This window comes from Pieris napi, chromosome 21, assembly GCF_905475465.1.
Source record: "Pieris napi chromosome 21, ilPieNapi1.2, whole genome shotgun sequence".
NCBI lineage: Eukaryota > Metazoa > Arthropoda > Insecta > Lepidoptera > Pieridae > Pieris > Pieris napi.
In genome coordinates, this window is record NC_062254.1 from 6,374,393 (window position 1) to 6,446,481 (window position 72,089).

The 72,089-nt window shown below is 32.2% G+C and overlaps 1 protein-coding gene and 1 long non-coding RNA gene across 3 annotated transcripts; one reads left to right on the forward strand and one right to left on the reverse strand.

Moving 5' to 3' along the window:
• Positions 1-712: 712 nt before the first annotated feature.
• Positions 713-35,250, reverse strand: LOC125060442 (lachesin-like). 2 transcript variants are annotated; one of them, XM_047665347.1, is made up of 11 exons: positions 34,971-35,250; positions 22,952-23,008; positions 19,971-20,074; positions 18,755-18,962; positions 17,359-17,514; positions 15,621-15,749; positions 14,458-14,595; positions 5,603-5,767; positions 4,610-4,684; positions 4,015-4,092; positions 713-2,586 (listed from the first exon to the last, which is right to left on the reverse strand). In XM_047665347.1, exons 1-11 carry the CDS (start codon positions 35,032-35,034, stop codon positions 2,498-2,500), a joined length of 1,263 nt encoding a protein of 420 aa, XP_047521303.1. In that variant the 5' UTR covers positions 35,035-35,250; the 3' UTR covers positions 713-2,497. The 2 variants fall into 2 exon arrangements, with proteins under 2 accessions (XP_047521303.1, XP_047521304.1); XM_047665348.1 differs by having other exon boundaries at positions 5,603-5,752; positions 34,971-35,174.
• A 23,207-nt stretch (positions 35,251-58,457) lies between these two features.
• On the forward strand, positions 58,458-60,295 carry LOC125060460. Its single transcript, XR_007118862.1, has 2 exons — positions 58,458-59,513; positions 60,229-60,295. It is a non-coding gene; the product is annotated as an uncharacterized LOC125060460 (long non-coding RNA).
• Positions 60,296-72,089: the final 11,794 nt, after the last annotated feature.

Here is a 72,089-nt window from a genome sequence, read left to right on the forward strand (position 1 = left end):
AGTGGTCCTAAGATAGTTAGTGTAGATAGCAAAAATAGTTATGCTGTTTCCACCACAGCAAAAATTCCTAGCGATCCATCACGGGCGAAATTAATAGTACGTTGGACCAACTTTTTATGTAGATTACGCAAAAGTTTCACAGAAACGTAGGCAACGCCAAATAACTAAATAACCGAGGACATAGCACATATAAAACTTTGGTACTGTCAGTGGTTCGCAAAAATACTAATAATCATAAGTTGTTTTACCACTTTTTATATTCAAATATCGAAAACCTCTTTAGGTCATGGCCTCAGATATCTGAATCTGTTTCATGATCATTTTTAAATCTAATAGGCAAGTAGGTGATCAGGCTCCAGTGCCTGACACACGCCGTCGACTTTTTAGGTCTAAGGCATGTTGATTTCCTCACGATGTTTTCCTTCACCGTTCGAGTAAATGTTAAATGCGCACATAGAAAGAACGTCCATTGGTGCACAGCCGGGGATCGAACCAACGACCTCAGGTATGAGAGTCGCACGCTGAAACCACTAGGCCAACACTGCTCTTAGTGCAGTGAGGGTAGATACAAATTCGTATTTTATGTGCACAATGACACAACTAAATATCGACCACTAGATGTCGCCATAGACCTTCCATTAAGCATTAAATTGAGAGGGTATAAGAGTCGCACGCTGAAGACACAAGGCCAACACTGCACACATGTTTAATAATTAACAAAATAAAAACAACAATTTATCAAAGCATGATTTTATTGAAACGTCACTTCATGGTTTTCCTTTTACTTTTAACAGCTGAATGATAAAATACTCTATTAGGTACAATATTTCAGTTATATTTGGGTAAGGTCTACTTAATACAATGTTTAAATAAATACAAAAAATATGTGTATCGCTATAAAATAAAGCAATTTGTTTCCTAAACAACATTAACGATCTAAATTCTAGAATAGGCAGTTTAAATTTGGAATTGTGCGTTTACTACAAAAACAGTGAACCAAGCATGAGTTTTATTCGACAAACGATTCTGTAGATTGTATAGTACGCATGTGTCGCTCATTAGGAAGAAAACAATTAATTACTAAGTATATGTTCCACATTCGAAATGTGAATCAAACTTAAATCTTGTTATAAAGTGTGTAAGACGCTTTACAGTACTCAATACTAGATAATAACTTAAGACTCGTTTTAATAGTCTAAGATCCTACAAGGCTTATCCAAAATTTACAAAATCGATGTAGAAAATTCGACCTAAATCTATTTATACATGAGACATTACATCTACTTCAAAACAAAGCCAAAATGTCCAGTTTAGACTAAATGAATTTGATTGTCTATAGTCATTTGTTTTTGTTGACTATCTAACTTAGCTTCAAAAAAATGATTGACACAATAAATGTCATTTGTGGTCTCCATATCTGAAGCGTCGAATGATTCTACTCAGTAACACCTAGTAAGAATTAAATTAACCTTTAAGCCATATTTTGAAATATATAATAATAATTCCTGTGATTCAATATACTATACTACTACATACCGCTTTACATGATTCTCTTGCGAACTAGCGAACTGTGGAATCGACTCAAGGTGGGAGTCTTCCCTGAGAGATATGACAACTGTTCAAAGTAAGTGTGTACTCCTCCCTCAAAGGCCGGCAACGCTGAGTGCGTTAAATGAGTGTTCATGGAGTGCCACGACTGCCCTTTTGACTTTTGGCGTCTACGGGACCCCTAGGTCCTAATCCTATACTATAGGATTTAGTATGAGGCAATATTTTACGCAGGTTTTTATTTAATTAATGATAAATCCCAAACATTTTAATAAGCTGCGTTTTATAGCATTGTTTATCAATAATATAGTGTATAATAGTTGCGTTAAATAAATCGTATATAATTTCAAAGCACCTTATTGTAGAAAGCGATAACGAAAGCGTTATTTTCGTGCTCACTCCTCGAAATTCGCAAAGTATTCTTTGGCAAATAAAACGTCAATCACATTGAAACATCTAGTCATTCATTTAGTCTAAGCCTAGAAATGTCAGGTTCGTACAAACTCGGTCGCAGACTTCAATAATGTTATTGTCTGTTCAGCATGACATAAAGGAACTCGTATTGATACAGAACATGTTTCAATGAAATACAGTTTTAAATGTTAAAGGTTATTTTTTTTATAATGTGACTCCGTAAAGAATTGTCCTACTGTTTGATTTAGTTTTTTATTTATTCAAGTTTCGTGAGGTGTAATGCTACTCTGTGAAACTGATATTGATTCCACAGTCCAACATTACATTACGATGACATCTATTAAATATTATCTTGATATTCTTTCAATATCTGCAGCGCTCGTGTCGCATACAATGACAGAAGACTCAAGAATTCAGAATACCAGAATATCTATTGACGCTACAGAGTAAGCCTGGCCATGATTAAAAAAAACTGTATTTCACTGAAATGTCTGATATTTGCGTAAATTATCACAAAAAAATATCAAACTTTACATCAGGATACTAAAATTATGTGATATAAACAAAATAATAGCATAAAATTAATATTCAAATTGTGCGTCGGAGCCGAGTTCTCGTAGAAATCTGAAACAAAATATTGTTGAATAATAAATCGTTGTAATTTCATTTACTAAACGTAAAAAAATATTGGTTGTTTGTAAAGTAGGTTTACGATCGAGATGTTTACGTGATAACGTCTTATTGGTGATATAAGTTTTTGGGAAGTAAGGAATTAATGAAGATAACAATTTTTTCAAATTTTAAATTACATCTATCGTTTTATTCACACTTTTGATGATAAATTTCGGGTGTAAAATGACAAGTTTACTTATTCGACTATGATATACATTTTTCTTCATACATTCACGGAATGACTGGCAGCGCTCGAGATGAGACGGGAGATCGGTCCGTCTCTCTCTCGTTATACCTGCGATCGCGCTCGTGAGGTTTTGGTGTGACACAAGTTTCTGAACATGTCACCCGACTAAAACGATTTTAAAGACGTTATCACGTCAAAAGTATGAAAAATTGACGCATCCGTTATTTATAGATAAATTTATAAATATTTGTTGGAATACAAGTCATTAAATAGTTACAATTAAATATTAAAATGCTCATAAACATGCGATTTAATGGGAAAACTGAATATAGAAATTAAACAACATAAGAATAACTCAATAAATCCATAATAATTGTTGTTTAAAACAATATTTCTACTAGTAGTTCTTTGTTCCCTTTGGAGTGACTCTTGGGCCGTGGGGTTTAAGGACACAGGCGCTACTTAAAGATTTAAGTTGGCGCCTGTTGTACAGGTGTCACTCATAAGTGACCACATAACTGAAGCTTTCCTCGCTCAACGAATAAATACCACAATACAGTGAGGTATATTGCTACATGAACAAAAATAAAATCAGTGGCGCTACAACCTCTTTAGGTCTGGGCAACAGATTTCCGAATCTGTTTCATGATCATTTGTCAATCGCAAGTAGTTGATCAGCTTCCTGTGCCTAACACACGCCGTCGACTTTTTGGTTTAAGGTTTCCTCACGATGTTTTCCTTCACCGTTTGAGCGAATGTTAAATGCGCACATAGAAAGAAAGTCCATTGGTCCACGCACAGCCGGGGATCGAAACTACGACCTCAGGGATGAGAGTCACACACTGAAGCCACTACGCCAACACTTCTCATTACCGCTACATGAACAAATCTTTTTTAATTTATTTTAGTGTTCCATTTACCAATTTTTAATGATTATTCCTACTATAAGAACATTGTAAGTACTTTATATTTGTGTGTTTCAAAAAAACTGTTGTTGATGTTTTTGTATATATGTATGTCATATACATACAAAGTGTTCTATGATATTGTACTTTTCTAGCCTAGGTCGTTCATGGCGAAGCAGTTTTTCAATTTTTATTCGAATAGATGAAATTTTGAAAAGGCTTTGTAAAAACTATATTTTGTTCCGTGTGATAACGGAATTAAGTATTTTTAACTTGTAAGTTACATACCAAAGTCCCGTATTTGTCCATCAAACACCTCACCTTGGAAGGTTGAGCTGATTGCTTCATTCGTTTGAACAAGTTGCCCTGTAAAATTACACTATTGTTATATTTGCTTCGTAATCAAACAAAAATAATATTAAATGATAAAAAACACATCAGTCGAAGCAGAATACCGTTGCCTTTTACAGTTTTAACCAAAAAATAAGTACCATCTCCGAGGCTTAGGTTAACGCTTAATTTTGGTTTTGGAAACCGGACAGGTATTCAAATTTTTTATAAAAATAAAGAAACTGATTTGCCTGTTTTATTGTAAATTTTTATTAAAATGAAGTAGGCTTTCCTACGATTTTGATTTTACTAAGAGCAGAAAGTATTTTTATCCAAAAACCTAAACTGGCATTTCAAGCTAAGTTGGTTCAATAAATTCCGAAGTTTTCGTCTCATGAAATTTGAAAAATGAAAAAAATTTCCGACACCGAAAATTACTTAAATTTTTATTAATAAGTGCGCTCTTAAGTAACGTAGTTATCTATTAAGCTCCAACGTCACATTAATGTTTTTTAGATAACTGGAATCTACGACTGCCTTACAAAGTACATACCTTTTTTCCTTATTGTTTGGTTGTCTAGTATCGGTTTCTGAGTGGTCGTAAAGGCGGACGGCGGGGCTGGTATTTCTACAACAAATAATCTGTCGTAACTAAACTTTGTCAATTATATTTGAGCATTGAATTCTTGTATAAAATTTTGACTCACAGTATCTTATAATGGTTTGAATCTTTTGTTTAAAATAATACAAATGTTGACGAACAATATATATATATTAGGCTTGAAGACTGAAGTATGTAGTGTAACCTTTATAGGACTTCTGTTGCATTTTATAACTACTATATTTAAATACCATTGGGAACTAAGTACTTGTTTTTTTAAACCACCAAATTAAAAAAAAAACATTTAATCACATAGGTAACATAGTGTACACTTATAACTTGTCAGTAAAGAAATACATATTAATGCTTCTAATTTTACATTTACTGCCAGTTCGCAAATCAAGGGCGTAGAACGGGAGAGAAGAACTGGCAATAAACTCTCCCCCACTCTTTTTAATCGCCATTTTTTTGTTTTACAAAATGTTTGTAAGGAGCTGCAACCATTACACCATGTCCCATGTGACATTTTAAGTAATTAATAATAATAACATAAATTAAAAACAAAGATTTGTCTTATATCAGCAGAAGGCATGGTGAAATAGGAGCACGCACTTACATTCTCGTGGGAACAACACGCAAACACATAGTCGAAATAACCAACATCATTTGTTGGTGAGTGTGCCTTTAGTAAATTACTAACTAAGAACAGCCTAGTTCTTGAGTTTAATTTGTAAAAGAGTAACATGTGACACTGTGATTTAAATTGAGATATGTGTAAGTTGATACATTATTACATTGGTTAGGTTTTAACTGCTATAATTGTTTATAAATTATTTTACCACACCGAGAACTTCGCTGAACATATAACATTTCATATTACGTTTGCATGCAACAATGCCTTTAAAAATAAAGCAATAATAAAGAAAAACACCAAGCAAGGCTTACCGTCGAGTTTAATAATGCCGTCAGTTTCCCCGAGCGAGTTCTTGGCGATGCACTTGTAGAAACCGAAATCTTCTTTCGTTATATTCCGTATCTTGAGCATCATGAACTTGTTGTAGCCGCTGTCGACTGGAATCGCTTCGTATTTCCCACCTACAATTTCCATTTCTACTTCAATTATAAAATCTGAGTACAATTTTGCTGGAATAAATGTCCTGCTTGTTGTTCTATTAGAATAGGGTTCACGTTTTCTATACATATATATAAAAGAAAGTTTCATGTTTTTTATGTTGTATTTGTCTTCGTTCCGAATAGCAAGATAAAAACATTGGTAACATCAAAGAAAATTTCAATTGAAATTGGTTTCGTAACTATCTGAACAATATTCGGATAGTGGCATATAATTCTACTGTACGTGTGTATGCCACTGAACACCTGACCGATTTGAAAGATTTTTCTGTGCTTTTGGGTGGTTTTGATTCGTTAGTTAGTCGGTACTTTCAAACTTTGTTTTATAGCCTAATCGCTTGATAGTCTAGTCGACAAGTTGAAAATGGAAAAAAATAGAGATACTACTCTTAAAATTATGTGCGATAGCTCATTGGATCCGGAATGACGTCTAGAAAAATGTGCTAAAAGCGTGTATTAGCACATAAAAAATTGCAAAAGTTATAGACCATTAAAGATGAAAAAATAATGGCATTTAGTTTTTTGCCAATATTTAATAAACTATTAATATTTAAGAAATTTCAAATAAAGATTCTGAAAGAAGAGGAAATTTCTAATAAAAAACTCCTGACTCCCAGAACTCTATCTCCATTATTTATAATGTTAATTTAACGCTGAAAATAGGTCTGCGGTTGACATTTTTAGGATTCGCGCGTGGCGTCAAAAGCGACTACGGCACATTAATTAATTTATTTAAGGTATTGAATATTTTTTTTTAAATTTGAAAAAATTATGGTGTGTTCTGAACACTATAATTAATTTATTCCCGTTGAAAATTTTACTTAAAGTTAATTTTTCAACAAGTTAAATAATTGTTAACTAACGAAATTTTCTCGAACGACCGTCTTAATTGTAAGTGAAAAAAAATGTTTAAATAATGGTCGTAAAAATATTTCGCTTCGTAGAGCCTTTCTTACATACATACTTAACAAGATCGTGCCATAAAAGTTAAAAAAATATTTATACTTTGTTTATAACAATTTTTTTACTTAAACAAAAACTTAAAAATCCGTGTAATGATGTTAAAAAAAATTTTTTTTTAATTATTTTTTTTCTAAAATTTCTAAAATTAACAAAAACAACCATATATAACAAAGTATAGAAAAAAATTTTTTTAATTTTAAATAAAAGTAATATTCATGATAATCAAAAAATTTAGAAAAAAATTTTTTTCTTTTATTTTCTATACTTTGTTATATATCGTTGTTTTTGTTAATTTTAGAAGTTTTAGAAAAAAATAAACAAAAGTTGAATATTTGTTTATAACAAATTGGTAAGTTAATAAACAATAGAATTGTTGATTAAAAAAAAAAAATTTCTGTTACTTTATAGAAGACTGTCAATTATGATTTTTAGGAAAAAAAAAATTCTTAACTAATTATTTAAACAATAGAAAATTAAAAAAAACGATTATAAACAATTAAAAATTGTTATTAAGGAAAAATTTTTTTTTTTAAAATCATAAAATTTTTAATGTAATAAAGTTGTGTTAAATTTTTTTTTCTAAATCATCATATAATCGTTTTTTTATTAATACAAGATATTTATTGATTTGCAAAAAAAAAATTCCCGCCATTTGTTGATAAATTTTTTTTAAACAAATTGATTAAATCAATATTTTTAAAAAAAAATTTAACACAACTTTATTACATTAAAAATTTTATGATTTTAAAAAAAAAAATTTTTCCTTAATAACAATTTTTAATTGTTTATAATCGTTTTTTTTAATTTTCTATTGTTTAAATAATTAGTTAAGAATTTTTTTTTTCCTAAAAATCATAATTGACAGTCTTCTATAAAGTAACAGAAAATTTTTTTTTTTAATCAACAATTCTATTGTTTATTAACTTACCAATTTGTTATAAACAAATATTCAACTTTTGTTTATTTTTTTCTAAAACTTCTAAAATTAACAAAAACAACGATATATAACAAAGTATAGAAAATAAAAGAAAAAATTTTTTTGTAAATTTTTTGATTATCATGAATATTACTTTTATTTAAAATTAAAAATTTTTTTTTCTATACTTTGTTATATATGGTTGTTTTTGTTAATTTTAGAAATTTTAGAAAAAAAATAAACAAAAGTTGAATATTTGTTTATAACAAATTGGTAAGTTAATAAACAATAGAATTGTTGATTAAAAAAAATTTTTTTTCTGTTACTTTATAGAAGACTGTCAATTATGATTTTTAGGAAAAAAAATTGGTTGTCTGTAAAGTCGGTTTACTGACGACAATTGAACGTGACAACGTCACGAACTCGCTCACTCAAGTAGGAGAGAGACAGATGTCGAACGCTGAAGAGCGCGGAGTCCGATTGTGCCTCTCTGTCGCTTCGCGCTCTCGCTTGCACTTCAAGCCTTGAATGGAACGCCTCAGAGCGAGGTAACGCCTCAGAGCGAGGTAACGCCTCAGAGCGAGATAACGCCGCATGAGTCATGTTTTTTCATGCGTGCAGCGGGCTCCATCGATTTATAAGACGTTGTCACGTCAAAAAAATTCTCAACTAATTATTTAAACAATAGAAAATTAAAAAAAACGATTATAAACAATTAAAAATTGTTATTAAGGAAAATTTTTTTTTTTAAAATCATAAAATTTTTAATGTAATAAAGTTGTGTTAAATTTTTTTTTTAAAATATTGATTTAATCAATTTGTTTAAAAAAATTTTATCAACAAATGGCGGGAATTTTTTTTTTTGCAAATCAATAAATATCTTGTATTAATAAAAAAACGATTATATGATGATTTAGAAAAAAAAATTTTTTTTAACATCATTACACGGATTTTTAAGTTTTTGTTTAAGTAAAAAAATTGTTATAAACAAAGTATAAATATTTTTTTAACTTTTATGGCACGATCTTGTTAAGTATGTATGTAAGAAAGGCTCTACGAAGCGAAATATTTTTACGACCATTATTTAAACATTTTTTTTCACTTACAATTAAGACGGTCGTTCGAGAAAATTTCGTTAGTTAACAATTATTTAACTTGTTGAAAAATTAACTTTAAGTAAAATTTTCAACGGGAATAAATTAATTATAGTGTTCAGAACACACCATAATTTTTTCAAATTTAAAAAAAAATATTCAATACCTTAAATAAATCAATTAATGTGCCGTAGTCGCTTTTGACGCCACGCGCGAATCCTAAAAATGTCAACCGCAGACCTATTTTCAGCGTTAAATTAACATTATAAATAATGGAGATAGAGTTCTGGGAGTCAGGAGTTTTTTATTAGAAATTTCCTCTTCTTTCAGAATCTTTATTTGAAATTTCTTAAATATTAATAGTTTATTAAATATCGGCAAAAAACTAAATGCCATTATTTTTTCATCTTTAATGGTCTATAACTTTTGCAATTTTTTATGTGCTAATACACGCTTTTAGCACATTTTTCTACACGTCATTCCGGATCCAATGAGCTATCGCACATAATTTTAAGAGTAGTATCTCTATTTTGTTCCATTTTCAACTTGTCGACTAGACTAGAAGTATCATGCAGGACAACTAGACCAGTGCAGATAGCCTTTAAAATAAATAAAAAGTGAAAAAAATTACAGTAGGATGAAACCCATTAGAAAAGCAGGGGAATATGATCAAAATGAAAGGAAAAATAAATTACGGTCGATCTGAGGTCGGGAAGGGGAAGGGGGGGGGAGTTTTAAGGGTAAAAAACGGTTTATCTCGATTTCCGGCAAAACTAAAATTACTATCGAAGAAAGTTAAATGGCAAAGTTGTAGGTAATAAAAAGATCTAAAACTTTTGTATTCACACATTTTTCACATAACCTCAAAATTTATGCGAAAAATTCAAAAAACCAAGTTTTTGGTTTTTTATTTTTATCTTTAACAAAAATATTTTTTTTTTAACGAAATTTGGTGAAACCTTACCTTTCTATGTCCCAAATACACTGTAATTTATTTGATTAAAAATATTTATTTGTTCACCTTATTTGAATTAATATCGAAAAAACACCCTAATTTTCAATCGAAAATTCTGACGTCAAAATTTCAGCTTTTTTCAAAAAGTTGGTGTGCTTTCAGTTCGTTGAAATCTCTACTTTCCTATGGTAAAAAAATATATATATATATTACCATAGTAAATCTTCTCAGAAAATGCAAAAAATCGTATGCAGTAACGCCCAGACCCGTCATCCCCTTCCCTACTTCTCTATGAATCTTCTTTAAATTATAATCAGATGCCTATTTATTACTATTTTAAGATAACTTATATATACCTGAGTGACCTAAAAAAAAAAATTTAGCCTTTAGATGGGCTAAAATTTTCGTATTTCTGCATACGATTTTTTGCGTTTTCTGAGAAGATTTACTATGGTAATAGATATATATTTTTTTACCATAGGAAAGTAGAGATTTCAACAAACTGAAAGCACACCAACTTTTTGAAAAAAGCTGAAATTTTGACGTCAGAATTTTCGATTGAAAATTAGGGTGTTTTTTCGATATTAATTCAAAATAAGGTGAACAAATAAATATTTTTAATCAAATAAATTACAGTGTATTTGGGACATAGAAAGGTAAGGTTTCACCAAATTTCGTTAAAAAAAAAATATTTTTGTTAAAGATAAAAATAAAAAACCAAAAACTTGGTTTTTTGAATTTTTCACATAAATTTTGAGGTTATGTGAAAAATGTGTGAATACAAAAGTTTTAGATCTTTTTATTACCTACAACTTTGCCATTTAACTTTCTTCGATAGGACTTTTAGTTTTGCCGGAAATCGAGATAAACCGTTTTTTACCCTTAAAACTCCCCCCCCTACCCCTTCCCGACCTCAGATCGACCGTAATTTATTTTTCCTTTCATTTTGATCATATTACCCTGCTTTCCTGATGGGTTTCATCCTACTGTAATTTTTTTAGGTTTCAAAAATTATCGGCACTGGTCTAAACGTCTGTCGGGTCCGCTAGTTTTATATAATACTAGCTGACCCGGCAAACGCCGTTTTGCCATGTATATTATTTCTAGAATTTTTTAGTTCAATGATAATAACTATCTAGTACAATAAAAATAGGGGTTGATGGTAACGGGTAAACAATTAAGGGTTGTATGTATTTTTGTATGCTGTATCATAAAAAAATTAAAACCAATTTTTTTTCTACAAAATAAAAATTTAGGGGTTACCACCCTTAACATTTAGGGGGATGTAAAATAGATATTGTCCGATTCTCAGACTTACTGAATATGCATAAAAAAATTCATAAGAATCGGTTGAGCCGTTTCGGAGGAGTATGGGAACGAATATTGTGACACGAGAATTTTAAAGACTCGTATTAGATTTAAAAATGTAAAAATAATGGCAGTAATTAAAAAGGATTGACATAGTAGTTGGCAAATATTTTAAATGCGTGTGTACGTGTGTGCTTATTTCTTTTTGTGTTTATTTCTTTAAATTAGTTAGCTTATTGTTTGTTTTGTATTCATTGTAATATAAATCAGTAGATACTACGTGGCTGTTCGTAATTCAACAAAACAAAAGTAATAACATTTGTGAGTATTAACACACATCTACTTCACTTTACCCATCGCTGCTACTTACTTTTAGATACGATCTGAACTTACTATACCAATTTACTTCCAATTATTAAGTTTTAAAACTTTAATTATAAATTGTACCCACCTAACAAGTTAACAAACATATCTATCATAAAACGACAAAACTAAACCCGGCGTTGTGGGTTTTAAACCTAACATTTATTTACTAAATATAAAAAGTGTACAAAGGAATACAGCTATTTTACGAGTCCATTTTTAGATGAGTTTAATCCATAGAGTTTCCCGAATAACATTAAATTAGTTTCACGTATTTTACAACAAACTTCGTTTGGCAAAAATAGTGAATTGCGAAATACACTTTTCCCCTCAGGCAATGACATCGCTACAAAGTAAAAAGTTATACGTTGGATAGCCAGAGCTTTTCCTCAACAAATACTTCGTCAAATATCCTCTATGCGAATATTGTATATAATTTACATACAAATAGTACTTTTGATCAGTCAGATACATTTAAAATTTTATTATTTTTAAGTATTAATATTAGGACAGTAAGGATCTTTTTTAGTCTTAAGACTAAAAAAGATCCTTACTGTCCTCGGCTCGGTCACAGGTTAGATTCCCGAAGAAACAAAAATGGTTTTGGGTTGGTAAGCATAAAAAATATGAAACAAACGTATGGGTCTCCCCATGTCACGAAACTTCAGATATCTCTAAAAACCTGCCAATCTAATTTAGTTATATTAATCACTAGCTGGTGCCCCCAACTTCTGCGCAGGATTAGTATTTCGAGCTTATCTTAGCGTGGCGTAGAACAAACGACTAAAGATATTAATTATTTAAGATAAGCATTTTCATCATACATTACATATGTGTAACTGTAGCGGTTTTGGCATCGCACGCCAGGATAGCTCCCAGATGGTAGATTTTTTAATGTTTAACGAACTTTATTTCTCATTACAAAAAACGTATTTTTATTTACATAAGAAACTTAATATAAATATACGAACGAGATACGCGTCGCCATCTGCTATCCCAATTTTAGCCTATTAGGCTCATTCTAATATGTATATTTAATGCCCTTTTGAATTGATTAAACACGCTAATATTACAAATTTTAGAGGGTTATTGATTTCTTTCCTACTTGATATTTTGGAAAGATCACACAATATCTTTATAAATCGAAGCCTATGTGGTATTTCGATGTATAAGCTATATTATTGTAAAGTTTCATTACAGGAGATTTTCATCCATTCAGGAGTTTTTCTCATCATCATTCTTCATTCAGTAATATTCGTTCAAATTCAAATTCAAATTCAAAAATCATTTATTCACGTAGGTAACACAATGTACACTTGTGATTCGTCATTAAAGAAATAAATATTAATGCTTCTAATTTTACATTTACTGCCAGTTCTCAAATCAAGGGCGTAGAACGGAAGAGAAGAACTGGCAATAAACTCTCCGCCACTCTTTTTAATCGCCATGTTTTTTTTTTCTTTACACAACGTTTGTAAGGAGCTGCAACCATTACACCATGTTCCACATGACATTTTAAGTAATTAATAATAAGAACATAAATAAAAACAAAGACTTGTCCCCTATCAGCAGGAGGCATGGTGAAATAGGAGCACGCACTTACATTCTCGTGGGAACAACACGCAAACACATAGTCGAAATAATTAACATCACCGCATACACGAATTCAAGTACGACCAGTCACCACAAGCAGCACCCGTTCACGAGTATGACGCATGGACAGCCATCGGCCGCCTCGCCATATTTTAGGGAGAGAGACAACCCGACGCATGGACGCCGCCACAAGCAATGACATTTAAGCGAGCATGACGATCCTTGAAATGTGGACTTGGCTACATAAGAAAATAATAAAATAATAGTTCACATGTATTGCAGACCAACCTTCTTTATTATTAAAGATCATTCATAAAAACATATCACTCTAATAGACAACGCTTTGCGAAAAACTGATCGCGCAGAAATCAAATTGCTTACGAGCAAAATATTCAGTGCTATTTCGTACAAACGTATTTAATTCACGCATGACTGCACACAATGTATTAGAAGTGCTTTTTCCTTTACAAGGAAACTATTTTCATTATCCGATAATAAATCATTGATAGAATCGTAGTGTTACATTTTGAAAGCATGTTATTTAGTTCAATATGATGTATGGTTTCTATCTATTCATAAATTTAATTATGATTTTACATTGTTCGTAATTTGCTTTGTAATATTGTGAATTTTAGTGATCAAAGATATATTATGAGGCTTTTAATAACAGAAGAAGTTGTACAAATCCACTTGTATTTTATGTATGTACGCGAATTACTCATATACAGATATATAAATACTTAGTTCCAGACAGAGCAGTAGAACTTTATTGTTATTGAGAAAATTGTCAAATGATTGGTCTGCAAAGTAATTCGGTGGTTTTTATAACAAAATCTTAAGGAATAAGTAATAATAACATAGTATTCTGTCGGAAAACTAAATAAATGAGCAACAAAGAATCGCTGGAAATGTTTTCATTGTTACTTACATTTGATTGACTTCGATAATACTTTGTTGCGATATTTCCTGAGTGCGAAAGTACTTCGCTATAAATTTATTTTAGGTGATTGAACATTCAAGGGTGCAGTTTGATTAATGTTCACTACCTTTATTTTTCCCGTTATATGTATTTGTAAAAAACATATTTTTCTGTTTGAAATCTACTAACAAACCTCACACGATAAAATTATTTAGTAATATTTTATCTTTAATATCTAAAACTGGACAGAAAACAACACATTAATACGATATTAATTTGTATACCGAGATATACTGTAATTAAAAAATAAACAGCAATGTTTGTCAAGTTTATTCAACGATGCAGGCAATCTTTTATTGGTCAGTGTAAAAATAATATAAGAGTTTTTTTTACTAAAGTAGAATATCTTGTTCGTGGCTACGTCATGGAAAAAACCATATTCTTTTCTATGAAAAATTTCATCACTTTCTGTTGCAAATTAATGTCTAACTTAAGTTTATCTAGGGCTATATATAACTTGGGATTATCTCTATCATTATCGTACAGTAAAACTCTCACCGGATATTATCATATCTCCCCTATCCGTTGTCCAGTAGTTGATGGAGGAGGGATACGCCTCTGTGTGGCACTCCAGCGTTACATCCTGTCCGAGATAGGCGCCTTCTAGTTGATTCGGAATTGATAACATCGGAGGAACTATGAGAAAACTCAATTTTAGAATTCAGCTTTGCTTTACCTAAATAGTAAAAGAAACCCTTAATTACTGTAATAGCGCTAAATTGCTTTATTTAATAAATCATTGTAACGTTAGACGAAAAAAGAAAGCGTGCGTGTACTTATGTACGCGCGTAAGAAGTTATACTTCTTTGGCATTATTAAAAATAGTTTTTGATTGCATGCAAATAATTAATTACAATTAAATAATCAAAGACTGGAAAAGGAGTCATTATAATCAAAAAAGTTCAGGTTACATTTGAAAAATTAAATAAATAAATTTATTATTATTCTCTTACATTGTGTAACATAAATTCTATTATTATTCGAATGTTGTTTTTCAATTATGTCCAATGCCGTAGCATCTTCCGTGGGCAACTTAATTCTGTTAATTTTGTGTCACGGTGCGCGCGCATCGTAAAATTTCACTCTCATCAATTTATCATAACGCGCCTAAAGAAGTATAACTTCAAAAAGCAATGGAAAATACAAAACAGAAAACTTTAATATGTACTTTGGCACTATTATGATAATACGACCGTTGTGTCAACAGAACTTGCACCATCGAAAGGAACTACGTAAGTACGAAATTGCCGGCCTTCTTGCATGGCAATTCCACTAAATTCAATAAAATAGAAGGCTGAATTACGAAAACAATTTGTTGAGTAAATGATGATGCAATAAATAAAAGTTACAAGTTATTAAATATACATATTATGGAAATATGAACAATTGAACATGTTTAATGTTGACCCAATAAATTATTCGTATTTCATTAAAATACGAATTATTTTTGTATCATTCGTAAATGGATAATGTTTTTATGTGGACCGATCAAAGTAACAATACAATAGAATTAATATGGTACAGAATACGATAAACCGTCCAACTTCTAAGAGATAATTTATTTTTCTTATTGCATAACGAAGCTTATACCAAATTAGGTACTATTACAGATATACAATAATTTGAGCTTCAGATAATCTTAGATTAGCGTTAATACTCACATTGAACCATGAGCATGATGCGTTTGCTAATTGAAGGTGGCACTCCATTAGATGCAATGCACAGGTATGCACCCATGTGCAGGCGAGATACCTTCGTTATCGTGAGTGTTTCACCGTCGACCACACTTACTGTCGAAGATATATTTGGTTAAATTAGATTATCTTATACAAAAATCGTGTTGTTGTGGTCGCCCCCTTAATACCGAAACGCTGCGACTGCTTTAAAAAAATGTATAACGTTTGAAAGAGATAGAATAGGCTGTAAATATTTTTAATTTTTCAATTTTTTAAACGTATTTTTTTATTGTATCAATGCGGGTATAGTTAAGTATACAAATCGCATATATAAAACAGTTTTATTTAAATGTGCAGTCACTTAAAGCAGTTTAATTACAGTTGTAAAAGATCACAGATCACAGCGTTAACACAGTTTGACACAATGAGAAACACTCAAAAGAATGTGCTAGAACTGGATTATGTTTTAAGTAGTTTTTAATTTATGGTACCACACTTTTATCAGACTGCGTTTATGAGGCGAAATTGCACGACTATTAAAATACAAAATGGCAGAAATATTAAATTTGCGAAATTGCGAAACTGCTTTTGGTCTTAACTAATCCTGATTGTACATTTATTACGCGATATATATTACAAGTACATAAAGTAAAGGTTTCGATATAGTTTTAAATCTTAGCTTTAGATGGAACTCCGTAGCTGTGGCATTAACCGTAGATGTAGGATCAAAGCCTTTGTGTTATATTAAAGCGTCTTGTAGTAGAGGTCATAAGGTAAGTAATGACGCAAGATATTTCTAGATATTATAGAAAAGCTATAGAATGATATATTCTTATACCTATCCAGATATATGAGAGTTATAACAAATATAATCAATTAAATAGTTCGAATAAAAGTAGCCACACTAAATACTTATAAGTAAGTGCAGGTTGTTAGCCTCGAAACTCTTAATTGGAATATCTTTATAATTAAATTATTTCAAATCAGATTTTAAGGCATAACAAAAAACACACATATTATAAGTAATGTTTTTATTTATATATACCTTATTAATAATAATAATAGCCTTTTAATTGAGATATTTTTACATTTAAACACGTTTCTATTTCAATCTTCTTTTAGGTACTCTATTTTTGCGAAAGGCCTCCAAATGCAACCATTCCTCTATGCACTGTGCCACTCTCGGTCATGTACCACCTGCTGTTTCATTTTATACTTTATTACTTGTAGACAATTATTATTTATTATTATTCTTCTCGAGTAGGTGTTTGCACTAACCCACAATTATAACTACGGTAAATCAATTAAATAATTAAAACTACCTGACTTAGAAAGTAAAGCTACGGTTTCCTAGAAAAGCGGTGCCGTTAACTAACGGCCGTAATGTAACGTTGGGTGACGTCACCCATACGTTGTCTATAAATAACATCGGAGTAGGTTTACTAGAGGACGTTGAGTGTCACCGTAACGTCAAATAGCTGTGTTGTCATTTGCACGACGGCCGTCATAGCGGTGATAAACATTAATTCAACGTTTTTCGCGTGTAGCGGTGCCCATATTTAATTAATACAATGAGTGGAAACGTGACTTGGACGAGCGAAAATGATGTTTTTTTGCATTATGTTAAAAAGTAAAGATGGTCGTTATTAACAACCGTAAAATGACGGCCGTTAGTTAACGGCACCGATTTTCTAGGAAACCTAAGCTTAACAATTTAATTTACCTGATTCTCCGTTGTAATTAAAATCTTGTCCATCCTCCCGTCTCCACATCACATAGGGTTCTGGATATCCTGATGCTCGACATACCATGGTGACATCAGCACCCTCCCTTACCACCATGTCAGTCGACGTCATGTTGTCAATGATTGATGGTGGCACTGGGAAAATAAACTAATTATATTAAATATTAAACATTGGCAATCGAACTTGGACCGGACTAAACCCTACTGGTTGTTTCGTAATACTGGGACATGGGGTCGGAAACATTTCTAAATTTGGTATAGTCTGTCAAAAAAGTCTGGATTTAGTACAGAGTACTAAGTACTTCTTATAGTACTGTCATTTATTATTTTTTTTCGAATTCTATTTTCAAAAAAACCTTATTACCACCGTTTTAATTATCAAAAAACTCCAATGCCATAAAGCCACTCAAAAACAAAAACTCACAAGCGGTTAAATAAAGGTTTATACAAGAAAAATATCATAACAATCTTTCAAAATTTCATAAAAATTCAATACACAACAGAAACAAGAAGCCATTAGAACGATGAATTCCATCAAGCGTCGATGCCTTTCAATGTATTGTTTGTGAACGCTAAAGATAATTAGGTTGCATGCAAGCGTTTAGTGCTTTCATTAAATTGCTTAACTAGATGCGAGTGTCACTTCAAGCGTGTAATTTCATTCCTTGTACTTGAAACTTTGTAAGAAAACTTTTATAATTTGAAAAGTTGCTTTTGATTCTAATTATTGTAATTACTTGGAATTCAATTACAATTACCGAAATTTGTCTTCATGTGACATAATTAAACGTTACAAGAGGGAATAATATTTGCAAAGTTTTGAAAGATGTTTTCGAAATATGTATAGGTATTAAAATGTTTTGATTTAACTATTGTATTATAGGTTAAATATTCTCTAAGTGCCATGTTGTTATGGGTGAGACTTGGGTAAAACGAATTAACGGACAGGTAAGAACTATTGACACATGTTTCTTATAAAATAATTCAGATTTTTTAATAACGTTATATATAAGTTCACCATAGATTTAATAGGACTTCTAACTAACTTTTTTTTTCAAATTAACTTCTGATCATTAAAGCGGGCCATAGACGGACCGCACGTTGCAGCCGATACCAAGGTCGCCGCACGGCGATATGCAGTTTCCATACTTAATTCATATTCGCAATACACGGACCGCTCGAGCAGTTCCTGAGCAAACCGCATGTTGCAGTCGGTCTTGACTGCAACATGCGGTCCGTCTATGGCCCGCTTAACAGTTGTTAATTTTATATTTCGTAGCTGATGTACACCATCCTTACATGGTCCACTGCATATAACTAAGAGGGGAGGGTACTTATATATAATATGGAGTAAGCACCAATAGCTTTAACATACCTACGACTTGAAGATAGCCCTTTCTGGATCGCATGGGGTCCGTGTTGACTTGACACATGTACCATCCTCGATCCACTTCGTGCACATCCTTTATATGAAGGTACCACGACCTGTGGTCATTGTATGAGAGACTGATGCGAGGATTCTGAGTAATGATGTTATGGTGGATACTCAGAATTGTTTGAGTGTCCATACGGACCCACGCCACCTAAAATAGATATATCTATATTTTTATTTTATTAGACTAGCAAATTTTCTTCTTTATCATATTTTTAACACATTTCATTTGAACTCCAGAATTTATAGCTCCACATCCTATACTAAAAAAAGAGAAACATACTCCTAAACGCAATTACAAGTTGTACAACTTTTAATTTAAAACATGCAGTATGCAGTATTTCCAAAAATGCATGATTATTAATTGTATAACGTCGCAAAAATTGTTCTATTAGCAATTAATCTAAAAACTGTATTAGATAGTTACTATTTCTTTAATTCATAATTAAGTTTTAATTTAATAATAGGAAATATATGCGTTGATAAAATTCGATATTTCTCATATCGAATTCGTCGGGATGAATCTTAATTTTTAATCATAATACGATTTACATAACAGGGCCCTGTCTCTGTAACTTCCAATAGTAATACTTATCCCAACATTTGTGTATTCTAGTCTGATGAGGTTATCTTAGTATCCTTAAAATATTAACGCTGATGTCGCAACTTTGGGTTGGCGCGGAACAAAACTTAATATTGAATTCGGTACGGCTGTTGGTGCAGTGCTTAGAGCAGTTTTGGCCTAGTGGCTTCAGCGTGCAACTCTCATAACTGAGGTCGTAGGTTCCCCGGCTGAGCACCTATGGACTTTCTTTCTATGTGCGCATTTAACATTGGCTCGAACGGTGAAGGAAAACATCGTGAGGAAACCGACATGTCTTAGACCCAAAAAGTAGACGGCTTGTGTCAGGCACTGAAGGCTGATCACCTACTTGCCTATTACATTTAAAAATGATCATGAAACAGATTCAGAAATCTGAGGCCTAGACCTAAAGAGGTTGTAGCGCCACTGATTTTTTTATGGCTTTTGGTAGTTACAGAATAAGGGCCCAGGTCAGTGAAATTTGGTTCACGTAGGAACAATTCAATACAGCCGAAAGTGACATCGTAAATGATAAGGTTGATTTGTGTGTGCCATACCATAATGATAAAATAATACCTTGAACCCTCTCAAGTTATCGACGACGCAAGCAAGCAATGCATCTCTGCCGACAGTTACGGTAACGTTTGGTATTGGCTCTGCAAATCTTGGGTACATGGACTCTGTAAAAATACATATGAATAATACTAGACGAAAACATGTTTACTTAAAGAAACCTAAAGATATGGAAAGTATGTATTCATAATATGGGTAGGATTGTAGTCAGATTGAATGGGATTTTTCTGCTGTATTGTCCTAATGTGTTTATTTGATCATATGCTAATAACAATACTCATTCAATATTATTTTATAATTATTACTACTGTTATTATATTATTATTATATATTAGTTAATATATTATATTATTTTATTTTTTATTTTTTATTTTGTTGTTGCTTGTTTAATTTTTTCTCTTGCTAGCTATGTTCTATTATAATTGATGTGTATGTGTTTGTGTATAAAATTTGTGATGTCTAAATAAATTTGAACTTATACCAATTTTTATAATCACTACTGGTAACTGACTAAAATATAGACTAGCAAATTACGTCGCCTATAAAAATTCGTGAGATTCCAAATTTAAACGGCAAGCTGCATTATGATTTTGTCTAGTAAACAGCGCACGACTAATTTTGATTGTATGAATTGTGTTTACTGTCAAACTTAATAAGGGTCATTTATTGTCAATTGTACAATGTCTACAGCAAATATTAAATCACTAAAGCTTATACCGTATAACTGAACTTAAAGCGCAAGATGCACATCCACGATTTGTCTTGTCTAGTAGGAACAGAAGTGGCACCCCGATTGACATCGGCACGTCGATTTCATCAGTCGAGTTTACCGTCAAAAATGGAGCAAATACCTTCACAACGGCGGTGCCATCGTGTCTGCGTGGGGTGCGTGATTTATGTCCGACCCACCTCGACAAATAGCGGTTTGTCGTTGTATCACTCTTTTGCTCGGAATAATATATCACGTTAAAAACTCTCAATATACGAGCCCTTTAAAAGCGTTGCGAGGTATGTAATTTACATACAACTGTGCGAAATGTATTTTTGCGGCTTGGGTTTTTGCTACGTATTTTTATACTTTGGTACCGTTTCACGCCATCTCATAATTGAATAAATTTATATGGTTCTAAACTTTTCGCTTCGTATTTTAGTAAATTTATTTTGCTCATTTTATGTTCTTATAAATGTTTTTAAAATAGTATAATAAATTGTACTATTTAGTGAGTGAGTTAAATATTCTTTAATGTAATACTATAATATTCTTACTTGAACCCTGTATATATAGGAATTTTCACGCTCAATGTGTTATTTCCTATGAATAAGTGTTAAAATCGTGTTATTTCCGCACAACACTCAACTGCCTCTATCACGCAAGTAATCTAAGCGAACAATTTGTCGCCGAACAATCACTCGTTTTTACACTGGAAATGGTTATTTGAATGGTTAATGGCTTGTATTTATTCTCGTAACTGGAATTTTACATACCGTTACGAAAATGCAATCATTGCATCTTTTAGTATGTATGATAACGATCATGTCGCGTGAAGCTTAAATATCAAATTATTTCCCTCTATGTAATTATTGCACAGTATTTGAAACGTATACGTTATGTATATATTAGTTACATAACGTCAAGTATCTTATACGTTTTATATTCATAAGTAACAATAATCAATAATATAATACTGGTCCCTGTGGCAGAGTGCCCTTAACGCAGCATTACCTCGTTGTATTGTGCTGTTTTTTGTACTCATGCAATGGGTATAAACTATTTTGTCACACACAATAATGTTATTTATATAATAATTCAAAAGCTTAATTAATTTAATTATAAAATAATCACGACCGATTGTCTTAAACCAAGTTAAGTTGTTAAGCCGTAATTTATACATACTTAACGTCGTATATATCAAAGATATATTGTGGAGGCGCTAATTAGAGAGAATTACAACTGTAGCACCAGCGCCATTGGAATAATTAATGTTGAGAAATAACAGCTGTACAAGCTCGTATGGTAACCAAAGTCGAATGACAAATAGTTTCTTTAATTCGCTGGTTCCATTAATTTTATGTTTATTTTGTCGTACGAAGTCTGTCTGAAGTAATGGGTCTTTGTAAAACCTTTGTTTGTTGTTTATGGAATTAATAATACACTACAAAAAAATACTAATAAAATTGGAAATCCACTCTTGTTGTAATATAGGATTTGTGTGCCGCGATATTGTTCTATTCGATTCGCTGCGCCTATTAAGTTCACACTGATATAATTGTTTGATTGTCCTCGTTTTATTATGTGTGAGAGTGTTTGTGTGTTGAGTATTGTGTGTGTGTTTGAGTAAAATATAACATTAGCAGCAGTCTTGTAAAGAATATATTCCTTTAAATTAGAGTTTTTGTTGGAAAACGTAAAACTGTTTAATTGACCTATCAGTGCATTTATTATTACTTTATTTCATATATATTGTCCAAGTCTTTGACAAGTGCAAGATAAATATTTTACTTTACTACTTTTTACTTTGCTTATATACATGTATGCAGCACCACCCTTATGTGTAATGTCGGTAGTACAATATGCAATCATAAAAACGGAGATATTTAAAAAAAATATAACTTAGAATGTGTCTTTGGAAAGTCATTATGGTATATGCGTGGGTACCCGTTCTAATCGTAATCTATTTGTTGCGTCCAAAACTTACGACATTTGACTTAATAAGTAGTCAACATGAAATTATTTTGTGTATAAATGTGGGTACAATTACTCACAATGGACCTAATGAGAGTCTAAGTTCGGAAACTGAGTCCGCCAACCTTTCACATTTAACCTGTGGGTACAATTAGTATTTTTTATAAGTACCGTATACAACTTACGCTTACTTATACATAAATGTATAAGTAAGCGTATACAACTATAGAAATACCTGATTCTTCAACAGAATATACAAATTATTAATTACCTTAACTATGTAAAATTAGGTTATACATACCGTCGGGCACTTCAATAGGTGCGACTGATACGACATTCTGTCCCGGAATCTCTCGACCTGAAAGAATAATATGACATAACTATGAACATAATATTGCTTTTCACAGTTATAAAAAACCAGTAATGCCTAGATCTGACCACAGAATTCTGCATCTGTACAATTAGCCTTATGTTCCTGCGCAAGTTTTTAAGTGTAAGGCCGGTTTCCTTACGATGCGATTCCAACAGTACGAGCTAGTATTGGAAAAGAGAAAGAAAAGTGAATTGGTGCAGCCGTGATTCGAACCCAAGACCACGGCCTGCTTAACTTAGCTGTTGGAGAAAACAATAGAATGGAGACCAGTCTATTAAACTAATAATTGTTATTAACATATAACAATATCGTGTAAAGTTATGGACAATAATAACCCTAGTACGAAACTTTAGTACGCCGTTAAAAGTTTAAGTTTTAATTGCCGCTAGAAACGACTATAGCTTGTAAATGCTTTATGACGATATATGTGAAAACTAAGTTATACTTACTTTTTTATGAGGCGTACTTAACATAAAATCGAATATGTTTATGGTTTATATTGTAGTTTTATTTTGAAATGTAGCTAAATGGTTGTAATAAGTATTAAGTATATAATTTAAACTTAATATTAACTTACTTATTTTCACGAAATTTATTTTTAGTTAGTCTGCGTATTGCGGAGTATAAAAACTTTGCATTTTTTTCATCAACAGTATGGGTAGGTTGAATACTTTCGACTATACGTTTTCTTTATTTGAAATTGCCGTAAGAGTCTTGATCTTTCGCCACATCTAACATGTTTTAGTTTGAATTTTGAATTTATTCGTTTGTCTTTTATTTCTGCGTTCGAAGTTTAAAAATTCAAACTTAACCTGGCCACTAACAAGATTGATGATGCGTTCTTAATTTGAATTTACGATTTTCATTCGATTTTTAAAATAAGTTGAATTCTCGAGTTGAAATTGAGCTCTGCGGACTGCGGAGGCGGGTTCATTGCTTTTAGTCATGACGGATAATGATTGATGAATGAGATGTCTACCACCATAAGTAGTAATAAGTCTTGTATCTGCAATATTTGCGAGCTATTTTTTTCCTATAATAGGCTATTTGTTAACATTTTAAAAAACATTTTAGTTTATTCAATAATGAGTAGAATTGTATATGAAACCTATACATTTCTCAAATAAATTATATTTTTTTATTAAATAGAAATTAAAAATCCTTTTATAATAACCCGCCAAAACGCGTTTCTGGGCAATATGGCGTCGCATCAGTGCTATAACGTTCCATGATTGTTACAAACGTACATTTTTTGGGCGTTAACTGTCATTAAGACATCATTTACAAGCATACGTCATCGTCCATTCGACTTATCTGTGACTTATAAATAAATGATAATTTGTTTTTATTCCATAAAGCTTAAAGCTTAGAAGATTATCCGTAATAAAAAAATCATACTATCAAATAGCGCATAGATTATTTTTGTATGAAATTCCTGTTGATCTGAGCGCACCACCGTCACCACCAAACAGGAACCACCATCACCATCAAAATTTATGCTAGTGTAAGATTTACATTGACATTCCTTTTTTACACACGGTTCGGTTCTAGCAAAGTAAATAACAACAATAGCAAAATTAATTAATTGAAACTTTTTTTACGAAATATGAATTTTTATAAAAATAACTTTTTATGGTTGCTTATATGTAATAAATAAATTAAGAGTACAAAAATACACTAAGGCGTTTAACTTGGTGCCTGTTAAACACCAGTACAAATTTTAAATTCCTTATAAACTAAAGAGTTAAAAACATATATTCAGTGCAAATACGAAACAGCAACAACCAGAGAAAAAAATCCTTAAAAAATAGTTTTTCAAGGGCACCCGAACTTTTTGGGTGTTACGAGTATCAAGCTCAAAATAAGCATTTTTATGCATTTCTAGTAAACGAAGCCATACAAACCCTTTGCTAATAAAATATTTAAATGTAAGCAATCAGGAGAAGCCTCAAACATATTTCCTGTTGCCCTGAAACCTAAAAAGGGTTGGGTAAACCACAGTTTTTTTAAACTTGTTTTGAAATACCACAGTATGTTACTGTATTACCGTTATCGTGAAATTATTCTGCAAGGCCCGTATTATAGAACGTCAATAAAACTTTGTATCTAATTCAAGAGCTGTCCAACATTTTTTACCGTGTGACATTTAATATATTTGATAGCGCTCAAGACGAGATTGTGATTTGAGATGCGAATTAGACTACGGACTTAAGTTTCCTTTATGTTTAATAGTTAAGTTAATATCTGTTTCCAAAGCTTCGACTTAGGAAGTGGCTTTATTTTGTTTCCACAAGCAGACGTTACCTAATTTAAAGATAAAATATCCATATTCTATTATCTATGGACATGGTCAGAAACATCATTTCTTGTCTTTGTTTTGCGAATTCATAAATTTAGTGAAAAAAATATTTCTATTTAATGTGGTTTATGCTCGAGTGTAGTATATTATATGCACTTGGTCGAATCAACTCTATATATATTTAATCTGTCTCTGTTATAATTTACGTTTTGACTTTACAAACTATTTGAAATTAAAACGTATTTGCAAGTCTATTTTCAATGACATATTGTTACTTTATCGATTGTTTACGTAATGTCGAAACGTTAATTGGTTTTGTCTCCTTGTTTTGCGTATGCATAAATTGTGAAAAAAAAATATCTATCTCATGCGTTATACGGTAGCACTTGATCGAGTTAACTCTATGCAAACTTCATCTATGTCTTTGTTTCCATCTAAATTTCGAATTCAAAAACTATTCGAAATTTAAACGAATTTGCAAGTCGGTTTTCAATGACATTGTGAGTTTATTGATTGTTAACGTAATGTCGAGAAAGCATTAATTGGTTTTGTCTCTTTAGCCTATTAAATAGGATCGCTTTTTGCATTAAGTATACCATTATGGGTAGCGTTGACAGCTCTTCGTGAACCCGACAGGATTGTTCCATTATCGACGAACAGATGAATAATTGACACACACAAGTATGTTCAACCGTGTTCACACTAACGAGCGCTTTTTACACCTATGTTGAGAGATTTAGTGTTTCATAGGGAAGTGGAAAAAATGGATTCTGTTCCGGTTTTAGAATGGTTTTCATAGCGTTGGCTATTTTTGGTTGGGTTGAATATTATTTTTTGCTGTCATCATATGAAAGATGTTTTCTATTTGTTGGAATTCGTTAAAAGCTGTGCTTCAAAACCAAATAGCATTATTTTGGTACAATTGAGAATTGTGAATATCTATAATAATCACATTACAATTCAAGAAGTGTATTATATTTTACGATTTATAATTAAATAATACAATCAAAAAGTTTATTGGCTTAACGTTAAAGATTTATACAGACTATATAAATATGAAATATTGTCAATTGGAACTCATCATACGTTTGAAAAAGGTATTTTAAATTCAGAAATAAATTAATCTTATTCCCGTGGGGTTTTTATATACTATATATATTTTTAGAGGAGTTTTCCTGTTGACTACACCATCTGCTTTCTTTTTCCAATACATGGAACGCGACAAATGTGTGATATTTTTATTTTCTTGTCTCAAGCATCACAGATATTTAAATGAGGACAATACAACTTAACAAAATTTGACAAACAAAAATTTTGACAATTTAAATAGGCGCAGCACTAACCAGATCCATGCAACTTCGTCACAATTAAGTAGTCCGCAATATCGCAGCACTCTCTAGAGGGGATTTTTTGTATTGAAGAAGTCGCATGGCTTAACACATCCGCGAATATACAATAATACAATAATTGCTATAATTAGGTAGGAATAGATCATCTTCTATTGATTTGTTTCTAAAATAAATATTATCATTAATATATCGTACAAAATATGAGATATAAATATATTTTTATATTTATATCTCACATAATTTTAAGTAGCTACTTAAAATTATTATTACTTCAAACTGTGCTGCTTCAAACAATTTCCTTCTCAAAGTTGGGTACTTAAAAGTTTTTGAAGTATAAACAAAAAATTCTGGGACTAAGCACTATCTGCCCTAATGTACATATATTAAATAGTAGTTGCCTAAATCTAAACATAGTAGTAGAATCATGTACAAAATCTCCTTTGTCTTGCTTGCTGGGTACAAAGTCTCCTTTATCTCGGCCGATTGGACTCCATCCGGTCCAAAATAGCTTTTAAATCTACACATATTCATATGAAATTCAAAAGCTATTTATATGAATTCTTAGCTATAATTTGTAATTAGTTGAACTCGTAAAGTACCATATGGGTAAGATTCAAGACTTACGTACCTACTTTTATTACCGTTTGTCAAAATCCAATACATTTTTGATCATACTTTGACCGCAGATTTTGTCCCTCGCGAGGGGGATGGTTTAGGCAGGTGGTGTAAAGGTCGCGCCCTGCAGCGCGTAAAGGGCGGTACGGGGGCGGTCTATTTAGACCTTGATGGGGGCTGCAGGAATGATGGACCATCTTTTCGTTACGCATACCCCCGCAGTGCGAGAGCCTTATAGTTTTGTGGGACTCACTTCTGTCCTTATCCACTAAAACTCACAGTGCCACCAGCAGTCGAGGCAGTAAGGCGTAGACTAGTCGCTGCCACGTGATCAGCCGCTAAATTCGCCCTGATTTGAAGAGCTGGGAGAGGTGGTGATGTTGCACAACATCACCTCCTAGAACCTACCGATAACTTATTTAATGATTGCCTATAATAAAATTATTAACTTAAATAGCACCTATAAGTTTACTTACTGTCTACTCAAAGCCCCTAAGTAAACATCCATAAGTGAATTAGATATCTTAAGCTGATGTCAGTAAGGTGTTTTCTTATTACTTAATGGGCTAATTTATAAGTAATTTATCATCGTTTGGCATTTATATATTACTTTTGAACGAATTTCGTTCAAGTCGAAACAAATTAAAATCGTTAAGTATTGTTTACGATGAAAGTTTATTTTTATAGAGGACCGTAATCTGTTTACTGAAAATGAAAATATATTCACTTAGAGAACTATAGAAGCCTCAAGAAATGCGTGGATAAACATATCAAAACCATTTTTTGCGAAACTTGCACTATTCCCCAAAATATGCCTGATTTAAGTAAAACGGATCATGTCGATGTGATTTTTGGTGTCTGTAAATACGATACCGGAATTGTTATAAGCGTCTATAAGATTTTAGCCGCGCACCACTACTATATGGATCCTGTTATCCACTGAAGTATTTCCAAAGAAAAGACCCAATTCTTAAAATACCGTTAACGCACTTACGAGCCTTTTGGCAGTGTGTGTGAATCCAACAATGTTACATACATTTCAAACCGACAACCTCTGTTTATATAATCGGTTAAAAAGGATGTGAAGCCTTAGAATAAACCTAGAAGAGAGATAAACAATAAACGAGGAGGTTCTCTCTTCTCTTCTCTGATCTTCTCGCAATACTGAAATTTTTAAAAGAATTTGAGGTTTCCTAGTGCTGTAATTATTGATACCAACAAATACAATCTATTAAGTATTAGTCACCGAGTCATATGTGATATTTTTTAAAAGTTCTAATATAGATAACTTATTGTACGTTATGAACGTCAGTAAATAAAAATTGTTCTAAATTACCATTTACTGCCAGTTCTCAGGGCGTAGAACATACCAGAACTGGCAATACATTCCGTCACTCTTTTTATTGTTTTGTTCGTTTTTGTAAATATTTGAACCTTTTTGTTACATACAATCTTATGTATTCCATCTCTGGCTATTTTTTAGTGTAATAGTTTGTTATTATATATTATTTTTGTGAGCAGTAGGATTACGTATAAATAAAAAATAAACAGAAACCGCTAAGGTTTTTTTTACAAAATGTTTGGACTTTGGGAACAACACGCAAACATAGTATCGAGATGAATCAAGGAAGAAAATAATGATTTGCACCACGGACTTTTTGCAGACATAAATATATATTCATGCGAACATTAACTTGTACTTTCCTATGCACTTGATTTGACCTAGCTTTGATGGTCTATAATAACGACTTGACATTTACATACGGTTATTGCACTCATTATAATGCTTAGTCATAAATATATTTTTCTATTAAAAGAATTACGTGAAATGTTTTAAATTTTATTATCACATTTGTTTTTTATATACACAGACTACAAATCATAGACAAAATTTTACAGATGCAAAATTAAAAAACTTTACTTAGCATACAGATTAGTACGACTTTAAACGTATACAAATAAATAAACAAGCATTACAACTGTTTTCTTCACCATGTTACTTTAAGAGAAGCATGGTTCAACATTCTGACACACGCCACTAAGTGTTCTCGTTGTATTTTCATTCATAATAAATGCTTGATTCTGTTCTTAATACTATACCGAGAATTATATTATTATTTTATTAACAAGTATAATACACCGAAGAACTTTACAATTTAGCCTAACTTAAAACTAATAAGTTATTTTAGTCTAACTTAATTTACTCACAAAGATTTTACGTAAGATATTATCTAGTAACAATAAACTTTATAATTCCCATTACGTCAAACTTATTAATTGAAATTAATACTTTTCAGTAGTTTTACTAAGCCGTTACTTAAACGGTGATTAGCGTTAAAAGATGTTTGATTAACCATATGAATGTAAGAATCGCGTGTACCCCGCAGCACGAAGTTTGGCAGGTTTCATTGAGGTCAAGCTTATGTTAATGGAAATATAATCAATTCATAATGATGTCTCAATTAATCGCTTAATTTTCATGAAATTATTTCATTTAAATAGAGTCGTTATAATGGAAAGATACTGGAATGAAATGGTTTTACTGGAATTTAAAAATTGAGTTTGACATAACAGTTAACAGTTAACAGTTGTGTGATTGATAATTAAATATTAAAAAAAAAATATATATGTTTATTATGGAACATAAGATACATGTATCACTTATTCCACGTCATTAAATTTGAATTTGTAGGCATCCCTACTCATCGGCAAAGAAGACAGAGGGTGTAGGCCGAGAGAAAAAGTCGGCGTAAAAAACTCTCGGTACTCTTTTAAAATATCAAATCATCAAAGAACACTTATTTTAAAACAAATATCGCAAATTAATTAGAGGTAGCCTGTATAGCACTAGTCCCAGGCCCTTTTATCAACTAGATAATCGTTGACTTTATAGTAAGCCTTTTTACACAGCTTTTCTTTAATACATTTCTTAAATTTATTGAAAGGCAGTGATAAAAGAGCCTCTGGGATTTTATTAAAGAAGAGTATCCCTTTCCCCAAAAAAGAATTACTAACTTTAGATAGTCTAGTACGGGGAAATTGCAGCCTGCGTTTGTTCCGTGTATTAACATTGTGCGTATGTTCTATTCTAGTAAACTTATCACTATTTTTGTATATATACATAATATTTTCATAAATATATTGCGAGGGAAAGGTAAGTATATTAATTTCCTTGAATTTATCTCTAAGAGATTCCCTACATTTTAAATTATAGATTGCACGAATAGCCCCCTCTTCTGCAGGATGAAAATAGTTTCGACATCAGCTGCATGACCCCATAATAATAAGCCATAAGTCATTAAGCTATGAAAGTAACTAAAATAAACAAGTCTAGCTGTATCGACATCAGTTAGTGAGCGAAATTTTTTAACCGCGTAGGCTGCAGAACTAAGTCTCTTCGCCAATCCGTTAATATGAGGGGACCACTGAAGTTTTGAATCCATGGTGATTCCGAGAAATACAGTTGTATCATCCAGATTCAATTCCTCATCGTTTATAATTGGTCTAGTATCCATAAACCTCGCATTTTTTGCAGAAAATTTAATGCATTTTGTCTTTTTTGCATTAAGTAGAAGGTTATTCATACTAAACCAATGGACAATCGAAGATAGAGCATTGTTTACATCGTCAAAATTTGTTATTTGTCGTTTGATTTTAAAAATCAAGGACGTGTCATCAGCAAACAAAACTATCTGATGTTTTTTTCTAGAATGAAAGGTAGATCATTTATATAAACAAGAAAGAGGAAAGGGCCAAGAATTGAGCCCTGTGGTACCCCCATATCTACTTCCGACCCAGAGGACCTCTTACCATTCACTTCAACCTTCTGAGTTCTTCCGTGTAAATAGGAAGTCAGAAGATTCAGTGCGGTATTCTTGATGCCATAGTGACGGAGTTTCCCGATTAAGGTCTCGTGTTGGACACAATCAAATGCTTTGGATAAGTCGCAGAAAACACCTAAAGCGTCATGCGACTCCTCCCAAGCCTTAACTATATATCTATATAACTCAACACCGGCATCGGCTGTCGAGCGACCCTTGGTAAAACCGAACTGATTATTATGTAATAATTTGTTTACGTTAAAATGACTTACCAGTTGAATTAATATAATTTTTTCAAATATTTTACTACAAGTAGGTAGTACGGAAATTGGTCTAAAGTTACTGGGGTCGGACATACTACCTGCTTTAAATAAAGGAATAACTTTACTATGTTTCATTAGATCGGGAAACTCGCCACTTTTAATACAATTGTTGAAAATTATAGCTAGATGGGGAGCAATTATATCAATTATGCTACTAATTATTTTTACAGAAATACCCCAAAGATCGGTAGTGTTCTTAATGTCTATTGTTCTAAATATCCTAACTATATCGTCGGCACCAATGGGTCGGAATGTAAAACTGACCTTGCACTCGTTTACATTATCTTTGAGCAGCGATTCAGCGAGGGCGGGAGATGATTGAAGAGACTTAGTAGTCGAAATTGGAATGTCAGAGAAGTACTTATCAAAAACAATCGCTATCTCTTCATTAGATTTGATTTTAGTGTTATCGACACATAGTTCGATGTCTTGATTGCGATCCCTGACTCTTCCAGTTTCACTATCAATTATCTTCCAAGTCATTTTAGTTTTATTGGTACTATTTTTAATCTTGTTTTTGATATTTAAGGACTTGGCCGCGTAACAAACTTTCTTAAATAATTTCGAACATAAAGAATAAATTCTTCATTATGATTGTATGACTTTTCAGCGTAAAGGTCATACAACCGTTGTCTACTTTTTATTATTTGTAGTAGTAGAACAAACACATTCTGTATTTATCTCAAACATTCGTATTTGTCTGACATGATTGAATAATATTAGTAAAGCGAAGAAATTAGTTAGAAAATTTATAGGTTTTATTAATTATGAGTAAATCTTTATTAATTACATTAAATGAGTTGGATGGTAGTAGAAATATGAATTCTGTATTAATATTACACAAACTGTTATAAATAAACAATATGAATGGTAATAAATTATTAGTAAGATAAGTTTTAGATATTAATGAAGCTTGTCGTAATTAAAACATATTTGATTCTGATATTCCAAATTAGAATTCTTCGCCTTTGAAGTTGGTTAGGAATAATTACGCATTATCAAAGATATGAATTAAATGAAGGAGCGGGTCAAACAAATTTGCTTTACATTAAGTAAAATTAAGAAACGAGTTATCATGCTGTTTGTTTTACTGAAGTATTGACGTCACTACAACATTTAAATAGTAATACGAAAAGTTAACAGTTACATTGTGTAGATTTAAATCATTAATCTAAATGGAAATTAAAAAGAGGTTTTACTGCCCTATGATTTCTTAAATCAGTTCGATATCGAATTCGATATGAAAATATATAATATAGCCTCAGAGCCAAAACCAAGGATTAGTCTTTTCCTCAAGTAAAGCATTCCCGCAATGAAGCGATGCAAATATTTAAATTTGGAATAATGTTGGTTAAGTTTGAAAGATTATATAAATGTACTGCAATTAAAGAAAATTTTTTTTAATCGGATTAAAATTATGTCTTATTATGTCGATACCAACTCCGGGAAAATAAATACAGATAATGCAACTTTTTCTACAGCTGTGATACTTTTCACGGGTCACCGTGACCACGCACGCTGTTAAGCACGCGAAACGTCGGTTAAATTTAAAATTATGTTAAATAATTGTAAATTTATAATAATACATAATTTTAATCCGGTTAAAAAGTTTTTTCTTTAAATGTGTAAAGGTTATGTCAATAAAAGACAATACTATGTACTGCAATTGATAAACGACCTTTAATAAGTACGAGTGATTTGCCTATGAAGCACATACTTAGTACGAATATATAAAACGCAAATGCGGCTACGAAAACTAGCAATATTTTATAAATGTCTTATCGCTTTTCGTTGTGGAATATTTACAAGGCTCTTTGAGCGGCTTACGACGAATAACATCCTATAAAACTGAATATCGAAGTATTGGGCCACAACACGTTCTTGCGACAATTTACATAATAATTTATGAGTTTGGTAGTGGTAAATATTGAGATTTATTCGCATTTACTTCTGTGTGACGCTTAATTCGTTTTGACAAACGTCTAAAAAGTAAAAGATTTTTTTTTAGATTTTTGTGCATTCAGGTCTTTTATTTAAGCAAGTTATTGTATCATATTTCTTAACAGATTTAAAGGATATACTATTCCGAATTTAAACGTTTTCATATCGAAATTTTACAATTAATTTTACTCGTTCAGTTAAATAACTGTTAATTAATTAATATAGTCATCTATAAAATAATATAATATTGTAAAATACGCTATACGTTCGATTAGATTTATAACAAATAAATGTAATGAAGAAATCCATTAAAAATTATTCACGTTCTTAAGTACATAATAATTAAATGTATAAAATATTTTTCCATGGAAAAAAGGGGTAAAATAAATAAAAGAAGAGAGAAGAGTGGTGAAATATAAACTAAACAAAAGTTTTAAACTCTTTACTCTGACAGGACAAATCCGTAGCAACAAATGTAGCACCGCTACGCATAGAACCAGTACAATACCGCTTGAAATTACCATTAAGGTCACGGTATGAGTACTAAACCTCGTATTCCTTAATCAATAGCCTAAGTCAACATATAATATTAGTGGTGCCGACGAAAACTATAATTACTATATTAATTATTCACAATACACTTGAACACAACATACTACAACTTATTCCATATTCAAGCTGTTACTTCCCATCGTTTTGTTTTTAAAATAAATATTCGAAAATCTATACTAGTGGCGTCCAGGCTGAGTATCCCGAAATATTAATAATTTAGACGATAAGCAGTCTTATTGAGTACGCAATTAAAAAAATAAGGTCAAAGAAATGCACGTTTAATCCGGGTATTGTAGGACAGCTTTAGGGTATTTCCCTCAAAAATTTTCAAGTGTTTTTATTTACAACGTCTTACATCCATAACTGTCTTGAAGATGCCAGCGGATATCCGTAGATGAGTCACCCAAGCGACCCCTGTCCGTTTTGTTTGCGATTCTTCCCCTTGTTAAGTGAATTATGTTAAAGAAATACGAGAGCTTCTTATCTCAAACCCTCTGAATAAATTTAGCTTTTGAAGAATCTCGGCGCGGTTAAGTGCGTCATCTCTGTTATGATTTAATTTAAATTTATTCTTATCATTCTAAAGTTTACCCTAATTAAATAAACTTAGAAATTCATAGTAATAGCAACCTGCCTTTCATGAGACGTCATGGAATGTTTATCGAATTATCTTAGAAACAACGAAAGCGATGTTAAAATAGACCTTATGGCGAATTATTCCATTAATTTACATTTATTTCAAGCTCGTTACTCCAGTAAATGAATGTTAATATATCAAGTACACCAAGAAATAATGTTTCTTAAGACATCTGGCTTATAATTGTTTATCAAAATTCAATTGATTTCTTTAACTGCGATTAAATTAATATACCAGATTTTAATGGTTTATTAAGGAATTTGTATGCTCTGTTAAATTGATTTAAGAACACTAAAGCTAATTTACTAAGACTATTGCCAGTCCTATTATAACCGACAATAAGAAATAGTATAAATTTCAAATCGATGAAACTTTAACTTGACAACCCAAATACACTAATTTTCACTTACCTGTCGTACTGCAAGCTGTTAACGCTATCCATAAAACACCGTATACATTTAAAAAAAGAGTCATTTTTTACATAAATTGAATTATTATTATGAAAGTTCACGAATCACGTTGACGCGTGAAAAGTCCGCTACGAGCAGCGAGCGTGCCATCGCGAGGCGGTCGACGGAAGCACTGGCGCGGGGTGAACTGACAACCCCATTCAGATAAACAAGGGTGAGAAAACTGGGTACACGCAGACAAACCGTCTCGCTGGCCTTTATAGCCGCCGAATTATGGCATAATAAAATAAGACAAAAGACGAATAACCGAGAAACGTTCCGCGCAGCCACGAGACGGCTCGCTGTCAAATATGCATAATCCGAATATTAAACGAATACACTTGAATAAAGCAAAGATAATTTATTTGTGAAATATCGTTTATTTTTAAATCATTTATTAGGCTTTGTTATTTAGTTTATGAGGTTGCTGAAAACGAACTAGCTGCTTTTATAGTTTATTGTTAAAGGTACATCCCGTGATCATAAATATTGGAGACCGCTAATCAGTAGATTATTATTGATGAAATTATTGTAAAAACTGGTTTGAGATGTTTTTTTATGTCTTAAGATGTCATGTGGAACATGGTGTAATGGTTGCAGCTCCTTACAAACGTTGTGTAAAATAAAAACTTGGCGATTAAAAAGAGTGGCGGAGAGTTTATTGCCAATTCTTCTCTTCCGTTCCTTGATTTGAGAACTGGTAGTTAATGTAAAATTAGAATCATTTAATGTCAATTTCTTTTTTGACGCTCATAAGTGTAGATTGTGATACCTATATGAATAAATGATTTTTGACTTTTGACTTTTATTTATTCGTTCAATAGGTAGTTGAAAATTATATAAAAGTAGAAAATTAAACTACCGGATAATACGTTTCTTAAGCTATAATCTCAATTTCAAAAAACTAGGAGACATGATTTGACAGAATCCAGTTCAGATTGAAACTAGATTTGTACTAACTACTATGGTTCTTTCGAAACACCCACATATATCGAACGTTAAATCGTTGCTTCAACGTCGTGTCGTGAAAATGTGTACTTAGGTTTAGAGGCAGCTTCATCTAGTCTAATTACAGAGCAATTGCGTTAAAATTACCAACGCCTTAGGCTCTGCAACATAGCTTAGCTCAACTTATGTATAATTTTATGCGCATATATATATAGCTGTTATATACTCGATTTGTTGAATATTCTTGGCTTGTACATTTGTTGCTTACACATGGAGTTTAAGGGTTCGATTTATGTCAAAAATAATAGTTTCGAATTTCCTATATATAATCAATTATTCACAGAAATGTGGCCAGTGTATACGGATTGGTCGGAGGTCTTTAAACCAAGCTATGCTTACAAACTGAAAATAATTATCTTTCACGGGGATTTGTTCGAATTATATTTATGTTTAAAAATAATTGTTTTTGTTAAGCAAAAATACTTTATAAATAATTATTTCAAGATTGTAATTTCACTGGCACGAATCTTTTCCGAGCTTTCCGGTAGGAAAAGCGGTAAAGCATAAAGGGAAAACCTGCATACTGCATAGATACTGCAACGTGATTTGTACAGTTATATAAAATATTGTTTTTTTAAACATATTATACTAGGAAGATAATGCAAAGTAGAAGATAACATAAGCAATTCTTACACTTTAGATACAGTAAAAAGTTTACTAAATTTTTCTCACTATTTTGGTATAAAATATTTAAGCCTATGTACTTTAGAGAACTTACTGCCTAAAGTGTTATAAATATGTAGAGTGATTAGTAGATTGTATGTGTTTTTAATGTTATGAATGTTATCAGGGAAGTACATAAATAAATAAATCTATCTATATCGATAATATTTTGAAAAATATATCTACCAAAATATCTTGATGAGCAGTCTGAGGCCTTTTGATTTTTTCAAATAAATTGCAAATTATATATGTTTAATGCGAAGTTGCCGTTCTTTGGGAACCTTAAGTAATGATAAGATTTTGATTTTTATAATTATTAATTACTTATGTATCACTTACTTTACTTTAAAAATAAATCAGTGGCGCTACAACCTCTTTAGCCTTAGATTTCTGAATCTGTTTCATGATCCTTTTTAAATATAATAGGCAAGTAGATGATCAGCCTCCAGTGCCTGACACACGCCGTCGACTTTTTGGGTTAAGACATGTCGGTTTCCTCCCGATGTTTTCCTTTACCGTTCGAGCAAATGTTAATTGCGCACATAGAAACAAAAGTCCATTGGTGCACAGCTGGGGCTTGAACCACAGGGATGAGAGTCGGACGCTGAAATCACTAGGTCAACACATCACTTTAATGTAATGACAAATATATTTCAGTCAACGCGTGACCATGTAGGCTGGTTTTCTACGCTGGATGGCCTGTACCCCACCTAGGACCTTAAGTCAAGTGACCATGCAGCCTCCCAAGAATTCGAGACAGTTTAAAAGTTATAAACTAGATTTCACCAAAATTTTGTTAAAATAAACCTATTTTGATCCGTACAATAATATTTTTATTATTGAGGCTTTATTTTCAATTTATTCAGTCGCATCAATTTATTAATGAATTCACCGTTCATCTGAAACTACAAAAGCCTTATCATTACATATTTATTCCAAATCAAACGTTTTATCATACACATTTTAGTATATTAATATACATCATAAATAAAATGTTTTTCTATATTTCAACGTTATCTGTATTCCAAATATACGTCCATACATAATGCCTCCCTGTAATTCAGGTCCAGCAACTACGCTTTAGAAAATGTAGTTTTAAAACTTATCTTAAAAGCATTGGTTATCCCTCAACGTGAGCCAGTCATAATATAAACTGAAACGAGCGTCTGAGAGTTGAATGTGCACCGTTATTGCTGTATCATGCACATCGCCTGTGTCCGACATCCACACTTTAATGTGTACTATCGTAACACTATTCAGAACTGTATACATTTATATTATAGAAGGATTTTAGTTATTAAATGTTCCTTATTTGTTTAGTTAATACTTCAGATATAAACGGTGCAGACTTTTGCGTTTACAAACCATTTTTACTAAGAAAACAAAATCTATGTATGAACCTAGAAAAAGAAACCAGGGGAATAGAAAAAACATTTTTATAAGCCCAGAGCGTGTACATACATAATACATATTTGTTTAAGCTGTCAGCACTTCTGCTTGTTGTCTTCGCAAAAGGTAGACGTTGCAAGCATCTATTGAAGTACCATTTAAAATCAAGAATATTTATAGGACTCTGGCTAACGTGAGCAATGTTTTAAAAACTGGCTTTAATTTTATTGATCGATACATACCTTCGTATTATATAATTATTACTAGCTGATCCGGCAATGTCGTTTTGCCGTGTATATATATATCATTTATAATAAAAATAGGGGTTGATCGTAGAGGGGTGAAAATTAGGGGTTGTTTGTATTTTTAATGCTGTATCATAAAAAAATATCTAAAAATTAAAAAATAATTATTTAGGGGTGGGACTACCCTTAACATTTAGAGATGTTGTCCGATTCTCAGACATACCCAATATGCACACAAAATTTCATGAGAATCGGTCGAGCCGTTTCGGAGGAGTTTAATCACAAACAACGCGACATGAGAATTTTATATATTAGATTACGAGATATTGTTCACTGCAATAATTGTTTTACTACAATGATGATAGCCAGTGCAGTTTACTACTAAAACGACAATAATACGTACTTGAAACTTGTGTTAGAAACAGCTGCTAAGACTTGCAAGCTGTTATGTGCTGTATAAGTTTTTAACTTAAATGGATTTAGAACAGAAGTTTAAATTAATAGGCATAGAAGATTCACTTCCGGATAAATTGCATTAGCATGTCAACCACGCCAGACTTATCTGGCTATAATTAGAGATAAAAGTAGAGCAAATTATACATAGTACTCTTTTACGTAAAATTGTAGTAGTAAGTGAAGTTTCCTTGGTGTACAGCCCGACAGATAAAACAAAAGAACCTGCAAAATAGCAAAAGTAAAATTAACAGATATTTCAAATATAGAACCCGGGCATTAATCAACTTACTAAAGCACAGTATAACGCTTCAGATGAATCTCAAAGTTGCCAGAGCCAATTGGAACAGATTGCGTCACGAAACATGAAAATTCATGGCGCACAGTTTTTTCTAGATGATGTGTGATTTGATCAAGTAATGGAGGCAGCCAGCGGGTCGCCATTTAGTCGCGTCTCTCCAGTTTATCGACCTCGACGTAGGATAATGACGTTTCTTACGACAAATCGTCGTAACGCTGTTGCAGTAAGGATGCGCTTAAAGTAATGGCCCGTTTTGTTCCTTGAGACTTTATAGCTTCCTTAACCAGTTTGGTTTTTATATGCAGAATTTTATTATATTAACCGACCATGAAACCCTTCCGTTATAGAGGGATTTTATGTGAGCCTCATTTTAAAAATCGAAGGGGACGTAGTTACTTTGTTTTCCGTTAGGGATGGCTTTAATAATCCTCAATTTTAAAAATCGAAGGGGATTCTGCTACATGTGTAGTCTTTTGTTTAATCGGTTGAAAGGCTGGTTAATGTCTATAGATATACGGGTTTCGGTATGCCATGTGTATGTATGTATGCACACGTTCGTTTTTTTTAAGTAGAACTTACTTCTATGTGGCATCTTGGTCATTGCACCGAGAAGATTTGCTTGCTAACGTGTAGAAGCCATATAAGTACCTACGTAGTCTTAGCATTTCTAGGGTAAGTAAGTATATTTTTCTGAAGAAAATTTAAAAAATACAACTTAGACTAATATTTGAGATATTTGATATACAAAAATCATCGGTACTAGGTATATCTAAGTACAAATTATATGATTGAAAATTTTATCGTAGCTTTCCCAAATCGATACAGAGATATGCAATTTAAATATTTCGCCCGCATTTCACGATATTGGCGTTATCTGCGACGTTTCATCCTTTGATAACATTCTACATCCTTTATTATAGGAAATGTATTATTTCGATGCTTTTTAGATAGAAATATTTACAATAAGAGATATTTATCTAAAATATAATGCGCTTATGTTTAGTTTTTAGAATTTATGAAAATGCAACCTGCCAAAATATCTAATATTATATATTAATATTAACATTTATAATAAATTACTACATACAAACGAAAAACTAAAAGACAAAAATACATTATAAACAAAGATCTCTGTGTCAGAGTACTTCCCTTACAGCTGGAATCTTTGCTCCTAAAAGTGCCAGCTCCAGCATTACGAGAAATGTTCTCTCAGGCGCTATAGTTGATGGGGCATATCATCTTTAATTATTTGTCTGAGGTGCATGCCTTCAAATATAACGAAATCTCATATAAAATTTGTATGTCATTAAAATGTAAATGTAAATTTTCTACTCTATGCCAAAATGTCTACCAAACTATACCTATGTAAACTACATTATTTTAGTAAATTTATTCAGGTAAGTTTTAATATTTTAATGTGTCGACTGCAAAGTTACGGACGTCGCAAAGTTTCGTATGAAAGTTGGTAAATCAGCAAGAAAATGCAGATTGAAGGAAAGCTATTTTCAACAAAACGGTCCACATCGGCTCAGAAATTGCTTCGTACCGCTCCACTGGCCGATGAAACTTGCTACAGAGAAACCTATTTTTATTATTTCGTACAACTTGTTTTGTGATAGGTATTTCGTTTTAATCTCCGGAGCAATTCTGTTATGCGATATTACAACTTAATATTACAATGAAAGCGTTTCCCGATGTAGTAATGATAAGCTTTATTTTATATTGATCGTGTTTCAAACACTACACTTTTCAATAGATTATTTCAATTTTATGCACGCAGTATATGTACTGTGGTATAATTTTAATTGAAACTGGTCTGTAGCAGATACTAATTATTAAGATATACGCTTTTTAAAATATATACAATAAATGCTTTTATTCCGGGGTTCATACTTGCTTAATAAATTATTAATAGTATTTCGCATCACCTTTAATTATTACAACTAATTCAGCGACAGTTTTATGATTAAAAAATACACGGATAATAATGTATGAAAACAGTTTTTACGGTGCTTAACTGGAAGAAGTTTGAAATTTAATAACAAGCTGAATATACCTTCTTAAGGTAAGCCTCGCTGTAAAGCCTCCAAGAGGGGTTTCTAAAGAGATAATTGCTTGTAAAAATTCTACTTAAATTTACTAAGTAGCGAGTTTGTTTGCGAGCTGTTTACTATTTTTAAGAGTAAAAATATACATTATACTTGCATTAACTTGTATAAGATGCTTTATTAAAACATATAAATCAACAAACCAATAAATAAATACAATGTAATCGACAATGACACTTAATATAATCTGATTCAATGTAAATATAACATTTCCCATAAAACACAATTCATAATTGATAAAAGCCAAAAGTTCTCGACTCGCAATTTCCTTCCACAGGCCGAGTCATAATAACAATAAAACGGCCTTAGAATTCTTTATAGCCCTGGTTTCACCAGCGTATGAATTTATAAGCCTTTGCTTATTAATAACTTGGCTTAGTTTATTCACATTATGGGTTCGATTTTGGCAGGTATTAAATGTTTTCTTCTTGTCTGATTCTGTATATCTATTGTAATAGTAAAATTAATTACTATAGAACAAGACGTATACGACGTTTAGGTCGTTTTTCTAGCCACGGCGCCCTCAAAGATATCACACGCCGCTCTTTTGCCTTTGCCAATGTTTGTTGATGTTTAAGTTTTAATTAGACTCTTTATATTTCACAACTCAATTAGGCACGGGGCATTTATCCATGTAGTTTAAGTTACTTTTATTTAGTTTAGGTTACTAAAGCCTTTTGACACGAACACACGTCGTTCCCTTATCTTTACAATGTTCTCCTTCACCGTATAGGCCAGTTGTTAACACTGGCTAGGACAAAAACATCTTCTTAGGTTTGAGGATCGCATACTTAGCATTATTAATACGGACATTTTTGTGTTACTGTCATAAGTCAATTAAAATAGAATAAAGAAAGAGAAGAGAAACTCAATACAAACAAAAAACACAACACAGCTAAAACCTTTTAGGTAAGGTAATTTCATTTCTGTAACTGAGAGTGAAGTGACAGGCAGTCGACATTTTTTTAGGGTCTATTACATGCCAGTTTCCTCACAATGTTTTTATTTACGTACGAGCGAGATAAATGATCGCAATGACAGACAGTTGGTGTATAGCCGGAGTTCGAATCTACGACCTCAGGCATGAGTTTCGCACGCTAAAGCCACTATGACAACATTGTTCAATGCACAGACTATAGAATAAAAGGTCACAAATAATGTAAATAAATATATAAATTGCGGAACCTTTGTGAAATAGTCCGCATTCAAGTTGAGCATAGCCGCTTCAGAACGTGTGAGCAATTCCGTAGATGTTCGAAAAATGCAGCTCCACCTTTATTCCTCAGATCTCCAATACACCTTTTTAATAGCCTTTACTGAGAGGAAAAAGATTTTCCCCGTAATGATATGCGCAAAGCGTTTGATGTAAATCCTTTATTGTGTATTATAGACTTAGTCTAATCCTCGGTGTACGTTTATTCAACATGAAAATACAAAGACATTGAACATAGGATTCATAGGAATTAAATCCAATAATATTAAGTACATCGCAATTGTTGCATAGGTTAGACTGAATCACTATTTCGATGTAAAATAAAAAAGTCTGACGTTTAAAGGTCAAATATATTAGTATGGTTTTTGTTCGCTTGTAAGAAGACACTGTGTGATATTTTGAATCCTTATACATATAGTATTCTTGCGAAGATACAAAAAGTTTTTAGCCGATATCGTAATTGTTCGCTAGAGAAATCTCAACCTTTAAATTTAATATTAAATTTTTTACAGATTAAAATTTCAGAAGTTTAAATACACGAATTTATTGATTTATTTAACAAAATAAGCTACCAAGGCAATGCAGTATTCACATCTACATCACATACAAAACAATACATACAGATCGAAAAAAAATCAACACAACATTAAATAGTAATAGATTAAAATATTGACAATAATACAAATTACTGTCAGTTCCCTCAACGGACAATTAAAAATTTATATGAATATTTGTTTTAATAAAAAAGAGGGTATAATAAAGAAAAATAAGCTCTAAATTTTAGTTTCTCTACGTTTAGTCAGTTTTGAGATTTTGAAAATTTGTGTACGGTTTTAGATTATTCATTCTCGTTTATACTGCCTCAATATTTACTATCCTAATTAAAGTTTAGCTTTGAGGTAACGATTATCCGTTCTGCACAGTTAGACAGCTATCGTGTGCATTTACGGCTTTTATCAAATTTGAAAAGCCCGTTCCATCTAGCGTGTACTGAGCAGTAATGTTGAATTCATGAATGTTTTATTGCGGAGGCGACGGGGAGTTAGCGAGAAAAATGCTGCGCCATTCATTCGTTCTCGTCACGGATACTAACTGCGTATTCTGTTGTTTGGATTTAGTGCGAAAAATGCGAGTTCTCCGTCTGTGATGCAATCTTTTAAGCCATTGATTTATTGCACTTTCCCTTTTTAAAGTGTTTTTGCTTAACGGGTGTACCAACTTTTACATTATTTCACGAAAAGATTTTCTGAGATTGATTATTTAAATATGTAAACGAATACAGTTGTTGTTTATTGTATTGTTATCTAAACTAATAATAAATAATAATATTTCGTTCGCTTATTTCCAATTTTTACAAATGCTGAATTAGAATTTACATTTGTTATATGAATTTTATCTTCTTTTTACTCAATATCCTAACTTCCTCCAGCACCATTGATCGAAACCCCTTCAAGGGTAAAGGCCTCCTCCAGCTTTTTACAAGTATCTCTATTTATGGAGTCTCTATTCCTGTCAACTCTTCTATTTCTTCTATGCACCGTTTCACCGGCTCCCACTTCTATTTCTTCGTCTTGGTCCTTTCCATATTGACCAGCTTTTATCTGTACGTCTTGATTAATGCCCCATCCATTCCCACTTCTGTTTTAGGGCATAATGTAAGGCATTATCTAAACTAACATCAGTTTAATTTAATTTAAATTGGTTAAATAGGCAATAGACACGCACCGATTAAACAAGACAGTTATATCCCTACTCCTTGTGGTATAACTAGCTGATACCTTGGAAAATAGATACAAGCAATTAATATTTTTTTTTAATATCATCAAGAAAAGTTAGATAATTTTAAACAAGCTAACGAACTTTACTTTGTCTAAATATGCTTTATACTTACGATAATAAAAATACAATCATTATAAGTGATAATAGAATATGTAAGATTTCTTATTATAGTCTGAGATGGCTAGACAGAATGGCACCAGTTGCTTACAAAACTTATTTTACTGGCTTGGCACTAAACTACGATGACCTACATACACATCAGAAAAACAAAAGAGTGATGCCTATTCATCTTTTTAAGATCAACAACCAAGATTTATTAGTGACAAATCGAAAAAACCTTATTCACTTTAGAATTTTGAATATTACAATAATATCTATAAAGTAAATCATCCTTAATTCGTTTGTTAAGGAGAAGAAACAGAAATAAGAATAAGCTTAATAGGAATAATAGAATTTTCTTCGAATTAGACTTAAACGAAATATTAGATAAAAGCAAAATCATGTACACAGTTTTAATGAAAATATCGTCTGTCTCCTTTTTATGAAAGCGTAATTGAAAGTGATAGAAAGAGATGATGGCACATTATAGTCATAAAAATAATGTACATATAATTATATTTCCTAGTTTATTCCTGGAAGGCGCATACACATTCAATGAGGCTGAAAAACGCGTTAAATTACACATAACCTTACCATGACCTTCACGTGTTTAAATTAAAAGTTCACTAAAAGGCCATGTCCTTCAAAGACTAAATTGCCTAGCAATTGTATAACTGAAGCTAAGTACGTCTTTCGCTGTAGCATAGAGCAGTGATTACCTAGTGTGGCTTCAGCGTGTGACTCTCATCCCTAAGGTCGTAGGTTCGATCCCAAACTGTGCACTATTGAATCTCTATGTGTGCATTTAATATTCGCTCGGTATTGAACGGTGAAGGAAAACATCAGGAGGAGACCGCCTTGCATCAGACCCAAAATCTCGACGGCGTGTTTCAGGCACAGCTCAGTATAGATGATACCTTGCCTATTAGATTGACACAGGACCGTGAAATAAATACATAAATCTAAAGCCCAGATCTGAAAAAGTCTGTGGTTTTACCGAGGCACTACAACCTACGTCTTTTTATATCTCAGTGAATACATATGGAAACTTATAGTGGTTTTAACTCTATTCATTATGGTCGTTAAATTTGTGAACATCTTAAGATTCTCTATTCTACTCTGTCATCGAGTTTATCAGTTGTAAAGTTTTTAAAGATGCATCATGGCGTAGTCTTGCTCTTCTATCGAATTTTGTAAATGTTTTTGACATTCATAAGCCCTAAGACGCATCTTAACTGAATAAACGTATTTTGATTTTGATTTTTTTTTATTGAGTCACAAAATTAAATACATAAATAAACGTTTGTATATTACACATCCTTTTAAATGGTTAATATGTACGGAACTGCCCTGCGATTCTGTAACTCACAAACAATAAACTCCTAGTTCCCACCTTTTCAGAATGCCAAATCATAAAATGACTGCTTCACGACTGATTTGAGAGCGACCACCGATGCGAAAACCGCTGTGAGAGTTCGAAAAGTGAGTTACAGAATCGCAGGTCTGTATGGGATGTTAAAACCTTTCCCTGCATGTATACAACCTATAGGCAGGGCAGTGCCCTGTCGAAATCGAATAAAACGTCGTACCATATTTTCTCGAACCCATTTACGGCATTTAATTCGTAACTTCATTGCGGATAAAGATTGGAAGTTAAAATAATGCTTTATTAAAACGAAACGTATAGTTAGACTTATTTTAGTTGTTGATATCCAAATTTAATTATCTAAATTGGTAATTGGTATGAGTTTATATATAATATTATATATATAGCATGTCATGTCTCATCTCGTCTTGTCACCTTTTGTCCCGTCCTGTCTTGTCGTGTCTTTTGTGTCTTGTCGTGTCTTGTTGTGTCTTGTCGTGTCTTGTCGTGTCTTGTCGTGTCTTGTCGTGTCTTGTCATGTTTTTTCATGTCTTGTCATATTTTGTCATGTAAGATTTTTGTCCCAACTTAGCAAGGCATGTCTTGCATGCAATTTAACCTCTAGTACATGAGATAAACGATAAACGGCGATAGAGAAACTCTCAATTAAGCTAGTTACTAGGTAATGTGGTTTTTATTGGTCAAACTGTAAATTATATTAGAGGTTTCTAATATAATTTACAATTGAAGTCGATGTATAAAATTTCAATCCAAGCACATGTTGAATTATTTCTATAAAATAATTGAATTTCCTAGTTACGATGAGAATAAAAGTTAATTCTATCTAGTAGAAAATGTAATAGCAAGCTCTGTTTTATTTTAAAAGTAGGGTTACTTAGTAAGTAATTAAAATGTTCTGCGTTTTTACATATTGTAAAAGAATATTTTACAGAAGTATTGTATTTTGTTTAACCTAGTATTGCATGAAAATTGTTTAACCGTTTTTGGGACTGTGGAGTTAAAGTATAGGTTATAATATTGTTCGTAAAAGAAGTTATAGAGTTTTTGATATTGATTTTTAATAATATAATGATTTGTATATACATAATTAAACCATAAAATACCAAATTTGCTGGAGATTAAAGGGCAGTGTTATTTAAAGAAATATTTAAGATCCGCAAAAACATAAAATCGGCGCCAAGATTGGTTTATCTTACTTTCTAAGTTAGTTAACCAATAGAATTACCTACTTCGCAGCTTTATAACATAAAGACGGGTCAACTTTCCTTTCCTCAGATCGCAAAGTTATCCAATTATAATTTAATCTGAATATTTGTGAAATACTTCTTAAAAATATTTTTAAATAGAAATTAATTATCTGGAAAGTTTCTTTTGCTGCTCATTAAAGATTAATTCGTGACCTCGTACGTCTAGTTGGAATAGCAGAGGTAGGCTATTCAAATAAAATACACTTTTCACGGAATCACGAGTATATTTAAAAGGACTTTAGGTTTTTTATATTTTAATATAAGACCATTACAGGCACGCTTCAGTCAATAGCCGCTTATTCAACAAAAAGCGTCACACATTTTCGCGTTCAAAATACAATATCAGAGCCTCGACCTTTTAGTCTCTATATCTTCCAACTAGGGATAGATCGACGAAAGCCCTTCTCTCAGGTCCCCCTCTGGGAGTCTTGCCATATCAGCACTTATTAGCAGAGATATTGTCTAGTATTAGTAGGGATTTCCCCCTCGAATATAAACAAATAGAATCCTCCAGGTTCAACTAATCGTAACCTATGTAGGCGCTTTTAAATATTGTTTCATCGAAACAAGGCAAAAAGCTTCGTCATATTTTCTTTTCGATTCCGCCTTAAAGCTCCCTCGGCTGTAGTTAACTAGAATATTAATACATTATTAAGGAAAATCTTATCTTTAGAGCTCTGCTTTTTTAAGGAATGTGCCTTTTGCGAAGCATTTAAACTAAGTCTATTTGAGTAGGTATATATTAATAAAGAGTTATCCTAATGGTTAAACGTGACATTCTTAAAACACAATATAATTTAAACGCAAAATACCTGTTTAATATAGTAAGTTGTTTATAAATCAGACTAGTGCTACATTAATATCTTAACAGACACGTACAATTATCACCGAAAAATTTCAAAGTCAGTGCCAATAAATAAATCTATATAAATTAAAAGGAATCGCAAAATATGTTGCTGTGCACATAACTCGAAGACGGCTAGACCAATTCCAGTATTTTTTTATTTTGATTCCTTGAACTGAAAGATTCTACTGGAGAGAAAAATAAGAAAAAAATGCACGTAAAACCCTAAAAATCAGTTTATATTCCGGAACAGCGAACATTCTCTATGGGATAGAATATAATGTTCAATATGTTGGTATAAAACGGTAGGCTAGGTGAAAAAATCATATTAAGGTGTAACGAAGTTCGTGGGATCAGCGGTTACTTCACAAATGAAGAAAAATCCTTATACCAAAACTTAAAATTAAATTTAAATAATGTTCACGTATTAACAAATCTAACAAGTGTTCTAAAATCAAATATATCTTATAAAGGCTGTAGCGCTTATTAGCCTCTAAAATGTTCGAAATTCAATTTATATATATCCGCAAAGAATTCCCAATAACATCAGTAATGATCAAATTGTTAGTACGTTGTTATTCAGAACACACGTGGGAGCTTGTTTATTTGAGAAACCGAGTGTGTACAAGTGCTGCAAACGAAACGAGTACATCGAAGCGGCTAACTTGGCTATCCTCCACGGACATGATTTAAATGTTTTTATTTAACGAAGGAACGCTTGTAAAATATTTATAGTTAAAATTATGTTGGGTAAAAAAAATATTTTACCCAGCCCATAAAAACCAATTGAGCAATGCTGGAGTTGCGACTCTCATCCGTGAGGTCGTTGGTTCGACTCCGGCCTGTGCACTAATGGAATTTCTGTCTTTATGCGCATTTAAGGCTCGCTTTGACTGTGAAGGAAACAGGCACCCCTTAGAGCCAAAAAGTCGAGGGCGTTTGTCAGGCACAAAAGGCTGATCAGATACTTGCCTATTTCCAAAAGCAAATGATGATGAGACCAGACCTGAACGATTGTAATACAAATGTTCTCATATAAAATTAGAATTAGAAGAACTGTAAACCTTAATTGCCATACAAAAGGTGTTTTTCCTAAACAGTTCCAGATTGATTTTTGGCACAGCCAATTTCTCCCGACGTCTGCTTCTTACTTCTACTTCTACATACAACTTAAAAAATATGTATGTTTCTGTGCACGAATAAAGACATTTCTAAAATATATATATAGGGAAGAGGTACAATTTTGAGCTTCTTAAATAAACGTACGCAACTATCAAGACAGTTTGCTCCACAAATTGCTCTTATACATTTCTTTTGAGCCTTAAATACCCTACTTATGTCATTATCCTATCCGCGTGGTTCTAACCTTTTATATTTGTTATTTATTTATTGTATACATAATTAAAAAAAAGCAAATTTACAATAGTGTGACATAACACAAAATTATAATTATCAAGAAAATTTTTTACGTTACGTGAAATCCCACTATTTACGTATCTTTGTGTCGATAAACTATTTCCCAAAGGAAAATTGAGACTTACGACTAAGTGTTCTAAGAATATAGGAAACATGTTGGGAATTACTACTAATCTGTGTGTTCGGGTGGCTTATTCCTTACACTACTCGATTAAGCGCTGATAATCCTACTAAGCACTTAATTCAACAAACATAAATGTAAATTTGCTATATTAATTATTTAGCTCCATTGCATATAGTGAAAACTATCAATAAACCAGAAATAAGATATATCTGAATTAAGTGACTTTATCGTCATAAAGACGAGTAATATAATTAATACTCTATACTCGTATATAAATATAACTTAAAGTATGTTAAAAAAGTAAGCTAAAAAAGTTCTTCCTTAAAACGTTTTCTAACTAAATTCTGGGGGCCAACCATGAGCTTTCTTAAAACAATACAGATGAGATGCTGATGAGTTCTGGTTCCTAAATTTTGTCGTACCTTGACCTCGTATAAACTAAATCTTATTGGTGTCGCAAGGCCGAACGAAAGAACGAGAATTTAGTTTGATGCGTCTATGTAAGTTGTCAAACATGCTTCGATTCTACAATAATAAATAAAACCCAAAATATTTAAATGAATGAACGAAATCTGATTATAGCCTGAGGTCACGTGGAAACAGAAACTGATTTATTTTTTCGACGTCATGGTATGAATAAGCGATGCATTTCAGTTGTAGGTTGTCAATAGGCTCGCAATAAGAGCTTATGGCATGCCCCCTGCATAAATTACCCTCTAACTACTCGCTTAAGGGTCGTATATATGCTTCTCAGCCGAGAGAGTACATTATATAAATTAAAGCACATTTATAGAAATATAAATAATAAATTTAATAAAACATCCGCTATTCTGACGCTTTAAAAAATACTTACTATAAATATAACTCTATTATGATTCAAGGCATCTTACGATACCTAAAATTACTTACATATTTTGTTCATCGCGCTAAGAATACTTATAAAAATTACTTTTAGAAGCTTTTTTAAGCCCGATGAGATTATAACTAGCCGATAGCATTCAATGGCGGTTGTTGAACTTTATTGAACTCTTAAATTATTTAATCCCCATCATATTTAACGAAATTTCTTTTAAGGTAAATTGTTCAATCGCCTCTAAAAGTCTGGGAACTTTAGCCATAATATAAAATTGTTCGGATATTTTTAAAGCCAATTTCATTAAAAAACCCGCAAACTTTAGAAGACGTAAGTTCATGAGCATACCAATCGTGAGAAACAAAGAATTTGATGGTTTTATACTAAAAATATAAATTAGGCTTCCCACTCTTCAAAATAATTTTTTATTACGTTTTTTAAATAGGCTTTAATAGGGTTGCCTGTAAAAGAGGCCTATGATCGCGATAAGGCCACCCATTTCACCATGTTTATTTCTTTTATTTAAGTTTATTGTTAATATTATTATTTAATTCTTGTTCAAAAAATTAAAAATAAAGTTAGTATCGTATTTGTCACCATGGACTTTAAATAGCGCCTTTGTATTAAAGTGTAATTTGGTTTTTTTATACTTCTAGTAAAGATTTTTTTAAATCTTTACATTAATCTTAATTACCCATAACAACAAATGCTAGAAAAGTACATTCAAATGGAATGTAGCTTCAGCTATTAAATCCGAGATTACTCATTCATGTGCACTTTTAATTATAATTTTGATTTTTGTTCCTGTTTAGTTTCTTTTTCTTAACAACTATATGTAATACATATATTTTTGCACTCCTTGCCTTATGTAATTTAATACAATTTTTTTCTTTTCTCACAGTGGTTGCCTGGAAGCTCGCTGGATCGCTCGAAAGCGATAAGGCCGCCAGTTGCTCTCCGTTTTACTTAATTATGTCAATTGTGCTATATTTATGTACATGCAACGAAGTGTTAATAAATAAATATATAAAAATTTAATAACTTCTCAAGTATCCAACAAAGTGTCAATGTTTTATTATTTCTAATCTGATTTGGATCAGCGCCTGCTTTAAAGCAATACGGCTTTATAGCTTATAGCTGTCTGCGTCGCAAATGGCTCAAACCGTAATTACCATGAAATTATGTGATCGGCGAACACAACGTTCTATTAACGATGGTTGAATGAACTTGTTTGACTGAAAATACATTGTTAAATCATAATGAGACTTTACAGGTTGATAAATAGTCCCGAAACTCGTTGAGAGTTGAGTGCATTGTAATTATTTCAGATAACGCTTACAGTAGGGGCGTGGTTCAGTTTAAAAAAAGAATATTAAAGGATAGGAGAATAGATTCCTATTAAACAATTTAGCGGCATGTCATTTTTCATCACTAGAGACTTGTTATTTAATTTTAATAATTTTTAAATAAAACTATTTCTAACACAGGAATTATGCCTAAATGTCCTTTTTAGAGTAGTTATGTACCTCTCGGAAGGAGGAAATAAATGGAAGCATTTGAATAATTGAACCTTAGCTGGATATTTTTACAATAATACAATACAGTTATAAGCTAATACGTTAGCTTACTATAACAAGCGTAAGGCCTTCAATAATAAGTATCGATAAAAAAAATAGTATGTTAGTCATCGCCATCTAAAATATATTCAAAGGAATTAATCCTAAATCAACGCAGTCGCCGTGTTCGATAAAGTTCCGGTCCATAAGTCAGAAAAGTTAGAAATTAAATGGTATTAGCTTAGTCTAATCACTACCGAGGGAGCTCTCCATCTAGCTTTACCTCGAGTACCAACCCTTTCCCTGCACGCCCTTCTTTGAGAACCTTCTTGAATGCAAATAAGCATTTGGAATGCCTTTACAACGGTGAAGCGCTCTTTATTGAAGCCTGTTCGAACACATATACGATTTTAGTAATATACACCTCAACCACCATGTTTATTGTCTTTTGAAGGGTTTTATTTTTTCGCATAAGTATGTAAATAATACAGTATTTTATAATGGTAACGTCTTTTTTACACGCTTTATATTAGCTTCACCTGTATGTATGTATGTATGTATGTATGTAACCGACTCCTTCGGACTCGATTTTGACCCACTTTTAACGGACAGATTTAATTCAAACTTTGCGCACCTGTCAAAGATCGATGACAATGCAATAATCCGAAAAAAAAATGAAAAAAAATAAAAAAAGATTTAACTAAAAAAAAATAGTTTAGAAAAACAAAAAAAACACGACTATGGGTTGCTCGATAGACGAAAAATATGGCACAGAGCGCCCCACGCTTTTACACAATAATACCAGTATTTTTTGTTCATTACCATTTTCAGCCTAAATTAGGAATTATTACCACAACGCATCGCCATAAATATCGTGGACTTATTACAGAATTGTGTCGAGAAACCCCAAAAACAACAAAGCATTATTTGGTCGCTTCCAATAACAACTAAAATCAGTGGCGCTATAACCTCTTTAAGTCTGGGCCTCAGATTTCGGAATCTGTTTCATGATCATATTTTAATATGCAAGTAGGTGATCAGCCTCCTGTGCCTGACACACGCCGTTGACTTTTTGGGTCTAAGACATGTCGGTTTCCTCACGATGTTTTCCTTCACCGTTTGAGCGAATGTTAAATGCGCACATAGAAAGAAAGTCCATTGGTGGACAGCTGGGGATCAACGTACGACCTCAGGGATGAGAGTCGCACGCTGCAGTCACTAGGCTAACACTGCTCAATAACAACTATTCAATTGTTTTCTTTGTTATATTCTTGAAAGGTCAATTTACGTAAGAATTAGACTCTGTAGACGTTCGGCAATGGCTAGTACTAATAAGATTAAGAAAATAACGCCCTGGTGCAGTATAATTAGTATCGCTACCTCGCGGCGTCTCATTTATCCTTCCCCGTCGGGAGATGGGTCAGCTAGCAGTAAATCTACGAACCTGAGCGTTGTCTTTGTAAACTTGAAAATCTAATTACATTTACAGCTCTGCTTAAGTTCACCTTTCCTCTTGAATTTGCATTTTTACGGATTCGCTTAATGAGCCTGTTTTGCTTTGTATAGGAACGATTTAAAGTGGTATACAGTAAAGTATTATTGGTAAAGTGTGTTTTTTTACAACTTATTTTGCTTAATGCTAGTTCTTCTCTTCCATTCTACGCCCTAGATTAGGGAACTGGCACTAAATGTAAAATTAGAAGCATTGAATATATATTTCTTTTTTGACGTTCATAAGTGAACATAGTGTAACCTTTATACGTATATGATTAAAAGATTTTGACTTTTGAATTATGTTATTGAGTTAAAAACATAGACCACTGTTCTGGGTTTGGAAGACTGATTAATGAATCAGATACAGATGACTGCACATCTCTGTGCAAATAGCACTTTGAGAAGTAAGAACAAAAGTGGTAACAAATTTACCAAATACCAAGCAAGTTGTTATCACAAAAATCAACCATCAATGCCACATCTAGTAAAAAATCAAATTCGAACATCCGTGTTTTGCTTGGTTGACTGATCAAGTTTATTATGTCTACCCACATTTTTGGTGCTGTTCTGTTTTGTTATTTTATATATGTACCTACATCTGTGCGCTCTAATTTCTAATTTTTAATCTTAGTTTTAAATATGTGTTTCTCAGTAAGTGAATTTTGTATGCAATTCTTATGAGAAATAAAGTTATTCTTAAACCTAAAAAAATATTTTTCCTTTTAATACCGCCAAGATTTCAACTGCATCCCTGAGGTCGTAGATTTGATCCCCGACCGTGCACCAATGGACTTTGTTTCTATGTGCGCATTTAAGATTCGCTCGAACGGTGAAGGAAAACATCGTGAGGAAAGCGGCTTGCCATAGACCCAAAAAGTCGAGGGCGTGCGTCAGAAGGCTGATCACCTACTTACCTATTAGATTAACAAACGATCATGAAACAGATACAGAAATCTTTCAAATTGATTTTATTTTTTTTATTCAAGACATCGTCAGTACTAAAAATACATATCGCCATCCCTATTAATATTTTTTAAGGCCCTATGTCTATACTAACATCCGTAAATAAATAATTCAGTTATACTTTATACATAATTGAGTAGTTTCATTATGATACAGCGCTCAACAATAAAGCCTCGTGTTTATACAAAACGTCAGTTAGCACGCGCAAACATCTTTTAAATAGATGTAGATGTTTCTTTAAAATTTAATTAGTCTCGCTAAATTTAAGAGATGCTTTGAAAACTACGAACAAAAGTTTAAATGAAAGCAAAACTTGCATAAGTTTTATAAAAATATATTTTGCTGGTTAAAGCAAAGTTTAGAGTTATCTGAAAATGCTAAGATAAAACACACAAGAAAGTTTGTGTTGAAATATAATATTAAAGACGATCCATTTCCCTGTATTTTGATTATACGTTAAATAAGCATGATTAATGTTCTCATAGTTAGGTTTAAATTAAGAACTTAAAACTTTTAAGCAAGTATACAAATTTTTAAATAAATTAATAAATTATAAAATCCTTATTTAACACAATGTTTTTTTAGATCTTCCTCTATGTGTCGTAAACTTGAGGTTAATGGAATGAACCAAAAAGGGCATCAAAATAAAAGGAACTACTTGTAAAAAACAAAATACTTACGAAAGAGGTACTATTTGAATAATAGCTGAAGAGGGTAACCGATGTCCAATATGTCGTATTACGTATTTACTACAAATGTTACTGTCCAAATTTATCGTAATCTTTTGATGACCGGAAATAAATCAAACTTTCACCGGATTTGAATTCGCGTCTCTTCATAATATATAATCTGTATTTTTATTATACTTATAGTATATTAATTATGCCCTAAATTAATTATTTTATTAAAGCAGCTAAAAAACTCCCGTCGCCGTGGGAGGCCTCACCGAGTCCAATTTAATCACTGTAAATATGGAAAAAGTAAATTCAATTTTTCATGAATAAGATGTGTTTAATTTATCTTAAAATACTTATTACATAATTAAGGTTTTTTTTATCTATACCTTTTTACCTGAGAAGGTGACGTCATTTCCGTGACGTGACATTTCATAGATACTAAACTCGCTATGACATGAATTTAATAAAATGTATCTATAGTCGTATTTTTAATTAGACGAAGCCAACTGACAGTAGCTAATGTCACTTTGTAAAATAATGTTGCCATATTTAAAGTAATAGTGATGCGTTCAGTTCTTGTTCAATCAGATGAATGAACAATGAGTGTGAATAGTCAATCATTTCAAACAATAAAAGAATATTATTTCTATTTCAAAATTGTATAAAAGTGCTCTGATATAAGTTAGGTACTAGTACTATGTAACTACAATCAGTTTTTTGACGTCTTTTTGCAAAGCGCGGCGCGGCGACTAGTGCCATCACCGATCATTAATTCAGGGGTTTTTACTTTGTCACAACACTATTTTTATTTCATTAAAAACTGACAACACCGTAAACGTCAGTTGACTTCGTCTAATTAAAAATTCGACTATAGTGAGCATAACATGCTTTTTAGAGAATTGAATTAGACTTACTCGTATGTAACAAAGTCGAACAAAAGATATATGTATAATAAGATCAGTCAGAAGTAAACATTGTTATGATATTCATTCAAAGGTAAATCCTACGAAATTTGCATCAACAAGGAGTTTAGTTTATCTCGCTATTCGTGGGTGCGATTGCTGCTGTTCTTTGTCCCAATTGCAAAGTTGAGATTTTTGTACCGCATGATCTCATGGCGACATCAGCCCGATGGATATTGGGAGAACTACATCAATATTGCTCACTAAAACGTCGCCATCGGTATCGCAGTATGGAAGTCACAGAGAAAGGGTCCTGTATTATGTAAATCTTATTACGATAAAAAATCAATAATTAACCTAACTTTATTCTTTCGAATCTAACAACGCTTGTTTCTTATTATAGAATTTAAAACATAGTAACTAAAAACAGGTTTATACATAAGTTACTAATAGAACAAGTGAATCGCGCAGCTAATTAAACCAAACCATATATTATTGCAACGATATTAAACATTTAGGTCTTTTTGAAAATACTGCACTTGTTTTTGTTTTAATTTGTTTAAGATACGTTGTTTACGAATTACGCTGCTACGCGCGAAATATCAACAGGAATATTTATATTTAACACGTAGATTTCTCACATGATTCAACACTAACTTCCGCTTGCCCACGTGAATTTCTCGTACTTTGACAAGATTTTTTGCCTCTTCAACAATAATTGTTTTATTTTACATTAAAACATAAGGAGTTCATGTTAACTTATGTTAGGTTTAAAAAAAAAACATGGCGATTAAAAAGAGTGGCGGAGAGGTTATTGCCAGTTCTTCTCTTCCGTTCTACGCCCTTGATTTGAGAACTGGCACTAAATGTAAAATTAGAAGCATTTATATGTATTTCTTTACAGACAAGTCATAAGTGTACAAAGTGTTACCAATATGATTAAATGATTTTTGAATTTTGAATTTTTTTTAGGATATACATAACAAACAACAATGATTTGATGATTGTTAATAAAGATTTTCAGACGTTTTACAATTTAAACTTTTGTTTTGTAAAGATTTTACAGGTTGACTGAACCCAGCGGTTATTATTACACTTGAATAAGCCGTAATATTTTCGGTAATATGCATACATAATGCTCTTTATCTTTTGGAAATATTCCAACTAACCATGCATATAACTGAAATTTGTTTAAAAATACAAATTAAGCTAGTTAATTGAGTTGGTATTACGAATATCACAGAGCCACAATATAGTTATTTTTACGTGTATATATATATAGTTAGCGTATAAAACTTTTGTTTTGACTATAATACGAAATGAGTTATGTGAACTGATATAAAATACCTTGTCATCATTAAACAAAATGATTTACTTGTGTTTTGCAGTACCAGTTAATATCGATCGATATGTATTAATTTGGTATGGAAACAGAATAAATATTTTTTATAGGATAGGGAGACAAACGAGTCATAGACTCGTTTGTCCCAAAAAGGGCAACCCATAGACATTCATTTTGGTAGGCCGGCCCTTTTGAAAGGAGTATGCACTTTATTAAGTTTGTCTCTCCCAAAGAAGACCCCTACCGATGTTTATTCCACAGTTCGCTATTTCGCATAAGACTTCCAGCCATCAAGGTGATGCAGATAAAATTTTGAAGTATATAAATTAAAAATGTAAATTATTAAGTAGTTAAAATCAATAGATTACAAATAATCTTCTTCACATTGGCAAACCACCTATATACGGCTTTAAACTGTCTAGACGGCCTTTGTACGATATTAATTATCATAATTAAGTTGATATTGAAGATAGAATATGAATATGAAGATAGTTCAAAAACCATACTATATTTGAATAGATCTAAAAGATTATTTAATATTAGTTGATTTAACTCAAGTTTCGCGTGAATATTCATTGACACCAATAATGAGCACTTAATAATAGCGGCTGCATTACGATGCTAAATTATTTATTAAGTCGATTCACATTGTTGCCTGCTTTAAAATATGCTTTAATATGACATTACAAATTTATATAAAAGGCTATATTTAATTCCAAAATATAAAAAAGTCCAGCCGGTCGGAGTCGAGAAAGGCTTTGATAAAAAGGTTAAAGGTTGGTGGACTCAGTTTCCGCACTTTGACTCTCACTAGGTCCGTTGTGCTTAAAGTCCTGGCTAACTAAGCCAGCCTAGCTCCTTCTAGAAGCACAGATGTCTCCTGGGCATTTCTCGCAGGCTTCTCGGAGTGACCACACTGCTCCGAAAGGCTTTGTATAAAATTTATTATAACATTAATATCGATTTGTAAATAATAATTCAATTCACGATTCAAATGAACCAATAAATTAGAAATTAAGTATTCCAATCGCCTTAATATGATTTACGCTTAAACTTGCATTTAATACTAAAGTCCTCTAAATTGCTTTTCGATATGGCTTAATGCATTATAGCGATTTAACAGCATTTACAATGTAATACTAAAAGTAAAGAGTTACATTTTTGAACTACATCGAAATATAAAAATATTATATTGGACAGTTCATTTATTGAGAATCTACTAGACGATGACGAGTAAATTCTACATTAAAATTATGTTTTTTGTTTGTGTAAAAGACGTTATTGGTGTAAGTATGTTTATTCGTTTAAATAAGTAAGGTGTCAGTAGATTTAACTTAATCTATCAAGATCAACGGAAAAGTAGAATCAACAAAAGCTAATTCGGTATAAAATAGTCCACGTACAACGGATACAGTTCTCACATGAAACAAACAGAAAGTTTATGCAAATTGGGCTCCTTTGTATTTGCTGGATTAAAATATTGCGGGAATTAGTTGTGTGTCAGATATCCACTTGATTTTACACTAGAATTTGTTGTACGGCTTATCTGTGGTGGTTTGTTGCTGTATATAGTTGGATAGTTTTTCTTTTAACATTATTAGTCACATTTAAATCTTGCGCGGACAAAAAGGTGTATATTTTGAAGAAACAATGATGAATTTAAATATTATTTGGTTTATATATAAAAGATTTTATTATAAATAAACCGTATATCATCCCAAAACTAAGAATAATATTTATTTGACATTCAAACCCTATCACGTATCGGTTATCTCTCAGACAACGTCAGATCATTGTTTAATTATTTCTCATGCATTTAAAAACTCATACTTTCAAGAATAATTTTATAATTAAATATATTACGCATTCAAAATATGCTAGGATACTTTTTGCAACCTCTTCAATCATAATCATTATTATTTACGTAAATCATAACGAATTATGCACCTAAACCTTACAGAATCACGCTATGTTATTGTAAAAACGTTTCTGTTTACAATTTATCGCATACATACCGGTGAATTCAATTTATAACAAGGTATAAGTTTATCAATATCAAAATAAACCATTAAGCTAATACCAGAAACAAAAGTTCAAGGTTTCGTTTCTTAAAACAGATACAAGTAGTCTGATACTTTATCGTCAGTTATACATTTGAGCAAGATGAATTACGTTGTGTTTGTTTTACTCGTGATATTTAGTGCAAATGTGCAATCTAAAACATATACAAATGACCAAACAATTGGTTTTAATTTCGAAACATCACAAGAAGAGGAAACTGTTCGTCTAAGTCGTTCAAAAAGAGATGATGACTATTCTGATGAGGGAGGCTTTGTGGCAGCGCCTGGACATAGTGGTGATGACGATTTTATAGCGAATATACGGGATTGTGCCGATGGGAGTACTCGAGCTCCATGGGGAAAGTGTATTTCGTGTACAGAGTGAGTCTTATTATATACTAGCTGGCCTGGCGAACATCGTACCGCCTAACAGTCGATTCTTTATTTTTTTAAATACTTATTCTGCTATTCGGAACACGGTCTAGCTAGTAAGATAAAAAAAAGAAAGTTGATAAGACAACAAATATATTATGTCAAAAAATAAGTATGGGAATATAGAAAAGTGTTTGATTAGACATTTTCACTCAATTTTTTAAAATTTTTCTCTCCGTAAGAACCATCCTCGTACTTCAAGGAATATTATAAAAAAGAATCAGACAAATCGGTCAAGTCGTTTTCATGTTATGTCGTGACAACGGAAAATGGGTTTCATTTTTATATATATATATATAGATATGGGTTATTAAAATAATTTATAGGAAAAATAAGTGATATTTGTTAAAATGCTTGAGTAGCTTAGGAATTTGTTTGGAAAATGCTACTTGGATAAATATACAAGTAATTCTAAATCCAGTTGTTTAGATTAATATATATACGAGTAACCCGAATATTGAAGAAGAAATTAAATTGAATTGTAGAATATTATCGATTATTCTTTGTTCTCAAACCAATCTTGTTTTAATCAAAAATTAATTTGTTTTGTTTTGATATTAAGCGGTCGAACTTTATAAATTGTGTTGTTGTATGCATATATATATATGTAAGCCATTAAAATTTGTGTTGTGATATAGACATTATAAGAACACTTTTGTTCCAGATATAAAAGAAAATTCAGAAGAATTGGTATGGGCTGCTGAAAGATAAATATAAGTTAAGCATTTTCATCTTGAGTTTCTATTAATATGTACTAAGATAACCCGCCTTGATAAACCTATACACGAGGTTAATGTGATTTAAATATAATATGTTAAATGACTTTACGTAGTTCTTGGTAAAAATTTAATTCAATTGTTTTCTTGTGTTTTGTGTGTATCCAATAATTAATAATTTATTTTTAAAATCATATCTACATTTTTTGTAACTTTAAGTCTCTATTATATGCATGATATTATTATGTAGCTACTAATGTACTGTTCTCTGGACAGTTAAGGAAACAAACATCCCCATACTAAGTCTAGTCATAAGGTTATAGGTAAAAAACCGTCTATCATTGAAATTACACACATTGAAATTACTAAGCACTCTTTAATGGCATGGTGTGACAATACCAAACCTTGAGGTCGTTCTGGACTGATCAAGTTCAGGTCTTTGAGGTCTTACCATCATCCAGCTGCAGAGACTTGCCGAACAGGGGAGAGTGAAGGAAATTGTGTGGTACTACTCACACGTCCTTCAAAAGAGTGCGACAGAAGAAGAAGAATACGTACAAAATTGTGGTTTATTTTTCGTTAAAACCGGCTTAAGTCGTAGTTTTAAATAAGATATTTTTATTTAAGATTCACCAAAGACTGACCATATATTGCTCAACATTGACCTTGTCAACAATTTTTTATTTCCTCACATCAGTGTTTAGTGATATTTGATGCAAAAAATCACCTTAAATTCAAATCAAACAGCCACAAATAATAGACAACTTTTTATAACTCGAAGGTCATTTCACATACGTCGATAAATATACACCAAGTCCAGGCTTCTATCAAGGAAGTGATTAAAAAGGGCTCGTATTTCTTTAGACTAATGACGTCGATGCGACAGCCTTTTGCCCCTTGCATTAAAAAATGGTTTTCTTTCAACCCCCTTTTCGCATTTGAAAGGGTCCTTTATTCAGAGGCTTAGCGCTCGACGGTATTCAACGCTATAAGAATTTTGTAAACGTTTATATTTGTACATTTTGCTTCAATAACGATTTATACAGTTTTTAAGGGTGTGAAAACTTTTAAAACGCTAGTGGTATGCAGATGGTATATAGAACTTCCTAAATTAAATTAAAAGGCCGGCAACACACTGGGGAGCCCTCTTCCATTGTGAGTGTCCATGGGCACTCAATATCAGACGAGGCTCCTGCCCGTTTGCCCCCTATTCTATAAAAAAAGCTTTGTACGTTTGCTCAAACCATACCGCGCGGCTTATATTAAATAACAACCCCTGTTAGGATGATTGGTACTGTGGAAGAAATAATGCTCATGATCTTTAGTTTAAATTACCTTACCATAATATTACAAATTCCAAAGAGATAATAACATTTTATACTTTATAACATCCTTGACGACGCCGTCCAATTCATAAAATGTGACAGGCTCAAAGGACATGTGCACCGAATGACGGACGACAGAACCCTAAGGTGGTTAACCTTGTGGTAAGAGAAAGACGATAGACCGATGCTGCGTTAGTGGATTGCTAAGGACCTCGAAACAATAGGGGTTTGAAGTTGAATGCAAGAAGCACTAAATAGATTGCGATTGGGACATATAGTTGAGGACAAAGGGCTGTAGCGATTGTTGATGACGATGATGATTAACATTTCATGACACGAGATATTTTAAACATTATGTTTTTATGTAAATAATCTGTGTATAAAGTACGTTTTTATAGAATCGTTCAATTGTTCGTAGTTTAAATAATAACATTAATTATGTTGGATGTGTGGTCTAAAAATATCACTTTTTATTTAACTTCCGCCGGAACTCAAACTATGATTTTCATTCAATGTATTTCATATATTTGTACATTGGTTTTCGTTTTATTTCCACACAATTTAATCTCTATTTCACCAAATATTACGCGAATACGCTTCGAGGGTAACAATAGCGTTGAGCAATTTAACGACGAACCAACTTTATTATGCAATTTTCTTTCAAATAAATCTATAGAAACAATTTACGTTTTGTATGTTAAAATACAATAACACAGTTTCAGTTCTGTGACATTTGAAGAGATGAGCAGAAATAATCACAGCAAAATCTCGGCAGTTGGTACCAGTAATTATACCTTTAAAAAAAATATATAATAAATCGTTACCGTACGAGCCGTGTCAATGCAAATTTCATCAACACCACCATGATGGCTGGAATTCTTCCACAGTCCGTTTCACAAGGCACTTTCTTTTGCGAACTAGCGATCAGTGGAATCGACTCCCGGTTGGGTTTTCCTTAAGAGACGACCTATAACTATTCAATGGTACAGTGTAAAGGCCGGCAACGCACCCACTAAAATGGCATGGGCTGCGATGACTGCCCTTTATGGGCGTCTCGTAGGCTCGTTTGTATTATTAAAAAAAAAGCAACCAATTGGCTTGTTGCTAGCAACGTTAACCGTTATCAGTTTTAGTTATGTTTTGTTTAATTTCTTTAAATCAACTAAAATATGTTCTGTGAAGAAGAGAAAAGAAAGAATCTACTATTTTTTTTAAAGCGGCTCTAGTCGCTGTTCGACTAGAGTTCGCTTTATTATGCCTATACGTAAAATAATGTTTGTAGATGACGGCAAATATGATAATCAATATACCTCTTTCATCATCATTACCTATGTAATATAAGACCACATTTTAATTGTTTAAGAACAAAATTAAAACGCTGACTATTTAAACACAATTTATAAAGCACTAGCTGGCCTGGCGAACATCGTACCGCCTAACAGTCGATTCTTTATTTGTTTAAAATACTTAGCTAGTAAGATAAAAAAAAGAAAATTGATAAGACAACAAATACATTATGTCAAAAAATAAAAATTTACCTTCCCGGAACCCCTCCACTAACATTTGAACTTTATGATATGGTATTAAAGTTCAAATTGACTTTTAAGTATTATTACGAATATTTTGTATGGGAATATAGAAGTGCTGTTTTAAGACTTTTTCTCTAAATTTTTTTTATTTTTCTCTCCGTAAGAACCATCCTCGTACTTCAAGGAATATTATATAAAAAAATCAGACAAATCCGTCAAGCCGTTTTCATGTTATGTCGTGACAACGGAAAACAGGTTTCATTTTTATATATAAGATTTAGCTTCAACAACATGTATTTTTTATAACATCATTCAACATTACGATCTAGCCTAGTTTAGGACTAATTATATATAACATAAGTATCCAATAAGAATACTTACACCATTAAGGAGACACTGTTCTTGTGTTCTATATTTCCACTTACCACTGTTTAACACTTAATACAAACTAAAAAGTTCACTCACACTAATTCCCTAGATTTTCAATCTTCTAACTAGGCCCGTGATTCTACTATGACTACATAAATACACAATATGTGCAAATTGAAAACTACACCCATAGATTACGAAGTTACAATTCGCTGCAACCGTACTACGAACTTTATAATTCAAATTGTTCTCAACAAAATAAATAGATCTAGTTTCAAACGTTTAAGCTATTAAAATAATCCATGAGTGTTTCGCAATACAATTTGTTCTAGACCACGTCATACAGCTTAGCCCAAATTAAAACTGCAACCGTGAGCGAGCGGTTGACCGAGAAACTTCGACTGCAGGGATACTCTGTAAACTCATATCCTGTTGAACTGAGACTCCAGGTTATATTTGACGTCAAACATTTGTTAAATTAATGTCATCAGTTTATATAATAAAACAATTTAAATACTTTTATTGTATCAATTTCAAATTAAGAACTTTTGTCAATGTAACAAGCTTCAAAGAAGGTATCAAATATCCATTGCCTCCGTGCGTCTTTATCCTTCTGTGTAACATAGTTGTTTAGCTTATAAGCTCATCCAAAATTAAAACGCCGCCTCGAATAAAAAAAAAATCGGTTGTCTGTAAAGTCGGTTTACTGAAGTTGAACGTGACAACGTCATAAGAAAATACTAATGGAATGGTTGCATTTTTCAAAAGATAATTTTAATTTTATTTGTTTGAAAGATATTTTGTATGGATATAGAGAAGGAGATAAATGGAATCACAATTGAATTGATCAAGTTACATTTATTTGTATAAATACAATTATGTCAATTTTTTAACGAACAAACGCTGCCGAACGTGGAGGCCGATTGTGCCTCTTTGTCGCTCGTTCCGCGCTCTCGCTTGCACTTCAACGAACGCCTCAGAGCGAGGTAACGCCGCATGCGTCAAGTTTTGTTGTTTTTTCGTGCGTGCAACCGGCTCCATCGAATTATAAGACGTTGTCACGTCAAAACACATATCATATCCTGTGACTAAAGCTATTATTGACACAGTATCAATTCAAAATAACTATTACATCTGATGGCGATGTATAAATTCAATATTTTATCTGTATTGCTGGAATATTACGTGCTTGAAAAATTTAATATTGATATCAGAACCGGGCTTGGAGATGCAATGTTATGGGTAGGCCTGCTAAGCTTTGACTGATATTTTCAATAATATATATTCATTGGTTTGTTCATTTATTGGTTAGTCAGCTTTCACTGTCGCTAAGAACCCACATAACATTTCCACTTCATTTTATTTATTTATAAGTTCTAAAACAATGTGTATGTATTAAAAAATACAAGGAAATATGACAACACAAATTTAACACACAAACACATCAATTGTATTATAACATAGGCAAGTGCTATAAAGGGTAAATATTGAACAAGCAACCACAAAAAAAAAGTAATAACTAAAACTAAAAAGATAAAAAATAATGTGTGCGTGTACACACGTTAGAAGTGAAACTTCTTTATGACCTTATTTTTCGAAAAATGATCTATATGCAACTTTACAGAAATTGGTTATATAAAGTTTAATTTGATAGTTTATCAAAAGGCTTTTATTATCATAGACAGGAATACCAATAATACAATTATTTCATTTTACCTTATTACCACTAAGATTATTACAGAATTTCATAAATTGTAATAGAATTTTTAGTATCATAGTTATCGTTATTATAAATTTTTGTTATTAATGGTTTAGAATCTCTTCGAATCAACCGTGGTAGGGATAAGAAAAAGACGCGCGTAACGGTCAAATGTGACGCGTAACCGTAACATGTGACGCGTAACCGAAAAATGTTACACTAAATTTTTTTCCAACCCCGATAAAGAAGTTTCACTTCAATAATAAATAATAAATAATGTGACGATAAATTTTTTACCTACGCCGATAAAGAAGTTTGACTTCAAAAAGGAACATGGCGCGTAACCGAAAAACGTGACGCGTAACGAAAAAATGTTACACTACATTTTTTCCAACCCCAATAAAGAAGTTTCACTTCAATAATAATAACTAACTAAATGAAAACTTAAACCTCATTAAGAGCATGACAATCAAAGTTACGGTAAGTTGGAAGACACAATAATATTTTCATCGATGTTAGTAATCAAGTTGTAAGAGCGAGATAGCCTATTGACTGTAGATCATTAAAAGTGGCAGATAGGCGAGCCGTAGGTATTGAAGACTTTTCGTTCTAGTAACTCTAGGATTACAAGGAAAGGAAAATTTTGTAAGAAGGTTAGTACCTACGATTATTTTATACATATAAAACAATAACTATTTTATAATATTCTAAAAACCTTACTCCGCACGTTGGCTAGCAAGTTGGGTCATAAAAACCGCCTGACTGCGCCATTCGGTCTGTTACGACGATATAACATACTTATTGTATCGGTGTCCAGTTCAACGACTCAGCTCTTAACTACAATGGAAACATTTATTTCTCTCAAGAACTTGTGAACACAGTATTTCTTTAAGTTTCTTTAGTGACAGTATCGTACCACAGTACAACATCGTGATCAGTCGGTAACTGTGGAAGAAATAATGCTCATGATCTTTAGTTTAAACATGAATAGAGCAGTGTTAGCCTAGTGGCTTCAGCGTGCGACTCTAATCCAGTCGTAGGTTCGATCCCCGGCTGTGCACCAATAGACTTTCTTTCTATGTGCGCATTTAAGATCGGCTCGAACAGTGAAGGAAATCATCGTGAGAAAACCGGCTTACCTTCGACCCAAAAAGTCGACGGCGTGCGTCAGGCACAGGAGGCTGATCACCTACTTGCCTATTAGATTATCAAATGATCATGAAACAGAAACAGAAATCTGAGACCCAGACCTAAAATGGTTGTAGCGCCACTGATTATTATTATTATTAGCTACAAGAGTTACCTAAACGTTATGATACGAATTCTAAACAGGTAGGATTACATATTAAAAGATTCAATGGATCAAGCCGCTCGGAAAGTGACTGGTTGTCGACGATTTGAATGGCTTTTTGTTGAATACAGTCCAGCGGAAGGAGCTGGTACTGGGGAACTCCGCTTTATAGTGGTGGCCTGGAGTGAAGTACCAAAGTGGTAGTCTTAGCGTCGAAATGAAAAGTCTTATAGTAATGTTCAGATTTAAATAATAATCCGTCTTTTCTAGACAACCCGAATGTAATGAGATTATTAAAAAATGTGCGTGTACTAGTGTACACACGTTAGAAGTGAAACTTCTTTATGACCTTATTTTTCGAAAAATTATCTATATGCAACTAACTTTACAGAAATTGGTTAAATAAAGTTAAATTAGATAAAGTTTAACAAAAGGCTTTTAATATCACAGACTTGAATACAAATAATACAATTATTTCATTTTACCTTATTACCACTAAGATTATTACACAATTTCATAAATTGTAATATAATTTTTAGTATCATTGTTATAGTTATTATAAATTTTTGTTTATAATAACCGAATCAACCAACCCAACCCAACCGTGGTAGGGACGAGAAAAAGACGCGCGTAACGGTCCAATGTGACGCGTAACCGAAACATGTGACGCGTAACCGAAAAATGTTACACTAAATTTTTTTCCAACCCCGATAAAGAAGTTTCACTTCAAAAACAGAGAAAATAAAAAAGGTACGAAACTATATACAAAATAAATAGTCTAAGGCTTTTGTCAGAAGAAATCTAACCTATTTATCTTTTAACATATTCCACGACGGAAAACCACTTTCTCTCAAGGTTCGTAATAAGTGTCTTGCAACTTATTTAAAGGCAGTTAATATTGAAGGCAAGGGTTTGCAAACGGTGAGGCTGGATTAAGTGGAGCCGTTAGAGCCTGGGAGGGCTAGGGGACGCGGCGAGGTGAATAATTGCCGCAATCACTGCCAAGGCAACTAAGCAATGATCAGGGAGCGAAAACAAATACCTCTATCGTATTTTATTTATACACTTAATTAAATTCGACTGTGGTTAAACGTTATTAGTAAATGATTGTAGGCGACGGATTGATGTTACTTAAACATAATATATTTTAAGGAAGTTATAGTAAATTTTATTTTTAATCAGATTGACAACTGATCATGAATTTGAAGTATTCACCATCAAAATCCTAAGGAAGCTTCATATTATTCTCATGTATTTGTAGAAAGTCTGATCTTATAAATTGTGTACATTTTAATTAATAGATTATTACAGGCTGTATTTTAATTAATATATCTTTAAATTACTAGCCAATTCAAATCAGATTTAAAATTGCTGTTTCAATATTTTTTATTTTTGTATTTACAATGGTCATAGATTAATAGTTTGAATATAAAAAAATATACGCAATTACTCTCTTTTTAGATAGCTGAAATTTATATATCAGTACAAAATATTAGCACAAAATATTGCCTTCTTTTAAGATAGCTGAAATGTATATATAAGTACAAAATGTATAGAAATGCAAAACTAGCAGACAGCAAATATGAGATTTCTGCTGTAAAATCTTAAGGTGATATTTTAGGGCTGGCGCATTCCCAAAGTGCTACGAAGATAGCATGAACATGTAAGTAATTTTAAGATTCATGTTAGAGCCCGCATACTCCATAAATAGGTGAAACTTCAGAAGTATATCTATGGGCGCACTGGAGTGATTTTTAAACTTTCAAAACCGTCGAGAAACTTCATCTGCCTTTAAGTTAGACTGAAAATATTGTATTAAATATATTGTCAGCCTTATCGGTCTTTTCACAGATATTTTAATAATATGTTTTTGGGCTTAACCTTAATACTTTGAGCAGAGTGGTTGTCTTCAAAAATTCAATTCAATTTGATTACATTAAATGACCATATAGCAAGTTTTTATTAAAATATATTTTAAACATGAATTTATTGTCCCTATAGATCTTTAAGATACACTATTTTTAACACTTTAATGCAATTATAAAACTTGGTTATAAATCTAAAGCAGAGTGCAATTAACCTTACATTTTAAAGCGATCTCTTCCAGGACATCCTCTGAATCTTTACACACACTAAGTCCCTGTTAAAAGTTCATTTCAAATAATTCAAAGCCCCATTTAGATGCACTTTCAAAAACGAATGCCACAAACAGAACCGGACGAAAACCCCGCAAATCCGATTACTATATAAAGTCCCAACGCTTGGTCAGCAAGTTTACCACAAAACTTCCGATCCCAATTTCAATAAGGTTATTTTATCAGACAATTCCAGGCAATATACAATTATACATATTGAGATAACGGCATTATAGTTAATTGGTAGGCTTGTAGATGTGGGTACCTCTAAGAGTTTCTTAGCAAGCTTTGTAACACAAACATAGTTTATTTAATTAAGATTAGTATTACCTGTTTGTATAGATAAACGAATGAAATAAAGAGAGATATGTAATAAGTTATTTGTATTAGATACATATCAGAAATGTTATTAATGAGAATGAAGATTTTTTCATTATGGAATGGCCCGCGAGATAAAAGGACAACACCCGCTTTTAAGAACCGGAAATCTCATGACAACTATGATAAACTTATGGTAACCGGGAATGCCAAGGGGATGTAGCCCAACAAGATGGACCGACCAGGTATCACAAAACCTGGGCACTAGGATCTCTGACGCTATTCACCTAGCTGGTGATCATTAGTGATGGAGGCAGTGCAGGAATCAGCCACAACGGGCTCTGGAGCATCACGACGCTCAGCAGTGAGCAAGCGATCGCAGGAGAGGATACAGTTTATCAAAATAAATAGCTTTAGATTAAATGACCTTATTTTCATCAGTCTGTAGAATTAATTTATGAATAAATCATATTTTTTTTATAAATTTGGTCCTGGTACGACTTCACTGTTAATTTAAACTATTGTGGCAATAGAATATTTGTTTTACTAATAGCCATACGGCCACTGTTATTGCATTTAAAGATTATATTATTTTGGCTTACCTTCGAAAGTACTTATCTGTAAAGCGTTTCACTTGTTGTACCACTACAATTTGATCATTGCTTCATAAAATAAGGCGCTTGGTATTCATGTTAATGCGCGAAGCGTACGCAATTAAAATTGAAGGAAATAAAAAATCTTACGTTTTGTACAAAACTTCGATGCATTTAACTTAATACAATACGTGAACCGCCTTGTTCGGACTTCAATAAAGATTTAGATATGATAATTGGATTTACAAGCATCAAGTTTGAAGCAACAATAGGATGCATCTTGCACAATGCAGACTTTGAATACCGAATAAACAAGACTCGGGAATAAAATATAAATGAACTGGAATAAACTAGCATTGCAGTATTGATTGAGGTTGGAGAAGCCGCAATATGGGAGATTTGTTGAGAATAACGGTTGAGCTCGAGTGCCCGTTACGGATATCATGAGGTAGATACCTACGTCTCACTCGCGTTACAGCCTAGGGTGGCTGTTACACCGTATCAATTATTTACCGTACTATTAAATCACTGATGTCCCAAAGGATATACGTTAGTTGATTACGGTGATTACTGATTCAAAACAGGGACTCCACGGTGTAACTGTTTATCGATAGTTAGTCATGTAACTAAAATGCGATAGTGTTTTGATTTTTACACCATTACAAAATAATATTTTGTTGGAATAGATTGATTCAAAAAATATCTTGAATTGATTGTATCTTGTGAAGCATGTCATAATATATCAAGTGTCTCGTGTTCAAATAATATGTCAAAAATGTTTTAAATTATCTATATATATAAAAATTAAACCCGTTTTCCGTTGTCACGACATAACATGAAAACGGCTTGACCGATTTGGCCAATTATTTGTTTATAATATTCTTTGAAGTACGAGGATGGTTCTTACGAAGAGAAAAATTAAAAAAATTGAGTGAAAAAGTCCAAAAACAACACTTTTCTATATTCCCATACAAAATATTCGTAATAATACTTAAAAGCCAATTTGAACTTTAATACCATATCATAAAGTTCAAGTGTTAGTGGAGGGGTTCCGGGAAGGTAAATTTTTATTTTTTGACATACTGTATTTGTTGTCTTATCAACTTTCTTTTTTTTATCTTAGCTAGACCGGTGTCCCGAATAACAGAATAAGTGTTTAAAAAAAATAAAGAATCGACTGTTAGGCGGTACGATGTTCGCCAGGCCAGCTAGCATATAATAAAAACAATTATAAAGCCTATTATTTCTAAAAATGTCACAATTAAATAATTATAATGCATATTCTTAATTCATACTGGCTTAAATATATATTTTTTGCAATCATAATTTATATTTGTATAGTACCCAAGACCTCCGGGTTTATATACATTATACGAGGACAATATGCTTATAAAATAACTATGTATGTGGTGTGACAGACGGAATATAAGAACGTGTTGTCTCACATTTATATGATAGAAATGAATGTTAAGTGAAATGCGATGCAATACCGAGGACATTTATATTCAATACTAACAATATGAGCAATCGGTTTGAGTATTGATAATAAAATTCCGCGCATCGTTTTAGTAGACAATAGGTTATTATAGAAAATACTAATTAAAAACTTTGAGAAATATTTTATTGTCTGTCGTGGGTGATAAAAATAAAAAAAGTTTTAGAGTTAAAAGCACAGTGTTATTTTTTTTTTATAGAACGGTGGGCAAACGGGACACTCTCTATGCCAGAGTGCTCGCGAGTGCGTTGCCGGCCTTTTAAGAATTGGTACGCTCTTTTCTTGAAGGACCCTAAGTCGAATTAGTTCGGAAATACTTCTGTGGGCAGCTGATTCCACATAGTGGTGGTGCGCGGCAAAAACTGCCTTGAAAAACGCTCAGTTGTGGAACGGCGGACGTCGAGGTGATACGGGTGGAATTTCGTATTCTGTCTCGACGTCCGATGATGAAACTCAGCTGCAGGTATTAATCCGAACAACTTGTTAACAACAACAGTGTTAGCCTGGCTACAGCGTGCGACTCTCATCCTTGAGGTTGCAGGTTCGATCCCCGGCTGTGCATCAATGGACTTTATTTCTATTTGTGCATTTAACATTCGCTCGAACGGTAAAGAAAAACATCTGAGGAAACCGCCTTAGACCCAAAAAGTCGACGGCGTGTGTCAAACACAGGAGGATGATCACTTGTATATTAGATTGACAAATGATCATGAAACAGATACAGAAATGTGAAGCCCAACCCTAAAAAGATTGTAGCGGCTTTGATTTATTTATATTTTTGAACGATGAAACCATATATTTTTGCATTTTTAGAGGAATTCGATATTTTTATTATTCCATAAAACGGCGACGGTTTTAGTTTGCTTATTATTCATTGATCTGGAATGCTATCACGATATGCACGAATCGATCTGGGTTTGAAATAATTGTTTCGTTGTTTAGACAGCCATGATTTTTATCTTATATCGTCTAACAATTAAATATTATAAGTGCAGTGACAAAAGTATTTTTAAGCACTTTAAATTGTAAGGAATGGGTGTCAGGTTCCCATACTC

Bases quoted from the DNA above. Each gene is read 5' to 3' on its own strand.
- LOC125060442 (XM_047665347.1), bottom strand. From the start codon at position 35,034: ATGACTCTTTTTTTAAATGTATACGGTGTTTTATGGATAGCGTTAACA. The intron at 14,596-15,620 runs GTGAGTATTAAC...GTTTTCTCATAG, and splicing joins CATCATGCTCATGGTTCAAT to TTCCTCCGATGTTATCAATT. The intron at 4,685-5,602 runs GTAAGCCTTGCT...TATTTGTTGTAG, and splicing joins CGGCATTATTAAACTCGACG to AAATACCAGCCCCGCCGTCC.